Source organism: Podarcis erhardii (assembly GCF_964252035.2).
Source record: "Podarcis erhardii genome assembly, chromosome: 3".
In the NCBI taxonomy this organism is placed as follows: Eukaryota; Metazoa; Chordata; class Lepidosauria; order Squamata; family Lacertidae; genus Podarcis; species Podarcis erhardii.
This window is the reverse complement of record NC_138507.1, coordinates 18,992,589-19,062,901: the sequence shown is the minus strand read 5'-3', so window position 1 is coordinate 19,062,901 and position 70,313 is coordinate 18,992,589. Positions and strand designations below refer to the sequence as shown.

Sequence of the window (70,313 nt, the reverse complement as noted above, 5' to 3'; positions counted from 1 at the left end):
ACTGCTGCATTGGGCTGATAGGAAGATTTGGAGCCAAATTATTGCTCTTTATATTTTTCCAACTGTCCACGTTCATATTCAGCCTTTCCTAGATATATAGCTCATTTTGCAGTGAATATAAATTCCTGTTACAAAACCCACTTGCATATACCTCTTTGGTGAATAGAATATCGGGAAGTTTGTGTTTATAAAATATTCATTGATGGTGATCGTTAAGAGAGATGAACAGGGCATAATAGTATCACACTTGTCAAATACAGAATGCTGTACCTAAGTTGCTTAACTGTCGTAATAAACTGAAAAAACTTGAGAGAGGCTTCCCTGTGTGGCTTCTATCTTGCTGATTTCATTTTCAACTAAATATGTTGCATTGGCAATATTTATAAGGTTGGGGGGAACATTTTTTAATACCAGCTTGGGAGACTGAAGTCAGCATTAGAATTTGTTGAAACAGCCATTTAGGTGGGAAAACATGACCTTTTATGTTACAGAACTTTTTAAGGAGGTGGAAATACTGGTCCTTAAATTGTTTAAAAATCGTTAGCAGTTTTGCAAAGTGATTTTATATTGACTCAATACCTTCTGTACGTAAATATGATCTGAAGTCAACAGAGAGAAACTCTACATTGTGGTTGTCGGTGTAGTGCCCATGGGCACCCATTTGCTTTCAGGGGTCTTCTTTGCTGCCTGCAGGACATCCCCACCCTGTCTGAAATTAGTCATGAAACAGGCATTCTAATGTCAACAATATTGCTTGGTTGCAAAATGTGATATGGTGCCCATGAGTTTCTCCAGTTTGCTGATGTTCCCAAAGACCTCAAAAAGTTGGTGATGTTTTCAGTTAATCCGTAGGGAATGTGTAGGGACGAGGCATGGAAGATGAAGATATTTCTTGCTAAGATTGAAAACATTTGGTGTGTCTAGTGCATCTTTACATCTTAAATTCTATCCATGGTCTTGAATTTAGTGTTCCAAAGTTTGGTGTTTTTGGAGACTGTGTTAGAAACTGAGATATGAAAGCTGGGAGTTAAATGGCACCTTAAACCTAGGTTAGGGGCACAACAACTGAATGTCTGGATGTGCTTTTTTATAACAAGAATACAAAGCTGGAAATGAACGAGCTGCAGCTAAAAATATTATGTTCGTTTTTCACATAGCCTAGCCCTTCCCTTGCTCACCCCCCTAATATTTTTAAGAGAGTCTCTTCTCCAGTCTTCAGAGAGTAGCTGGAAGTGGGGAGGCAGAAAAAGGTCCTCTTTTCCTTCCACTCTGCAGTTTGAATCTGAAATCTTAGACTCAGTACTGATCCCAGAGCTCAGAAACTGCTTGCACTAATGAATTTCTGTGTCGCAAAATGTGCCTAGAACAATGGGAGTTTCAAACACTTTTTAGAGAGTTGCACTGGTTCCCCCCCCCCCCCCCCATAACCAGAACTATGGCCAGTGCTTCTTTTGGGGGACCAGACTTAAAATATAACATTTAAGTCTGTAACACAGTGTTTCTGTAGGAGTGTATGGACATTTCGTTTCTTTTGTACAACACAGGTGGTATCACCTGCCTTCCTTAGTTCAGGCTTTTATACCTACAGCTTGGTATCTTAATGTTTGTAAAAGTTCTCAGGAGTTAGAAAGGTCTCATCACAGCATCAATATATATTAATAGCTCAGTTAAGTGTAACAAGAGTCGCTTGTGTTTCATTAAGTGTTATTACTCATACAAGTTGTTCCTTTTAGCAACCTTGCCACTTGTCTGATTTGCATGACAACTTGATCTGTGGGATTGTCACACAGTTTCTCATCAAGTTTCCTTCTGGCAGTGGTTTGCTCTTCAGATTTCTCTGCTTTCACTTTGTGTTGTGTGTCGGTAGCCATTTGGATAGGCAAAATAATGGAGAGTTGAATGTTCCCCTTGCCACTTGTCATTTATTCTCAAGATCTTGTGGAGGTCATGTAACATAATTTGTAGTTTCTTGGGAGAACGTAAGGACTACTAGATCAGGCTAGTGGTCTGTCTAGTCCTGTATTTTGTTATTACAGTACCTAACAAGATGCTTACAGAAAACCTGCAATCAGGACCAGAGTGCAACACAGTGTAAGAAACTCAGATATATAAGTTAGACATTAAATGGCTTCTTAAACCAGAGTTGCAGTTGCCAAAACGGAATGCCTAGTTGCCATTTTTGGGCAAGTCTGTTTGAAAGTCTCATTTTTCAGATGATGGACTGACTGTGATTGATTCTTAGTTATCTATCTAGTTCAGATGAAAACCTTGAGCTAGGTTAAGAACATTGAGAACCTAAAGAATAAAAGTCCCTTGATCCCAAGGACAGTCCACATGTATTTCAACCTCTTCTTCTTAATGGTGACTACTCCTGCTCAGGCTGCACAGAAAAAGCATTTTGGTTCCAGAAATTCATTCCAATTGTACAGATAAAATATAACTGATAGAATTCTACATGATGGTGCATTTAGTGTGTGAAAACAGTCTAGATCCAATGTTCCCCAGGTACCTCGTGATGTACCTCATGATGGTAGAGATGTCATGTGCCCTTGCACCCAGGCATCTCCACTTGGTCGCAAGTAATCAAAAGCCATCATGGCAAATAGCCATTGGAAGGTAATCTTATCCTCTGTGAAACTTAAAACTCTCTCTTCATCGATAACTAGAAAGCATGGGCTCTGCTGTGCTTGACAGCAGAACATATTCTGGAACAGTAGCTTCTGCATCTCTTCTGTCCTTTCTACTTTTACATTCCTTTCCTTTAAAAGCCTTGTTAAGTCCCTTAGAGACCTCAAGGACTGGCACAGCCCCATAGAAATTATGCCAAGAGCAAAAGAAGGGGATGGGTCACATTTGTTGACGTGATGAAAGAAGCATAGAATTGTAGAGTTGGAAGGGATCCGAAGGGTCATCTAGTCCAACTCCCTGCAGTGCAGGAGGAACAAGTGGAAGTAGGAAGACCATATTTCCTTTTCTTTTTTAGTCTGAGGCTTCCATGCTCTAAATGGATGAATTAAGCCCCTTCCCCTCTTTAACTATCTCAAGCTTGCTCATCCTGCTCCAATCAGTCACAGTCTTGACATGCAAAGCTGAAAATGTGGAGCTTCTGAAGTGTTGATATTGAAGAAAACAGGAGTGGAAACCAGAGTAAATACTGAACTGAGGTGAGGTGAGGGCCAACTGTGACCTCTGCCCAATTGAATGCAGCCCTTTGCTTGATTTCTTGTGGGTGGCCTGGAGCAGGAAGTGGAACAAAAAGAAAAAAGTGGGTCCGTTGCTCACCACTGGCTGTTCTAGTTCTGAATGGCAAATTAGAGCTGTTTTGATGTCTTCAGTATGGTTGAAAGAAACTTATCTAATGTAAGCAGGCGGTCTGCTGTTTTTTAACTTTTGTATCTTCTGTCCCCCAGCTTATCAGACCTGCCAGATTTTAGACAGGGAAAAGAGTCGCTAAAACCTCACCAGATATGACAAGTGGAAACTTCAGACACAAATGTGCTTATTAGGGAGCATTCCTTGTTGAACTTTTTGGAGTTTTGAGTAAATATACTGAGAAAGCTTTGGTTTGTAGTACAGTATTTCGCTTTCCCCCGTTCTCATGTAGTAGCTTTTGTTTTGTTTTTTTGCAGGTAGTGAATCTGTTGATGGGCATTTTGCTGACTGTTGAAGTTACTCACCCTAATACTGTGCCAACAGTGGATATCCAATCTGAAATCATTGGTAGCTACTATCCCTCTGAGAGGGTGGCTGGTAGGTATATATATTTTCTGGAGAGCAGTGATCTTTGATACAGTGTGTTGTGTGTTTTTCAGAGTACATAACTCCATAACAAAATGTTTGGGTTTTATTTGAAATTCATTTGTGAGGTACATTAATCAGGGATCAAACACTTCACTTAGCTTGCCAAGCCATAATTTGTGGCTTTCAGTAATTTCTCCTCTTTTCTGCATATGCCAGAGAACACGGGGAAACATGTCCATTTTTCTCTTTGGTAAGAAGATGTTAATTAGAAGATCACTCACCACTCCGCAAGTCCTATTTACAGGAGGTCTGTTCACACTGACCTCTCAACTTAGAATAGAAAGATGTTCATGGAAGATCTGTATAGAAAACAACACACTCCATCAGTTGGAGGCAGAAGAAACTTAACTAATGCCTTTTTCAGCTAAGAATTAGGCTTGTGACTAAGTGTTGCCTAGCATACTGTTTTCCAACTTTCTTCAGACAAATAAAACATGGCAAAGTATCTTCTATCTCAAGTGATATTAAACAGTATCTTATTCTATTTGTGTAGAGTCAAGCTGACTTGGTCAAAAAATTGATAAGCAGGAAATGCAGACTGAAACTCAGTTGGCCTTCAACTGGTGGGAACGGACCCGCTAGTGGACCATGGTCTGATCCATGGTGGGACACAACAAGAGCACTGTCGCTACGCAAATATATTGTAAAAGATTAAGAAATGGGTCTCCAAATGCATGTTTGGGTCAAAGGTGGGCCATGGGTCTGAAAAGGTTGAAAGACAGCTGCTCTATAACCCATAGCAGAAGTCAAGGTGCTCCCTCCCTACCAAGTGACATTGAGATGCTCAGCAGAAGAGTAGTATTGCAAAGCTGTCTAACAATGGTGAAACTATAGAGAACAAAAAAAGAAAATGAAGTATTCTTAAGGAATATGCATTGTTAAACTAGCTTCTCCCCTTGCAACCAGCTTTCCTAAGATAAAATAATTCATTGTGGTGAAAAATTCATGTGTTAAAATTTGTCAAAGATGTCGAGTGTTCTGGTAGCTTAGAGGTGGGCTGCATTATGCCTCTATATTAACTTTTATGCCTACATACTGCTAGATTGTCAGTGTGCTGCAGTATCGCCTTTGTGATAGAAATTCTTCATCATATTGTATATTTAAAATAGTGGTTCAAAACGCAGTTACTAGAGAGGCCTACAATACTTTTGATCACATTTCCAATTTTTTTTCTTCCTTCTGCTACATTCTGATGCACTCTGCTGTTAACCAGTACACAGTGCTTTTGCCATTTGTGTTAGTTTTCAGTCCATTTTGCGAGGTACTTAATTGGATGTTCAGCAAATATAAATCCTTGATGTACTTTTATTGTTAAAAATGACTCTTGGTGTTTTTCTCCCACCAGAAAATGCATGTGTTCTCTTTGCTATCTCGCTCCTCATGTTCACAATAAGTGCTATGATGGTGTATGGAGCAATTGCTGTAAGTATATATGAATGGTTTTCAGCACTAAACTTTCCTCGATTCGATTCACTTCAGAATTAATGAATTCTTCTTGTTTTGCACTTTTAGCATCGAGTTGGCTGGCTGATTCCATTCTTCTGTTACCAGCTCTTTGACTTTGTTCTCAGCTGTCTGGTGGCTATAAGTTCTTTGACATACTTACCAAGAATAAAGGACTACTTGGATCAGCTGGTAAGTGTCTAAATGTAAATGTTGTATTCTGATATGGAGACAAATTTAATTATTTTCCTGATGAAGGGGATGCTTTATCAGATTTTGATATGCAGATAAAGGCCGAGTTCGCATGGTGAGAATGAGCTGCCCCTCCTTCTCCCCCTTGGCCACAATGAGCAGTTTGGGAGCTTTCATGTCTAATTTATAATTACTCCAGCTTGTAGTATAAAGTTTAACACTGTGTTTGAAACAAGCTGGCTTTAGATCATGGGTTATGAAGCTGGCTTGTTTGCAATTTAGACTTGAGACAATATGCTAAACTGGTTAATAAACATTGGAAGCAAAAACTTCCAAACTCATGGCTGCATCAGAGGAGCAGAGGGAAATGAGTGAGTGGCTTGCTGTGGCTAATTCTTACAGTGACCTCCATACACGCCCAGTATGTTTGGATCCTAACTTCTGTATTTCTAAAGAAAAGTTCTACATCTGTTTGTTTAACAGCAGGTGTTCTCCCTTATATCATATTGGTTAAAATATATTTACTAGCTATATTTTTAGTGGATGAAAATTACAGCTTGGTTGAATGTCATTATAACTTAAACTCATTTTTAAAAGAACAAGGTCTGACATCCTTGTTTTGGTTATGACTGGTGCATTCCTCCCTTCTGAAACTTTTCAGGAAAATCTTTGTGTTGGCCTTGGATTCCGTGCTAATGAAACACAATGACTTCCTCCTTGCTTCCTAGAATGGATCTGTGTCATATTTAAATATGTCAGGAGACTTGTTTGGGCCTGCCTTCTATGGTTCCAAAGCAGAGGTGTATCTGTCACAAGCTAAATGGATACTCTATGAAACTGTTTTCATTTCATCTAACTTTATTTACAAATAAAGTAGAACTTAGGAAACATAGTTTTTTTTCCTTTAAAAAATAATTTCTAAGTACAAAAGATAGCTTTTGAAGTTGTTGAATAACGTTATCCTGGTCTATAAAACATTTTTATTTCCTTCACTAGCCAGAGTTTCCGTACAAAGATGACCTCCTTTCCCTCGATTCAAGCTGTCTTCTGTTCACTGTTCTGGTGTTTTTTGCCTTGGTGATCATCTTGAAGGTCAGTTTTTGGATACTATACATTGCATCTTTTAGGGAACACTAGTGTTGTTGCTGAATTTTTTTCATAGCCTTCTTCAAGTGTTTAACTTATGGCTAAGTAAACAGGATTTATAGCAAGTAGAGATTAGTGTGCTAATTCCCTTGTTAGCTGAAAGACAATTTTCTGAAGTATTTGAGGTTCCCTGTGCACTTGATGAGTGCAAGGGACTCCTCACTTCACAAGGTCAACCCCTACAAACTGAAAGGTGATTGGGATGGAACTAATAAGCTCTGCCCTGCCTGCCCCCTCCCAATGTTTACTAAATGTGAGAACAAGTTTGTGAGGTCTGCCCCTATTCTTCTTACTTTTCAGGTTATGGAGTATGGCCTTGTGAAGCAGAGTGTCTGTTGTACTAGGTCAGAGTTTAAAAAGAAGACAAAATTACTACCAATCAGACCAGTACAGTAACATTTAGGGTGTTTTAGACATTTTTTTCCTGAATTATACACTGCAAGTACATGGCATCCATACGGTATAAAACTATATGTGTGCTTAGATTGGAGATAATTGATTTTCATGCCTTATGTGATAGTCATACGGCAGGCAGGTATAGTTTGCCAAAATGCCCTGGTGGACCAAGTTCAGGAACCTGGAAGACATAATTAAGTGTACAGGCTAAAGATTTCCCACCCACTTCTAACAGTTAGAAGGCAGCCTCTTTGCAGCACCAGGTTACCTAGTTAATATTGCTTCCCTCTTTGTTCCATCATCCAGGAAAGGGTCCACACTTTCTAGACAGTGGAATGCATCAGGGGTTACAGGCCTGTCTTTTTAATTTTCTGCCTACAAATTAGCTTGGGGACAGGTGTGGAGGTCTGTTGCATGAAGCTTTTCCACTCAGAGAGGCATGAGATAATGGATGCACTCAACACCATCCCTTTACTTCTTCAGTTTGGTAATTTTAGCTCCTTTCATAGGAGTTTCAGAATCTAGTCTAAAAGTTTTCTGTTTGGTGCACTGAACCTGTCTTTTTAAGCATAAAGAGTACACAATCACAGTTAGGAACTGTTGAAACAATTAAATTCCATCTCCCCTGCAGTTCTGAAGTTTACATTCCTCTGTGCTTTGTTTTGTTCTCCATATACATTATGCTGATGTTGGCATGCTATCCAGCTAAAATGAAGGTATTTTAATTTGATGCACTAGAAGTGCTGGCTCTGTGACAACAAGGTGTTTGTGCTGTAGTTTTAGCTGTAGCAGCCTTCAGTTCCTTAGAAAATGATAGCACTTACTTTGTGCTAGAATAAACAACTAAATAAACTTACATAGCATGTCTGCTGAATGGTATGTATGTATGTATGTATGTATGTATGTATGTATGTATGGTCTTCCTAGAAATGTAATTTACAAATCTGCTATTTATTATTTTATAATATTGTTTGTCCCCTTGCAGGCCTACCTAATTAACTGTGTGTGGAATTGCTATAAATACATTTGCAACAGAAACTTGCCTGAGATCGCAGTGTACCCTGCATTTGAAGCACCTCCACAGGTAAATTCTTGACAAGACCAAAATAAGCTGCCAGTTGTAATTTTGAGTGACAGGGCTGATGACATTATATGTCTTTGAGCCAGGGGTCAGCAAACTTTTTCATATATATCTTTTTAAAATATATATATATATATAAATTCCTTTGCCCCACAAATAACCCAGAGATGCATTTTAAATAAAAGCACACATTCTACTCATGTAAAAACACACTGATTCCCGGACCATCCACGGGCCGGATTTAGAAAGCGATTGAGCCAGATCCGACCCCCCTGGCCTTAGTTTGCCTACCCATGCTTTGAACCAACTTCATTTTTTACAAGTGCCAAATTAGAATTCTTCCGTCAAGCATAAGTATTTGGATGCAAAATGCAACAACATGAAAAATCTGATAGCTACAAGCTTTGGTATCAAACTGACAGCAGTGTATTAAGGCAAATGTTATATAATGGCCTAGTTTGCATATTCGGGTTAGCCAAGCCTGGGACTATGCAAACATACAAGCTCCCAGAAAGGAGATTGCAACTGCTGTACTCTTCCCTGGGCCTTTTCGCTACAACACCATGCTGAGTTGAGCTAAGGCTTGACTTAGTGTGTTTTTCAAAGATGGGTTTCTGGTTAAGCTTTCTCCAGGCAAACCATGAGTTTCAACCAAGTGGTGGTCTTGGTTACAGCTTGTGGTTAGTGTGGAGAGAACTTTATCCATGAGCTTGAAGAGAGTATTTCAGTGAGGAGCAAAGCAGCTGCAAGTTCCTATCGAGGAGCCTACATGGTCAAAGTTTTGCTATGCCATGATTTGGGCAACTCCAGATCAATGAGTTTTCTGGAATCTTAAGAAGTTTTAAAATTCCACTCATCATTTATGGCCTGAATACATCTGACAAATGATTAAATTAGTAGCTGTTTCAAATTGTATCTGTACCTACTATTAAAGCAGTACAATTCTTGCAATAGCTGTAATGGGTTTTCCTGTGTAAGCAACTTTTCAGGAGGGATGCCTCCGAAATCACATTTTTCTCTTAACTATTATTTATGCTGTCACTCTTGAGGTGGAGTAGTCAGCCCCAAGCAACATACTTTCTTTGATTTCTGTGATAAAGAAGTAGCACAAAATGTGAGCAGTTTTCATTTTGTGCTAATTTGCAATCTTTCAACATTGGGCGAAGGAGTTCTTTGCAAGTCCAGCCAGGTACTTGCATGACCAGGAGACACAAAGTGATAGCTTCAACTAAAATGTTTATGTTAAGGGTAAAGTTATTCTGAATCCGTGGATTTATTGTCAAAACTGCAGGTATATTGACACACTGTTCAGCAATAAGCCACTTTGTTCTGTGGCCTATCCTTCGAAAACAGAGGTCCTCTGGCTGGGTCGGGATGGTATGGGGATGAGGGACCAACTCCCTTCTTTTGCAGGGGCCCAACTAGTGCCATTGCCTTCTGTCAAGAGCTTGGGTGTAATCCTTGACGCCTCCCTTTCCATGGAGGCGCAGGTTACAGCAACAGCCAGGGCGACATTTTCCCACCTTCACTGTTGGTCCTTTACCTTTCCTGCCCCGACCTGGCCACAGTGATCCATGTGACTGTCACCTCCAGGCTTGACTACTGTAATTCGCTCTAGGCGGGGCTGCCCTTGAAGCTGTCCCAGAAACTCCAGCGGGTGCAGAATGCTGCAGCGAGGCTCCTCACGGGGTCTCTGCCATCGGAGCATTTTCCAGCTGCACTGGCTCCCGGTGGAGTACAGGGTCAGATTGAAGGTGCGGGTTTTGACCTTTAAAGCCCTTCATGGCCCTTCACGGCCTAGGACCCTCGTACCTACGGGACCGTCTCTCCCGGTATGCCCCACGGAGGACCTTAAGGTCCATAAATAGCCACACCCTAGAGGTCCCGGGCCCTAAGGAAGTTAGATTAGCCTCAACCAGAGCCAGGGCTTTTTCAGCACTGGCTCCGGCCTGGTGGAACGCTCTGTCTCATGAGACCAGGGCCCTGCACAATCTGATTTCTTTCTGCAGGGCCTGTAAGACAGAGTTGTTCTGCCTGGCCTTTGGCTTGGAGTCAATTTGATTCCCTCCCCCTCTTTCTTTTTTCCTTTCTCCTCCTGTGATGAGGCTGCATTTTAATGTTGTATTTTAATCTTGTTTTTAAGTTGTATTGATTCAACTTGTTTTTATTATTGCTTGTTAGCCGCCCTGAGCCTGGCCTTGGCTGGGGATGGCGGGGTATAAATAAAATTTATTATTATTATTATTATTATTATTATTATTATTATTATTAAAAACACATAGCAGTGAAACTTTCTCGAGGTTGTCTGAAATTGGTTTCTCAACTTCCTCATATATATGTCTATTTAAAATCTGTGTTTCCCTTCTATAGTATGTCCTGCCAACCTATGAAATGGCAGTAAAGATGCCAGAGAAGGAACCTCCACCTCCTTACATACCTGCCTGAAGAAAACTGAAAACTTGTGGTTGAACACCCGTACCAGCTTCACTTTTTTATATTGCCAGACTGCTTTAATATTCATGGCTTTAGGTGCGAAGCTACATGGTTGAGAGGCATTTGATATAACCTTACTAAAATCCATATGAAAATCATCCCCTTGCCAGTAGTTTTTAATTTCATTGATCATCTCAATCATTTTACACAGTTATGCCTTAGGGTTTAATTCTGCAAGTACCTCTATATTTGTATATAACTTCATTCATATGCATTTACGTTTTCATTTAATTTGATAAATAAGGATTAGTATCGGACGTAGGTGTTCACATGATCAGGCATTTTACAAATACGGATTAGTTCTGAAGGACAATCTGATCAGTTGGCAAGATAACAGCTTGTGTTTTTCTTCTTCATTTATATTGTAGTGGGAAGTTCAGATGTGGTATATGATATATATATATATATACACATGCATATGTATATATATATTTACTTGCACTTTCTCTTACCTTTCTTGTTATTCAATGCCTTGAAACAGTATGTTCAGGAAGCCTAAAGCTGGCACTAATTTGAAGTTTTTCCTATATGCTGTGAATGCAGCAAAAGTGCAGCAAGAAATTACATTTGTGTCAGTTGCATGCTTCCAATCTGTGTGCATTTCCATCTTTGTTTATAAATGATGTTTAATAAAATCTTGTTAAAAAAATAATCCAGTGTTGTATGATTTTATTTGTTGTGTTCATTAAAATAATTCTTGGGGTTTTTTTGTCTGCTAAAATAAAACTCATACTTTGAAATCAGTCCTGTAGCTTCAAGCAAAAACAATTACCAGAGAATATACATTCATTTTTCATTGTGGTGGTATAAGAAATTGCTTTCATATCTCTTTTCTTTTGTGCCAGTGCTAAGTCTATTTCATCATTGGAGCCAGGGACAAATGTTATTAACTGTGGGTTGACCTAGGAGACTGTGAGAGTTCAGTAGTATCTCATGTTCTGTTTATCTGAAGGCATAGCTTGGATTCTCTCTCTCTATCTCACTGTGTGTGTGTGTGTGTGTGTGTGTGTGTGTGAGAGAGAGAGAGAGAGAGAGAGAGAGAGAGAGAGAGAGAGAGAGAAAGTAAAAAATAAAGATACCAAGGCAGTTTTAAATACCATATTGGCCCAAATATAAGCCGCATCTTTAAAATTCAAGGTGGTGGGGGAGAGAAAAAGACAATACCTGAATATAAGCCACTCCCTTAAAATTTTGCAGGCACGCACACCCATTCTGTTTTACCGTAAGTCTGTTTCAGCAGCGATATCGTAAAAGCCAATTTTTGTAAGGTCACGAATTTAAGCCGCACTTTCACAGTTGGAATTTGGAAAAAAAGCGAAGCTTATATTCAGGCCAATATGGCAATACATTTGGGTGTGGGGGGACGTAATATTTTGCAGAATATGCTTTAACTGTATTAAAAACATGGACTGTTAATTTTAGCAATACTTGCTTTACACACTTTGAAGTCAAGGCGTTGGGTTTCCCTTCTCCTGGACTGAAAAAGTAAATTTTGCAATATATTCTGTCTGTGCGTGTGCTTCCTATGTCTCTCTAGTCACATTAAAAATTGCATATGAACGTTGGCTGGGATTGTGAGGTGGGCACCATTCAAGAGGGGGTTGGGTTATAAGGACCTTCGCCTGCTTGGGTTGAATTGTTCAAAGGCATGCCTTGTGCCACGGTAGTTCGTGATCTACTGGCAGATTGCAGGGTGTTCCCAAGGGGGGAAAAATCTTAGGCTTCCTATAAAAAAAGCTCAATAACTTTGGCCCAATGGGTAGGTGGGTAGATCATCTCCAGTTTTTTTATACTGTGAGTAGGCAGTATACTGTGACAGTCTGTTGGGAGTTGGTCGTCCCTGCTCTAGATGTTAAGGCATGCTTGGGGAAGCACCTTCAATAGACTTTGTCCTCCTTGGAGAGAGTGGGAACATGGGTAAAGACTACCTCTGAGCCTACTCCAGAGATTTTCCCTGCCTACCACCAACTGTCCTTTGGGAGAGGATCCCAGGAGAGAGCTGGGTGGCTGACAAAAGTCCATCTCAAAGCCTGGTCTGTATGGAAGGAGGGATAAGCCCAATCTTCGCTGTCATGGTCCCAATCCAATATCCCTTAGCTGCTTTGAAGAAGACCTTGGGAGGAATTCAGTGTTGCACTAAGGTGATCATTCCATTAAGGGAAGCATTTTTGGTTTGCTAGATAGAACAACCCTACCTCCTTCCCCCCTACATACTATTATGGAGGTTCTCCCAACCCCTACCCCCCAAGCCAATTCCAGGAGGCCTAGGGGATTAGAAGGGGGTGAATTCTGTTACAGAAGCCCTTATGCAGGTGACGGGTCTCCTTAGCTGAATCCCACCCCCAATATAGATCTGGTTAATGTCTAAATTGGCCTTCAGGACATTGCAACATGTATATTTTCTTTTCCCATAACCATAAAACAGGTGTGAGGTGCAGGCTGGGTATCTGAAGTTCAGATACAGAATTCTGCTATAAACGTAGTTCACAGCGATCTCCCAGTCTTCAAAACAGATTCCTTTCTGTTTGTGCTTTCAAGAGGGTGTTCAGGTTTGGTAGGTAAAAACACAGTCCTGAATATGCACATCAACTTTAACCGCAATATCTCAATCTTCATGGCAGATACCGCATAAACTTTACTTTTGCAGTGTTCCCCATACACCTTTTAAAAACAGGTGCAAGGAGGGGTTCAGTTGGTCTTCAGATCTCAGAACTACTATTAAACATATTGACTCCCAGGCTGATGCCTCAATCTTCAGGGTAGATATTGTACTGTGCTGTACGTTTCAATTTTTCTGGCTTTAATTAAAAGGCTATCCAGAACAGACCCATTAAAATAATGGACATGACTGACTTAGGCCCATTGATTTTAGTGTGTCTACTCTGGTTAATACGTGGTTGGCTGCAACCCTCTGATATGATGGCATAGCCCTCTGATGTGGTCATGATGGGCTCACCTCTTGAATACTTTTCTGTTCTTATGTACATACCTGTTCTTGCGAGAAGTCTGGTTATATTTTTAGGAAGCAGGAGGATTTCAGCTCCATTTGTATCACTGACGTGGATCCTCAGGATTTCTGAATGTGGACTGTTGGTCGTCTTGGGAGTTTATACGAGGGTGGTCCATCCATGTAAACAAGCCAAGACTTGCTCCTTGGCTCTCTGTCGCTGTGCTGAGAACAACATGTGCAACTTCATTGCCATTATCTAAACATTGATTTGCTTGAATGTGACTTACCTATATTCAGCATGCAGCAGGCATGTTGAGTTCAGAGAAGGTATGGGAACTTTGCTAAAAGGGCCGTCAGGCAGAAGGATGCAGAAAGTGCCGGGTTCAAGCCCTGACATCTCCAGATCCTTGCCTGAAACCTTGGAGAGCTGCTTTAAACATTACTTGAGTAGTTTAGTCATTGCTGAGCTAGATGAACGAGTGTTCTGACACAATTCAAGCCAGCTCCCTAGGTTCTTCCAAAATGGTGATACTATTTTACTTTCCAATTAGCTGATCACTTTAAATCTCTCAAGTTAGTTTGAAATGCATGTATGAGTTTTCCCAAAGATATTTGGACAGAGGGTGGTGGGGAGATAAATTCACTTTCCTGGTTGTCACCTATGAATTTAAATCGGATGCTAGTGCCGATGAATTAAATACATTCTTTTCCTACCCTGTCCTGCGTTTTTCTTGGATACTGGCTTCCCTTTGTGCCCTGTTTTCATTGCAGCTGATCCCCTTGCTAAGTTGAAGTTGGCCACCCCAAATCCTGACAGCTGAAGCACTTGATTGATGAAGCGAAGTACCTGGCTTTGATTTCCCCCACTGTGATTACTGAGAAGGCTACTGAGGGAACGTGGGTGACTCAACGGAAGAAACTGCCTGGGAAAGGGTGGAGTGAACTGACTGTGCTTTCTCCTTGCCCGCCACACACTTGCTCTCTGGCCAGGAACTTAAAAAATAAAATAAAACCTGTCTCAAGGAAAAGCACACAGACAGTGTCAGGGAGGTAGAGGAGCTGGTCTTCAAACCAAAGCAGCTGAAATGCTCTGGCTACTCAAGACGCCTGGCACTTGCCTTTTCCTGCTACTGCCTGCAGTTTTAGGGGTCCGGTACAGGTTTCCTAAGCGCTCAGTTCAGGTAGGTTTGCGCTCCATTCCACTGCAAGGCAAGACATTTGGCGGAAAAGCTGCAGCAAGGGCTGATGAACCCTACTCCGGAGATATCGAGGGTTCTTCAACAGTCTCCTCTACAGGTAATTTAGCTTCTGTGCTATGGGCAGAGGGTCTGGAGAAATGCTAAAGGTCAGGCATATTTTCTAGGTGTTGGCTATATGCTCCATGTCTTGCATTCCCAAATATTCAGTAAATAATAATAATAATAAATAATAATAATAATAATAATAATAGGAGCTGGACCTCAGTGTCCAGGCTGAACGATGGGGGTGGAGATGCTCCTTCAGGTATACTGGGCTGAGGCCGTTTAGGGCTTTAAAGATCAGCACCAACACTGAATTGTGCTCGGAAATGTACTGGGAGACAATGTAGGTCTTTCAGGACTGGTGTTATGTGGTCCTGGCGGCCGCTCCCAGTCACCAGTCTAGCTGCCGCATTCTGGATTAATTGTAGTTTCTGGGTCAAAGATAGCCCTACATAGAGCACATTGCAGTAGTCCAAGCAGGAGATAACCAGAAAATGCACCACTCTAGTGAGACAGTCTGCAGGCAGGTAGGGTCTCAGCCTGTGTACCAGATGGAGCTGGTAGACAGCTGCCCTGGACACAGAATTGACCCGCGCCTCCATGGACAGCTGTGAGTCCAAAATGACTCCCAGGCTGCGCACCTGGTCCTTCAGGGGCACAGTTACCCCACTCAGGACCAACACAATCTCCTTTTTTTCTGGCAGGTCTGCAGGTGGGACACAAATTGTTTTGGTGTATCTTTTTTTATTGACAAGAGATGTGATGATGGCAGGCATTCTATCATAAACACTCAACAACCATATTGGATTGATGAGAATTCCTGATGATACATTGGGAAACTTTTAGGCTAGACTTTCTCAATGCTGTAGCCGAGATGTTGTGGGCTACAGCTCTAACAAGCCCATAGCCAGCCTGACAAATGATCAGGGATGATGGAAGTTGTCGCCCAAAGCACCTGGAGGATACCAGGGTGCTTTAGAGAAAAGCCAAGTAGTAATATAAATATATATATTATAAATATGCATTGAAAAATAGGTTGTTAGAACTTTTAATTATGCCCTTATGAGTTCCAAAACTTCCCTCTTCCCCTAGCATAGAAGAAGACCCCACATTCGTTGAGTTAAAAATTGGTTCACTTACGAACCCTTCCAAGGTCCGGTCCATGTGCTATTCCATACATCCCTTGGAAAAGTTGCACAGGCAGTATAACTTGTCTTACTTGCAAAGTGGTGAAAGTTCCCAAATCAGTGGTATATAGGAGCTCAAGAGAGGCTTGTTAGACCATGCGGCTAAGCATAAGCATAATAAGGCAGGCAGGGTGGGGGTGGGGAGAGGATAGGGAATTTGAAGAAGCTGCAAAAGTTGCACAAGTGTTAAATATTCTCCCTGACTTGCTACCATGGTTGAATCTCCAGAAAGGGGCTTAAACTGCAAAGAAGTTGTTGAAGTATCACAAATGGGTCATTGGCGACATGTTTGTGTGTGTGTCCTGCTTTCAGATTTTATCCAGAATTGGTAACTTCATATTAAATGGGGGTGGCAGGACATCGCGAAAAACTTGCATGTGTGAGGAGTTCCAATCCCACAATAAACACTTATCTGAAAACACACTATTCCAGTTGTGTCAAGCCTGTTGTGATAACCATTAGTGTAGAAATCATTAAAAAAAAAAAGCACTGATATTCTCAATCCTTTCACAGTGATAAAATTATTAAAGTCTTGACTGCAAATCTATACTCACCTGAGGGGAGTAAGCCCTATTAAACTCTTCTATATTTTTCTTAAATGTACTTCTGAGCAGGCCTAAAACTGCTCCATTTTGTACTACACATTACTATCCCAGGCAGGCAGATTTCTTGATTTTCCATTTGTACTACACTGGAGTCCAGCTTGTAAAAGAAAAGGAAAAAATCAGGAGTAGTTTGTCAAAGCCTCTTTTAAGTCCAGCCACTTAATTTGGAATATTGTGCTTCAATTGTCTTGCAGAGGCTATATGCCGGAGTCGCCCCATAGACCTTGTATTTATAATAGACAGCTCCCGCAGTGTCCGGCCTCAGGAGTTTGAAAAAGTGAAAACCTTCTTGGCCAAACTGATTGAAGCCTTGGATGTGGGGGAAAGAGCGACTCGTGTTGCGGTGGTGAACTATGCCAGCACAGTCAAGATTGAATTCAATCTTCAGAAGTACTTTGACAAAGCATCCATGAAGAATGCCATCTATCACATCCATCCATTATCTGTGGGGACTATGACTGGCTTGGCCATTCAGACAGCCATCAACGAAGTTTTCACCAGAGACGGAGGGGCAAGGGACTCTTCCCATGACGTCCCTAAGGTGGTCATTATAGTGACTGATGGCCGACCCCAGGATCAGGTTCATGAGGTGGCTTACAAGGCTCGAGCCTCTGGAATCGAGATTTATGCCGTTGGGGTTGACCGAGCAGATATGGAGTTCTTGCGGCTGATAGTGAGTGAGCCGGTCAGTGAGCACGTTTCTTATGTGGAGACCTACGGTGTGATAGAAAAGCTGGCTTCCAAATTTCGAAAAACGTTCTGTGGTAAGATAATCACTACATGGTGATTACTCCCTTTTGTTTCTGCTGCTAGGATAAGGATATACAATCGTACCTTGGAAGTCGAACGGAATCCATTCCAGAAGTCCGATCAACCTCCAAAACGTTTGAAAACCAAAGCGCGGCTTCTGATTGGCTCCAGGAAACTCCTGCAGCCAATCAGAAGCTGTGGAAGCCCCGTCGGACATTTGGGTTCCAAAGGAACATTCGCAAACTAGAATAATCACTTCTGGGTTTGCGGTGTTCGGGAGCCAAAAGGGCTGAGTTTCAGGGCGTTCAGGATCCAAGGTATGTTGTTAGGTAAATCTGTTTTTTCCCTTTTTATTTTTTAATGTATTATATGGCTTTATTGATGTAAATTGCTTTGATATATCTTTTCATGATACAGCAGTATACAAATGTTTAAAATAAATAAATTCCCCACATAAAAACTGAACTGTGTCTCTCTATGTGACAGTTGTGCCATCTCAGCCAGGAAATACTTAATACATAGTTATTTGATCACAGAGCATTAAATGCTTTCTGTGGCACCAGCGGACATAATTCTTCTGTATACTCCTTCCCTAGCTGTTTGTGCCCTTGGGACCCACAATTGTGAGCAACTTTGTGTGAGTAGCGATGGCTCCTGGCGTTGTGAATGCTATGAAGGGTACACCTTGAATCCGGACAAGAGAACTTGCTCAAGGAAGAAGTTGGAAGCTTCTTCAGGTAACACATTTTGTGAGATTTCTTCTGTTTTCTAAGTAATTTATCCATTTATTATTCAACTGTTAATGCAATTCCTTAACATCTGCCCTAGGTGGAGAGGGTTGTGCATCTGGAAGCCACAACTGTGACCAAATGTGTGTGAGTACTGATGGATCCTGGCGCTGCGAGTGCTATGAAGGGTACACACTGAATCCAGACAGGAGAACTTGCTCAAGGAAGGAGTTGGAGGCTCCCTCAGGTAACACATTGTATGAGGAAATTAGGATTTTTATTGATTTATTATTTAGTTATTAAAGTAGTTCCTTAATGCCTCTCCTAGGTCGGGAGACCTGTGAGCCTGGGATCCACAATTGTGAGCAACTTTGTGTGAGTAGCGATGGCTCCTGGCACTGTGAATGTTATGAAGGGTACACCTTGAATCCGGACAGGAGAACTTGCTCAAGGAAGGAGTTGGAGGCCCCCTCAGGTATCACATTTCATGAAATTTATTTTGTTTTCTAAGTAAGTTATCCATTTATTATTCAACTATTAATGTAATTCCTTAACATCTGTCCAAGGTGGAGAGAGTTGTGCATCTGGAAGCCACGACTGTGAGCAATTGTGTGTGAGTACAGATGGCTCCTGGCATTGTGAGTGCTATGAAGGGTACACCTTGAATCCGGACAAGAGAACTTGCTCAAGGAAGGAGTTGGAGGTTCCTTCAGGTAACACATGTTATGTTGAGATTTGGCTTTTTATCAATTTATTATTGTGTTATTAATGTAGTTCCTTAATGCCTCTCCTAGGTCGGGAGACCTGTGAGCCTGGGATCCACAACTGTGAGCAACTTTGTGTGAGTAGCGATGGCTCCTGGCGCTGTGAATGTTATGAAGGTTACACCTTGAATCCAGATAAGAGAACTTGCTCAAGGAAAGAGTTGGAAACTTCTTCAGGTAACATATTTTGTGAGATTTCTTCTGTTTTCTAAGTAATTTATCTATTTATTATTCAACTACAGTGGTACCTCGGGTTAAGAACTTAAATCATTCTGGAGCTCTGTTCTTAACCTGAAACTGTTTTTAACCTGAGATACAACTTTAGCTAATGGGGCCTCCTGCTGCCGCCGCACAATTTCTGTTCTCATCCTGAAGCAAAGTTCTTAACCCGAGGTACTATTTCTGGGATAGCGGAGTCTGTAACCTGAAGCGTCTGTAACCCGAGGTACCACTGTATTAATGTAATTCCTTAACGTCCATCCTAGGTGGAGAGGGTTGTGCATCTGGAAGCCACGACTGTGAGCAATTGTGTGTGAGTAGCGATGGCTCCTGGCGCTGTGAATGTTATGAAGGGTACACCTTGAATCCAGACAAGAGAACTTGCTCAAGGAAGGAGTTGGAAGCTTCTTCAGGTAACACATTTTGTGAGATTTACCGTATTTTTTGCTCTATTTTCCCCTCCTAAAAAGTAAGGGGAAATGTGTGTGCCCCTTATGGAGCGAATGCAGGCTGCGCAGCTATCCCAGAAGCCAGAACTGCAAGAGGGATCGCTGCTTTCGCTGCGCAGCGATCCCTCTTGTTGTTCTGGCTTCTGAGATTCAGAATATTTTCTTTCTTGTTTTCCTCCTCCAAAAACTAGTTGTGTCTTATGGTCTGGTGCGACTTATAGAGATGAAAATACGGTATTTTGTTTTCTGTGTAATTTATCCATTTAGTGTTCAACTATTACAGTCATACCTTGGAATTAAAATGGAATCCGTTCCGGAAGTCTGTTCGACTTCCAAAACGTTCGGAAAACAAAGTGTGGTTTCCTATTGGCTGCAGGAAGCTTATGCAGCCAATCCGAAGCTGCAGAAGCCCCATCAGATGTTTGAGTTCCAAAGAACGTTCGCAAACCGGAACACTCACTTCTGGGTTTGCGCTGTTTGAGAGCCAAAATGTCCAAGTACCAACACGTTCGGGTTTCCAAGGTACAACTATTAATGTAATTCCTTAACATCTGCCCTAGGTGGAGAGGGTTGTGCATCTGGAAGCCATGACTGTGAGCAATTGTGTGTAAGTACAGATGGATCCTGGCGTTGTGAATGCTATGAAGGGTACACCTTGAATCCGGACAAGAGAACTTGCTCAAGGAAGGAGCTGGAGGTTCCCTCAGGTAACACATTTTGTGAGATTTCTTCTGTTTTCTAAGTAATTTATCCATTTATTATTCAATTATTAATGTAAGACCTTAACATCTGCCCTAGGTGGAGAGGGTTGTGCATCTGGAAGCCATGACTGTGAGCAATTGTGTGTGAGTACAGACAGCTCCTGGCGCTGTGAGTGCTATGAAGGGTACACTTTGAATCCGGACATGAGAACTTGCTCAAGGAAGGAGTTGGAGGCACCTTCAGGTAACGTTTTGTGAGATTTGTTTTATTTAAAAAAGTAATTTATAACTTAGTTATTAATGTAATTCTTTATTATCTGTTCTAGCTGGAGAAGGTTGTGCATCTGGAAGCCACGACTGTGAGCAATTGTGTGTGAGTAGCGATGGCTCCTGGCACTGTGAGTGCTATGAAGGGTACATTTTGAATCCAGACAAGAGAACTTGCTCAAGGAAGGAGTTGGAGGTTCCCTCAGGTAACATATTTTGTGAGATTTCTTCTGTTTTCTAAGTAATTTATCCATATATTATTCAACTATTAATGTAATTCCTTAACATCTGCCCTAGGTGGAGAGGGTTGTGCATCTGGAAGCCACGACTGTGAGCAATTGTGTGTGAGTAGCGATGGCTCCTGGCACTGTGAGTGCTATGAAGGGTACACCTTGAATCCAGACAAGAGAACTTGCTCAAGGAAGGAGTTGGAGGCTCCCTCAGGTAACATGCTATGAAGAGATTTGTTGTTTTTTTAAATTATTATTTAGTTACTGATATAGTTCCTTATCCAACCTAGGTGAAGAGAACTGTGTAGCTGGAACACACAACTGTGAGCAAATCTGTTTGAGTAGTAATGGCTCCTGGCATTGTGAGTGTTATGAAGGGTACACCTTGAATCTGGATAAAAGAACTTGCTCAAGGAAGAATCTGGAGGCTCCTTCAGGTAATCTGAGGGCCTTATTATTTATTTATTTTGAAAGTTTAGTATTGAATTATTAATGTAGTTCCTCATGTGTCCTAGGTGGGGAGAGCTGTGTACCTGGGACTCACAATTGTGAGCAAATCTGTGTGAGTAGCGATGGCTCCTGGTATTGTGAGTGCTTTGAAGGCTACGTCTTGAATCAAGACAAGAGGACTTGCTCACGTAAGAATCTGGCAGCTTCATTAGCCAGCACATTTCGTGATGGGAGGTTTTGTGTTTTTTTGGTTTAGAAGCGTTCAGCAATGTGATTTCTTATTTGCATTTGAATAATCTTATTGTTCTTCAAAACTATCTTGTAAGCTAGGTCATTAATATTTATTCCCATATTGATGGTAAAGAAGGGCTCTGAGGGAATAGCATCCCCAAAGCTTTAGTTATACCTTGCCATGTCATGGCTAAAGTACAGTTTGAGTTGGAGAGTTCCCCATGTCTCAGGTGACAAACCTAGCTATTCTGTCACATCCGCTCTCTCTAAATACCCCAAGAGGGTGATTCGAATCATTTTTCAATTAGCGTGTCTTGTTTTCCCCTCAGTTACAAAAGTCTTTATAAACTAAGAACTCTCTCTCTCTCTCTATATATATACAGTCATACCTCAGGTTACAGAAGCTTCAGGTTACAGACCACCAAAACCTGGAAGTACCAGAATGGGTTACTTCTGGATTTCAGCAGTTGCGCATGCGCAGGAGCACTAAATTGTGTTTTGCACATGTGCAGAACGCCGAATTGCAACCTGCGCGTGCGCAAAAGCACTGAATCACAACCCACGTGTGCACAGACGCACCGCTGCGGCTTGCGAACGTGCATCTTGCATGGATCACGTTCACAACCCGAGCGTCCACTGTATATATAATGGTTGTACCAGGCCACTTTGAGCCCCCTTGATGGAAAGGCAGGATACGGATATGCTAAATAAGTAAATGTGTCTTTGTGAAGACCAAGTTACACAGTATATCTCAACTCCCTCCCTAGCTAGAGAAAAGGATGTTTGCACAACTGGAGACCACGACTGCGAACAGGTCTGTGTTGCCAGCGGTGACTCTTGGCACTGCGACTGCTTTGAAGGGCACACCTTGAATCCGGACAAGAAGACCTGTTCAAGTAAAGATATGGCAGCTCATTCAGCATATATTTAATGAGAAAGGGAGGGTGCAAGCCTATTTATCGCAATTCTCTCTTTTTTAAAAAATAGTTCATTCTTCAGCTTTGGACGTCTGTGCTCCTGGAACCCACAACTGCCAACAAATCTGTGTTCCCAGTGGCAGTTCCCATCGTTGTGAGTGCTATGAAGGATTCACCTTGAATGCAGATAAGAAAACATGCTCAAGTAAGAATCTGGCCAATATATGAGGAAGGAAAAGCATAGTGTTGCTTCTTTCCCCCCAGTACATATTTCAGTTTGGTTGAGAAACTGCATTCTTAGTGGGCTTGCTGCCATTTTTCTTGGGAATGGTCTCTCTCCCCTTGGCTGCGTACGTGCCATGCATTTAAGGCACCCACCCCTCAAGAATCCTAGGATCTGTAGTTCACCCGACACAGCATCCGAACAAACTACAGTTCCCAGGATTCTTTGGGGTGTGTGGAAATGTGTTTTTAAATGTGTGGTGTGTAACAGCTGCATGACAGGACAACGCTTACCCTTGAAGAGAGATCCAGGACATCCCCTTTTGGGGAGCTGTGCTCTCCCATGGGTCATGTGACTCACAGGGGAGTGCAGCCCAGAAGACACACACCCCAGTTTTGTCCTGGGACATGCTGGAGGGCATAGTGGCACCATTCACACAGCAAAAACTACCACAGAGATGTCAACATTTTCAAAAGTAAGGGGGTCCATGACTCGGCCTTTTAAAAAACAGGGCATCCATAGTACTCAGCTAATTGGGAACCACTGGCTTAGATACTAATGTTTTATTTATTGTACCCTGCTCTGAGATTGCTTGTGGCAATGAAGGTAAAGGTAAAGGGACCCCTGACCATTAGGTCCTGTCATGACCGACTCTGGGGTTGCGGCACTCATCTCGCTTTATTGGCCGAGGGAGCCAGCGTACAGCTTCCAGGTCATGTGGCCAGCACGACTAAGCCGCTTCTGGCGAACCAAAGCAGTGCACGGAAACGCCGTTAACCTTCCTGCCAGAGCGGTACCTATTTATCTACTTGCACTTTGACGTGCTTTTGAACTGCTAGGTTGGCAGGAGCAGGGACCGAGCAACGGGAGCTCATCCCGTCGTGGGGATTCAAACCGCCGACCATCTGATCGGCAAGCCCTAGACTCTGTGGTTTAACCCACAGCACCACCCGCGTCCCGTGGCAATGAAGAGTGGGTAACAAATATTGTTAATACGTAGATAACCGAAAGCATATGGTTCATTCTCTCCTCAGGAATAGCAAGAAGCCGTCTTCCTTCTATGACAACGGAAGAGGCCTGTAAATGTGAATCACTTGCTAAATTTCACAAGCTGGCCACTTCATACCTTGAGGCAATATCTACAAAACATATCCTTTCTTTTGAGATCTTTTCAGTGTTGGATGCATTGCTGTTTCGTGTGCTTCCTTGTGTGGCAAACATCTCTGCAAAATCTGATCTGCAACCATGTGATATGTTCCTTAACGGTTGACCACTAGATGATCTGTCCAAGAAATTAGAAGCATACCAGTATGGTGCAGAACATGTCTAGAGCTGAAGAACCTGCTGCAATTAAAAACAATTCCTTTCTATTGCACTTTGCAAGCTTTTCTTTCAAAGGAGTTGCTTTGTGGTTAAAAAAAAAGTGCAAATGTGTGTAGTGTACTTGTGTAATGCACATAATTGTGTCTAATCAAAGAAAGTTCATTCTGCATAAAAATCAATGTTGTTGTTTTTATAGTCATATGCACTGTGCGGTGCATATTTCTACAAGTATATTTGAATGCAGTGGTTAAAACTAAATCTGCCCCTCTCATATCCAAACATTTATAGGCACAGAGAAAGTGGTATGGTGCATTGTAAAAACTTTTTTGCATCTGGCAAAGTAGAATATAAATGCTATCTCCTATCTCTGATTTCCATTTAAATGGTATTTCTTTGCCCTTAGAGACATATATGGGACGCGGGTGGCGCTGTGGGTAAAACCTCAGCGCCTAGGGCTTGCTGATCGCATGGTCGGCGGTTCGAATCCCCGCGGCGGGGTGAGCTCCCATCTTTCGGTCCCAGCTCCTGCCCACCTAGCAGTTCGAAAGCACTCTTAAGTGCAAGTAGATAAATAGGTACCGCTTTATAGCGGGAAGGTAAACTGTGTTTCCGTGTGCTGCGCTGGTGCCGGCTCGTCAGAGCAGCTTTGTCACGCTGGTCACGTGACCCGGAAGTGTCTCCGGACAGTGCTGGCCCCCGGCCTCTTAAGCGAGATGGGCGCGCAACCCCAGAGTCGGTCACGACTGGCCTGTACGGGCAGGGGTACCTTTACCTTTACTTTAGAGACATATATGTCCAGTGGGACAAGCTGCTCTAAATGACATTCATGCCCCTTTAAACCCCATTTTTTAATCCAGAAGGACTCAAAATATATCAGCAGAATGGACTTGCTCAAATATCACTACTATGTGGATGAAACACAATGTACAGCGGAAGGTTAAAAGCCCCTGACATTATTTGCCTATGACATGTTAATGTAATTTACATCTTGCAACCTTTCATTTTAATAAAGATCAGCATACTCTGGAAAAGTTTTCTTTTCTTTTCTATGTAGCTCTGTGAGAATGTATACAATACATTAAAAAACAGGAAATTTGTTTGTCACTGTGAAAGCGACTTAGCCCATGGTTCATTGATTCAACACAAGTTCTTATCTTAATATAGTTGTCCCTTATTCTCTATTACAGGTCCTTAAAATAAACAAATGCTTTTTTATTTGAATAGCAAGTTTTGATTTTCCCACAGGGACCCTACATGCACTGCTTATTGTTCACTAAGTTAGGGTTGCCATATTTCTAGAAGAGTCAGGACACAAAAGTCATTTAGCTTTTTTCAGGCAACAACCTCCTAGATATTTTGACGATTTTCCAAACTCCCTGCCGGAATTAAATCCCGGACATGTCTAGGAAATTCCAGACGTATGGCAAACCTAACTGTGTGTGAATATGTGTTCATACCCTGAGGTGGGAAAAATGAATTGCACAAATATAAACTGACGCAAGAGAGGAAGTAGACTAGAGCGTTCCTAATAAAGGCTCTGTGTCTCTGATATTTGGATACTTAATGTCAACACAGAGAGATGCACTGAAGAAGGGAGGTTAAACCTGTAAAAAATAATAATAATCATCTCACACAGCTGCCAAAGATGTTCAGGACTTGTATTAGATAAAATAAACATGGGGAGTAGTAACTCCAGCCTCTGGGTGGGCAGACACAGAAGTTGCACCTGGACAACCAAGTCATAACTGGTCATACAGCTGAGCTCTCTCTCACCCCATTTCTCGCTTTGTCCCTCTCCATTCTCAGCAGTCCCCAATAAGGTAAAGGTAAAGGTAAAAGGACCCCTGACCATTAGGTCCAGTCGTGACCGACTCTGGGGTTGCAGCGCTCATCTCGCTTTATTGGCCGAGGGAGCCGGCATACAGCTTCCAGGTCATGTGGCCAGCATGACTAAGCTGCTTCTGGTGCAACGGGACATCGTGATGGAAACCAGAGCACATGGAAACACTGTTTACCTTCCTGTCCCACCCGATTTTGATTATTTAGATAATAACATTTATATGGTTTCAGGGAACAAGGAATCCAATTTGTCAAATAACAGCATTTTATAACAGACAATTATTATTATATAGTGACCTCCCTGGGGCACAAGTCTGGGCAGCGTGTATGGAGGTCCTGGACTCCTCAGATGACAAGACCCTGATTTCGGCCTTGCTGATGTGGTCCAAAGGAAAGCAGAGCAATAGGTCTGGTACCAGCTTAGCTGTGGGGGTTGCCAGAAGGAGGAGTAAAAAGGTAAAAAGTAAAGGACCCCTGGATGGTTAAGTCCAGTCAAAGGCAACTATGGGGTTGCGGCGCTCATCTTGCTTCAGGCCGAGGGAGCCGGTGTTTGTCCACAGACAGCTTTCCAGGTCACGTGGCCAACATGACTAAACCGCTTCTGGAGCAATGGAACACTGTGATGGAAACCAGAGCGCATGGAAATGCCATTTACCTTCTCGCTGCAGGGATACCTATTTATCTATTTGCATTAGTGTGCTTTCAAACTGCTAAGTTGGCAGGAGCTGGGACAGAGCAATAGGAGCTCACCCCATTGTGCGGATCTGAACTGCCAACCTTACTATCAGAAAGCCCAAGAGGCTCAGAGGTTTAGACCACAGCGCCACCTGCGTCCCAGCCAGGAGGAGGAATAAAATATGACATCCTACTGTCTTAGGGACTCCACTCCGAATTTGTGTAGGGTTTACCCCTTAGCCTTTTTCTCTCCCAAAGATGTCCCACAAGGCAGCAGAGGTTTAGGATAAGAGTTTTCCTTCTCCTAGATGGGCTACCTTCCCAGGTTGACAAGCCCCATCTGCTCCTCATTTCCCCCCACTATAGCACATGCAGGAAAAAAACACCTTATTGACTATTGGACCCACTATTGGTCTCATCTGTCTCCAGAGAAGACATCAACAGTATCTATCAAAGCCACATCAAATCAGGAGAGTGATTTTATTTCATTTACTTTTCATTTCCATTTCGGCTTTTGACTAGGACTGCTGTGCATACACTCTTTGAAAAGAAAAGGAAAAAAGCAAGACTTTCAAACCAGGTCTGGAAACTTAGGCAATGGTCCATCGCTCAGAGTAAATGTGTCACTGCCATAGTAAACAAAAAGTTGGTAGTCAGACCAAAGTTCTGTGAGGTAGGACTGAGAGGTTGTTTTTTTTTTTTTTAAGGCTCACATTTGTTCAGATTTTCAGAATAATTTACAGCTTTGTTTTGGGTATTCTTAGAGTCATTTTTGCAAACCCTGTTTTCCGGCATGACTTAATGTGTATTTGAGGCTTCTCTTGTGGCCCTCAGGTTATAGAAGATAATTCTGCAGATAAAACAAATCCTGGTTGAAATATGTTCCTATAGAAACAACAAAGGAAACTTGTGAATGGGCCAATAATTGGATTTCAAAACTGCACATCCACTGGTAACATGATTAATAAACTCAGCAGCACTAATAGGATTTGCAATCTCACTATGTCAATATCTTACTTGTAGGGTTAATTTCCCTTTCCCACATGCTAATTTAACTCAATATAGAATCATTTCACTCCATGTCCCTGGAAGACAGTTCAGAAACTTCACTTGGTTCTGAATGCTGCAGCCTCAATGGTGTCTATGATCCATATTGGCTGATTCTGCTGCAGCTTCACTGACAGCCCACTGAACTTAAAAGATTGTTCTTTTGGGCATCTGAAGGATAACACTGTAAGTTAGTTGCACTTAAGCCTCACTGTTTTCAATGAGAACTAAGCAATGATAAATTTGCCCTACAGCGTTCAATGGAATCTACATGCAACAGACTTACAGTGCAATCATCACATAGGAATGCCTTCTCAGAAGTAAGCTCCACTGAGCTCAATGAAACATACTTCCAGTTAGGTGTGTGCTGTAGCCTTAGCCAGGATCCAAATCACAGTTTAGTGAAGTAGTAAACTGGGGTAATTTAACAGATAGTGTTATGACTCACAGCTGTAACCAGAGCTTTGATTAGAGTGGCTTGTTTGTTTTCATGCACAGAGGTAGGGCTGCCATATGTCCGGACATTACCAGGATTTCACAGGCAGAGATGACGTACAGGGGGAATTTCCAAGATGTGGCGAAAAAAATTGTGTTTTTTTGTGTTTTTGTTTTTTAACATCTTTATTGAAAGTTCAAAAAGTACATAATTATATGTGCACTGAATATGATGAGATGTAAATTAAAGAGAGAAAAAGAAAAAGAGAAACAGAACCCACGTAGAAGGGAAAATAAAGGGGGGAGGGAAAAAACACACCAAAACTGTATATTTTACAAGGTTGTTATTGTACTTGACCAGATTTTAACCTATTACAGTATTTGTAAGAATGGATTCCAAATATCATTGAATTTGTCCACGGCGTCTGTTTATATGCAAGTTGTTTATATGCTTGTATAAGTCTTTTTTTGTAAAAAAAAAAGCTTAACAACTTTCAGGGTGTCCTGGTTTTTACTTTTTGAAACATGGCAACCCTAAACAAAGAGCAATTCTGTTGTTGCGTGCCATCCCAATCTCAGAACTGTGTGAGATTTCAGGGGTTCCAGGTGCTCACACAGATATTCAACCTGAGCTTACAAGTCAGAGGCTTACAGCATTACCCCCCCCCCCCCGCAAGAAGGCCTTGCTTCTTCCATAGCCACAGCCTTGGATTTCCGCAGAAATCAAGCATGTCTCTCCCTTACATGCTTCAGCCTGTTGCCTGCTTCTAGCTCTCACACACCTCCAACTCTGGCTTTTGTCTTTCGATAACTACCAACCAGTTGAGGCAAGGGAGCACCACACATTTGTCCTCTGGCACAGAGCCATTTCCTCTGTTACCTTAACAACACATACAAGGGCCATTACCTCACCAGGAAGATAGCATGGCTATTTCAGCAACGGATTCTTTGCTGGACCCAGGAAAGAGAAGAGACTCAAGCATAGAGCCTAACCTCCTGCATTAAAAACAAACAAACCCTTACAACACTATAATGTTGAGTTTTGGGGTTCTTCTGCAAAAAATATGCTGCTTCAGTGTGTTTAGTTGGAGAGAAGGGAAGCTTCTAACATGTCTTTCATGTAATATGGTATTAGTTCTGGGATTCTAAACACTTGATTTTTGTTGTTGTTTTGTCGTTTAGTCATGTCCGACTCTTCATGACACCATGGACCAGAGCACGCCAGGCACTCGTGTCTTCCACTGCCTCCCGCAGTTTGGTCAAACTCATGCTGGTAGCTTCGAGAACGCTGTCCAATCATCTCATCCTCCGTCATCCCCTTCTCCTTGTGCCCTCAATCTTTCCCAACATCAGGGTCTTTTCCAGGGAGCCTTCTCTTCTCATGAGGTGGCCAAAGTATTGGAGCCTCAGCTTCATGATCTGTCCTTCTAGTGAGCACTCTGGGCTGATTTCCTTAAGAATGGATTTGATCTTCTTGCAGTCCATGGGACTCTCAAGAGTCTCCTCCAGCACCATAATTCAAAAGCATCAATTCTTCGGCGATCAGCCTTCTTGATGGTCCAGCTCTTACTTCCATACATCATTACTGGGAAAACTATGGCTTTAACTATATGGACCTTTGTTAGCAAGGTGATGTCTCTGCTTTTTACACACTTGATAGATATGGTCTGAAAAGTTTAGAAACCCATTAAAGTGGTTAGAGGATGGAATGAACTCAGAAACAAACAAACAAAAAAAGCAATTTAATGACTCATCCATTCCTGCAACTGGAATGATCTGAACCTTTTCTTCAAATCTGGCAGAACACTTTCTTAACATAAACGAGGCCTGAGACATAACACAAACAAAATGAATGCCTGTCCTGACTTTCTCTGGTTTCTTGAAGTCCCTCTCTACTTCACAAGGCCTTCCTTCTTCTTCTTTTTGTATGGACACTATATACCGGGCCAAAGAAGTTTCCAAAAACGTTGGAAGGAAAGAATTTGTGATGGCAACCCATGCTCAAACAGATCAGTCACAGCAGCACAGGGAGTGGTTTTTTCCAAAGCTAAAACACCTTCAAATCAGGTATTGGGTGAAGGCTGAATCCACGCTCTGCCCAAGCAGCCGATAAGCAGAATATTAGCGATTTTTAAAGGCTGCATGTGAGAACTACATACAGAGGATGCATTTTGCACATTCAATTTTCAACTCAGGTGAGAATACACACCTGTAAGCTTATTTGTGTATGTGTAGTGCCCCTGTCCAGATTGGGGTAAGGGGAGGGCGACCAAGATGTTAAAGGTGTGGCAACCAAGCCTTCTGAGGAACGGATGAGGGGGTCAAGCATTGCTAAGCCTGCAGAAGAGAAGACTTGAGAGGTGATGAGAGTGATCTTCAAATATCGGAAGGCCTGTCACGTTGAAGATGGCGAGAACTTTTCTGATCTAGAGGGTAGGACCTGAACTGATGGAATGAAAGAAGGCATTACAAGAAAAAGGAGATTCCAACTAAACACGAGAAAGAACTTTTCTGAGGGTAAGAGCTTTTGGACTGTGGAAATGTCTTGGAACGTGGTGGACTCCTTTATTGGATGTTTCTAAACAGAGGTTTGATGGCCATATATCAGAGATTCTTTCGCTGCGATTCCTGCATTGCAGGAGCCTCCTATTTTCCAGGGACATCCCTGATTTAGAGAAGCCATCCCGGTTTCTGATTTAACCCCAGGATGTCCTGCTTTTCCTTAGGATGTCCCTATTTTGATCAGATAAATGTTGGAGGGTACAGAGTTATCCAACCCCACAAGCCGTCTGAAGGCAGATGGTTTTTTAAAAATGTTTAATTATGTTTTTTATATGTGTTGGGCAGCCCAGTTAGATGGGTGGGGTAGAAATAGTAAAATTATCCTTATGGATAATGGGACGTCCCTATTTTCATCGGAGAAAATGTTGGAGGGTATTGCTCAGGGTCCCTTCCAACTTTTTGCCTTTTAAAATTTAGTTTTATGATGTGAGAGTTGGAAGGGACCCCCGAAGGCCATCTAGTCCAACCCCCTGCAATGCAAGGATCTCAGCTATAGCATCCATGACAGACAGCCATCCAACCACCTGTTTTATTAATATTATTACAGAGGTACCTTGGTTTAAGAACAGCTTAGTTTATGAACAACTTGAAGTAAGAATGCAGTAAACCCGGAAGTAGGTGTTTTGGTTTGTGAACTTTGCCTTGGAATAAGAACACGTTTCGCTTCCTGTTCCTGCTGCTATGGGAAAGTGTGCCTTGGTTTAAGAACGCTTTAGATTAAGAACGGACTTCCGGAACGGATTAAGTTCGTAAACCAAGGTACCACTGTATTTTTATTTGCATATATAATGTTCGATATACATATACATATATATATTATTAAATATTACTTATATATATATATATATATATATATATATACACACACACATACACATATGTATTTGCTTACACACTGCCATAAATACTATTAGCAATATTTAAAATAATAATAATTATTCCCCGTAAGATTCCGTAGCCCATACCCATTAAAAACCGCATGTGCTCCGTTTAGCTGCCATCCGAGCGAATATCTCAAACTAACCCGGAAGCTCCGAAACGTTCGGGAGTCTTCCTTTCTTGAATAGATCTATGGTTGGGGCCTTCCCGATGACGTCACGGCAGGAGAGACGCGCGAGGCTGCCTCAGTCCCAACGGCTGCCACGGAGGACAGTTGGGCGCGAGCGGGCACGCGCGAGGGAGGGAAGGGCGCTTTGCTCCCACGGTAGATATTTTGTGGCGGGTTGGGAGGAAGAGCTGCGGGTTGGGAACCGAACTCACATCCGAACAGCGGCCGTTAAAATAATAATAATAATAATAATAATAATAATAATAATAATAATAATAATGGACCGAGGCTCGACAGCTGAGTCTGCGCCTGCGCTGAACGTCCTGCATGATGCGCACGCAGCGTTTCGGGAGCAACGGTACGAAAGGGCGGAAGAGCTGTACAGTAGTTACATCGAGTACTGCGCATGCGCCGGCAGGTGGGAAGTCCAGTTCCAATAGACGAGATTAATATCGTGTGTGTGTTTCGCAGGGAAGCTGTTACGTATTTTCTCTCTCCCCCTCATCCAAAATCCTTCATCGTCTCTGCTGCAGTAATGAACTTCACAGCCCCTTCCCCTCGTTTTCCCTTTTAAAAGAGGGGGAAGGAAGGGGAGGCAGTGTGGTGTAGTGGTTAGAGTACCAGACTGCGTGATCTGGGAGAGCAGGATTCAAATCCTCCCACTGGGCCATGAAGCTCACTAGGTGAGCTTGGGTCAGTCACTACTGCCTCAAACTTACCTCCCAGGGTCGATGTGGAGGATAAAATGAGGAGGGGAAGGACTACTGACGTCACATTACAATCCTTGGAGAAAAGGATGGGATTTAAATGCAAGGACATGAAGATTTGGGAAAGGGACCTCCGTGTCATTTACACAGGAAGTGATTTTGCAAGCAATCCCAAGGCTGCAATTCTGTGTACTTTTACTTCAAAGGCAAGCCTCACTGTACTGGGTAAACATGCACAGGATTAGCCCTGGGTTGTTGCTTAAGATGTTGCAACAGATTTGTGACTCCTGTGTGCATCTTCTTCCTGTAGTTCCAAAGGATGGATTTTAAGCAATTTTTTGTTTTTATTCACCTAATTTTTAAAACTCACTTTATTTCAACCGTGTCTTAACTTTTTAAATGTTGACAGATTTTCTGTGTCATTTTATGTTTAGGCAGCACAATTCTTTGTAGGTGACAATAACTCTGTTCCCTTTCTTTTCATCAGTCATGATCTGGCAACAGCATTTAACAACAGGGGACAGATCAAGTATTTGAGAGTTGACTTCTATGACGCCATGGAGGATTATACATCAGCTATAGAAGCCTGGCCTGAATTTGAAGTCCCATACTATAACCGAGGATTAATATTATATAGGCTAGGTATGGAAGTAAGCTTTCATTATTGGATATTTAAATGCCTTTCTTTGTCCTAACTTAATTGGCAACATTCAGAGTAGGTTCTCTTGACAGATGGCTTTAAAACTTTCTACCTTCTGGGAACCTTTTCCACTTTGTTGAGGAACCCCAGTCTAGCAAAATTCTGAAGCAGATTCTTGTGTGCACATCAGTGCTTATCAGGCTCTTAGGCTTCACTTGTATGAAGTGAGGCTGCACCCTATCATCATCATCATCATCATCATTACTATAATTTATTATTCATACCCCACCCATCCATCTGGGTTTCCCCAGCCACCCTGGGCAGCTCCCAACAGATTAAAAAGAATAAAACATCAAATATTAAAATTTTCTCTAAACAGGGCAGACTTCAGGCTTGCAGGATCAATCCCAAGTTCCACAGAATAGAGGCTAATTCTAACTTAAAGGTAAAGGGACCCCTGACCATTAGGTCCAGTTGTGACGGACTCTGGTGCTCATCTCGCTTTATTAGCCAAGGGAGCCGGCATACAGCTTCCGGGTCATGTGGCCAGCATGACTAAGCTGCTTCTGGAGAACCAGAGCAGCACACGGAAACGCCGTTTACCTTCCCGCCAGAGCGGTACCTATTTATCTACTTGCACTTTGATGTGCTTTCAGACTGCTAGGTTGGCAGGAGCAGGGACCGAGCAATGGGAGCTCACCCCGTTGCGGGGATTCAAATTGCCGACCTTCTGATCGGCAAGTCCTAGGCTCTGTGGTTTAACCCACAGCGCCACCCACGTCCCAATTCTAACTTAAAATTAAATAATTCTATGTGCAGGAATTAGTTTTGAGCTGAACCTCTGATTAACCCCAGCTTTCTTATATTCAGCAGTATAATCAGAGTTTCTGCTGCTGCTAAACATTTGAGAGGTATCTACTTTCTGCTCCTTGCCCTAGCATAAACCCAGTGCTCTCTTGTGGTTGTGCACTGCCAGGGCTTATCAGGGGTCCTCAAACTTTTTCAGCAGGGGGCCGGTCCACTGTCCCTCAGACCTTGGGGGGGGGGCGGACTATTTTTTTAAAAAATATATAAAAGAATTCCCATGCACACTACACATATTGTATTTGTAGTGCATTTTAAATAAAAGGACACAATATTCTTTGCAAGAGCACCAGGCAGGCCCCACAAATAACCCAGAGATGCATTTTAAATAAAAGGACACATTCTACTCAGGTAAGCCACCCCCCAACTCTCCCCTACCTTCTCCACAGCATTGAATGAGCGCCGGTGGCTGCTTACCTGTGTCTTGAGAGTGGCAGGGGCTGGTGGAGGGGGAATGATGAGTGGTGCATGAAAGGGCTCCGGAGAGGGCTGTCACCAACAGAGCTCAGCCCCCTTCCTCCTCTAGGCAGGGCAGGGAGAAGCCAGGAGGAGGGAGGGAGGAGGCACTGCTGCGCTGCCGTGTGAGGGAGAGGGAGGGAGGAGGGAAAGAACATGCACACTGGCGATCCATGCGGCGATTCCTGGACCTTCCATGGGCCGGATTTAGAAGGCAATTGGGTCTGATCCAGCCCGTGGCCCTTAGTTTGCCGACCCATGGCTTATTGCTAGTGTAGGTGAGCAGTCTTTCCAGAAACCTTGTTGCCATTATCAGTCCTTCCACTGAGGAAACCCAGATTTCAGCAGAACACAGGGTAAGCCCCCCTTCTGAATGCCAACACATCCCCTTTAACAAATGGAATAAAAAGGTGATGCAAAACTGTAGCAGCACATTTCGTGATTTCCCTTGGGTTTACATAACACCGTATTCCCAAAAGATTCCACTTTAGAAATGCAGCACTGTAAAAATAAAGTGCTTGTGCAATGTTTGACCCTAGAACACAATGACCCACTTTCTAAAAGGGCACAGTGTCCATAATGTGTGTTGACTTTGTAAAAGCTGCTTTGTTTCCTGTTTGAAGATTCTGCCCTTTTACTTGTGTGCTGTGATTTATTAGATAAAAGTTTTATGAAGAAGATTCAAACTAATGTATCAGAAATAGATCAGTTCAAAGTAATGACTGACTGAAACTTTGCTTAATCTCCTGCTCAACCTGGTATATTTCTACTGTACATGTAAACGGTTTACTCAAGCATTTGGATAGTTCCTAAACACAAGTCTGCACAATTGCACTGTAATACCCATTGCTTTGTCTTATTGGGCTTATGTATTAGGATTAGTATTGCTAACTAATATATGAGGTGAAAACACCCACTGTAGGCAAAGTAACAGTGCACTAAAATGGCCTCAGAGCCAAGGGAGGGACATAACTGCTTTGTGATAGATTCTGTGGCCTACATTGTAATTCTGTCTACTCATGCAGCCAGATGACTGACTGAAGCCTCAGTCACACAGACATGCAAACATAAATTAGTTCAGAGTTTATTATTCTGTATATTAATCATTACACTATACCAAGGAATAGTATCTGGTGTGCACTTTTTGTGTCTTTGGAAAACAAAAGGGTGCAAATGATTATTATTCATTTATTAAACTTGTTAGGTCAACCCAACAAATTTGGGTTTTGTAGGGGGTTCTATGAGTGACAATGGAAGTAAGCAGTTGAAGTTTCTGCAGGGCAGCAAGATTAAATAGACTGTGTTGATAGAAGAGATACAGAAAAATAGTACAATAGTCATGCAGAGTAAGACAAATGCATCTTTTCTTCTTTTTTCTTTTTTGAGGCAGGTTTCTTTGGTGAAGCCATGAAGGATTTCAACAAGGTCTTGGAGCTAAACCCTAAGTTTGAAGATGCTTCTCTGAGTTTAAAGCAGACTATTCTTGATAAAGAAGAAAAGCTAAAAAGAAACTATTGAAATTCTACTCCAGATGAACCTGGACAAACTTGAGATTGGATTACCTGGTAATAGGAACACACATATTTTCTTTGCCTTAGGTTACCTGGTAATAGGAACACACATATTTTCCCCACCCCACTCCACTATGTTAATTTGTTAAATTTAAAGTCAGTTAATTTGAAGTGTAACCTGTTTGTACTGTGGATGTTTTCTAATGACAGAGCAGATTATTTTTTAAAAAGTACTGTATTAACCTTGTCTCGGGTTCTCTTCATTGTAGATATTGGAACCAAGGGTGGGTAACATTTTGTCTTTCTCAAGAGAGGCATTAAATTCCTTCAGGGGCCACATTCACTTATTTAAGGATTTTGCATAGTATGAAACAACCTGCCACACGTAGGACATTAGACAAATGTGACAACCAAGTCACATCGGCTCTTACAAGCAGGTTTAATAATCATTGTGTAAAGCCTTCATAGATTGATTAGTAGAGAGACTGCGAAACACCCCCCCTACATTTTAATAATATATTTCCAACGGAAAATAGCCCGCTGAGCTTGAGAGAGACAATAAGCTATAGAGATTCTATAGAAAAATAGGTCAGCATGCAGGATTACAGCCTTCCAGCACTATATGACAGATGCATGAAGCAATTCTGGCAGTGCCTTTCACAGTCCTGGGGGCCTGAAAATTTAGCAGATGGGCAGCTGCTGATTTGTAGGTTTGGTGGACTCTCCCCTTGGCTAGGATGTCTTCAGACATGGACAGTTTATGGGAAGCCTTTGGTTACATTGTAAGAAAAGTCTTAGAATGTCCAGAACAATGATGCAGATTATTTTATGCACTTCTCACGTTTCTTCTAAATTGGGATGCATCACTTCCTATAAGATCTGCGCCATTAATGTCAAACAATGGCCGTACTTTTGTCTGGTGATTCTACTATAGTTGTCTAGAAGTGGTTCACTGCATTACATAAGGCTTTGTTTTATTCTATGAGGTAGTTTGGCCCACATGCACACCTGGCAGGAGGTCTAAAGTAGGCTGTTGCTTGACAGCCAGCTATTCAACTCTTGGCCTTACAAAATGGGGAATAAAGTTACATTGGTGTTGCTTGAAATGGCAAAGGCATGGGTTGTTGCAAAATGTTTTACTAGCTAACCCTGGATATTTGCCAAGCTGTCTAGTACAATTGAGTAGATACAAAATAATGTGATTTTGCCTCCAATAACAAACGAATTTGTCATGCAGAATGAGACAGTTTGATTCTTTCTACTGTAAGACACTTAAAGCATTATAAGTCGAGGTTCTCATTTTATCCTTGTAACTAGGACTATGCAAGAAGGTGGTAGCTTAGCATGAAGTCCGTTCGACTTCCAAAACATTCGGAAACCAAGGCGTGGCTTCCGATTGGCTGCAGTAAGCTCCTGCAGCCAACTGGAAGCCGTGGAAGCCGTGTTGGACGTCCGGGTTCCAAAGAACGTTTACAAACTGGAACACTCACTTCCAGGTTTGCAGCGTTCGGGAACCAAAAATTTCGACTTGCAAGGCGTTTGTCAACCAAGGTACGACTGTATCCTTTGGCAAAGAAGGGTCTTGATCCCCTCACCAATCCAGCACTGAATATCTGAGTTTGTAACTGCACCCCACAGGCCTCTTGGCTCCCCCCAAAATTCAAAATTATTCAAAATGCTTTTGTAGCAAATTCAGTCCTAAAATAAGGTCAACTCACATTTTGCACCTCCAGATTTTTATTTATGAAGTGTTGCCATAGGAAGCCAATATGTACATTTTAAATCAGTCCCAGGAAATGCATCAAATCCAAAGGCCAGCCATAGCAAGTAGGGTTGTGTAGCTATATCTGGAAAAGAAAAATAATTTTCAGTTTGTCCCCTTACACATGTGGGTGCCTACTACATACATGGACCACACACAGACTTGCCCTTCTCCTAGAATTCAGCAAATAAGCATGGGTTTAGTACCAGGTAGGTGTTTTCGCTTTGTATGTTTGTTTTGGAGAAAGGAGGAACTTTTAGATCTTCTTGGTACTAGAATCATCAGCAGTCAATGGCTTGTGAAAGTTAAGTCAAACTTCTCATTTAGCAGGTGTGGCTACATCAAGCTGCTAAATTTGTCAAAAGGTTTCTGGATCCAGGTGGTGGCCCATTGTCCTGGACTGTTGCCTATGCCTGTGGCAGGATCAGGAACAGGATTGATAGGCAAAGTGTCCTCGTCTCCACACCAGCCTTGCAGGTCTGTGATCATGGGGTTCATTTTATGGTTTCAGAGTCTGGCAGAAAGACTCTGCCCAAAATTCAGTGTAGAATTTGTTGTTGTTTAGTCGTTTAGTCGTGTCCGACTCTTTGTGACCCCATGGACCAGAGCACGCCAGGCACTCCTGTCTTCCACTGCCTCCCGCAGTTTGGTCAAACTCATGCTGGTAGCTTTGAGAACACTGTCCAACCATCTTGTCCTCTGTCGTCCCCTTCTCCTTGTGCCCTCCCATCTTTCCCAGCATCAGGGTCTTTTCCAGGGAGTCTTCTCTTCTCATCAGGTGGCCAAAGTATTGGAGCCTAAGCTTCAGGATCTGTCCTTCCAGTGAGCACTCAGGGCTGATTTTCTTAAGAATGGATAGGTTTGATCTTCTTGCAGTCCATGGGACTCTCAAGAGTCTCCTCCAACACCATGTAGAATTAGACATGCTTAAATCTGCCACCAGTGAAGTGCAGACAGGTTAAATCTATTTGTCATCAGCAGAACCTAACTGCATATATATTGCAGCACCAATTGTGGTCTAAGTTATTGATCTTAAGACCGAAGGCATTATTTCGTCCTCTATACACAGCATCTTGTATACCATCTTGCTATAAGGCTGGGGCCTAAAGCTGAGTAGAATTTATTCTTTGCAATGCGGAAGCGATCCAGGTTCAATCAGCATTTCAAGGTAGGTCTACGAAAGGTAGGTTGGAGAACCCTGGATTGCCACAGGCAATCAGCAATACTGATAGATGCACAATTCTATATAAAAAAGTAAACTCTGTATACTGTATTTTTCGCTCTATAAGACGCACCAGACCACAAGACGCACCTAGTTTTTGGAGGAGGAAAACAAGAAAAAAAAATATTCTGAATCTCAGAAGCCAGAACAGCAAGAGGGATCGCTGCGCAGTGAAAGCAGCAATCCCTCTTGCTGTTCTGGCTTCTGGGATAGCTGCGCAGCCTGCATTCGCTCCATAAGACGCACACACATTTCCCCTTACTTTTTAGGAGGGAAAAAGTGAGTCTTATAGAGCAAAAAATACGGTATTTATTGAAATTCCCCAAACATACCTTATATATCTGTGTGTCCGACTACTTAATTTGGTCAGGAGTGATTAACCAAGACTGGTCCAGCTACTGCGTAACCGTGGATTTCAGAACGCTGATCTGAAGTATGGCAAGTATAGTCAATTGTTCCTGGAATTAATGGATGCATATTTACCACGAAGTTTGAAAAGAGCTGGTGACCCCCCCCCCAATTCTTTAACAACAACATTGCACTGAAATTATGGGATAAGACGAGTAACCTTACAATATATTAAAAGTTCAGCAGCTGGTTAATGGCCAGCATCTCCCGAGTTTTCGGTGCTGCACCTACCAAGCTTCCTTCCTTGTAAACATTGTCCTTCTGGAAGACCATTACCAGGCAGATGAAGGCAGGTGCTGACTTTTACGGTACAGTGGAAGTATACCTAGAAGGGGAAGACAGAAATTAAAGGACCCTTATTTCAGGTGGGTTTAGAAAATTGCAAGAATAAGTCCTACAGCTGAAAATGTTGTACCCAAGTGCTCTCATTCAACAAGCCTTATTTCTATGGAGAGGATCCCTTAATTGAACTTTTTTTTTTTTTTTTTTAAAAAAAAGCTTTATGAAAAGATGCTAGCTTTGTTGTAGTGGGATTTTACATTTTTGTTTCAAATAGCAATATGCTAAGTGCCAGCATTTAAAAAGTTGCTTAAAAGTGACACACTTCTGACCAGTGCTTGGATGACAACAGTATAGAGCAGTCCTGCGTAACTGTGATGCATCAAAACTCTTTTTGTGTGTGATAAGGTACTCACTCAATAAAAGCACTGATTAAGCCTAACCAACACAGCCCCCTTTTGCATTCCAAGGCAAGGAGGTAGGGAACCATTAAAACAATTGAGTTCTCTGCATTTGATCTGATGGATTCACAACTTGCGCAGGCCAGGTCTACACCATTCAGAACTTTAAGAGAAAAAGACCTACTCAGACCTCCCATCAGTGTTCACTAGCAAAGAGGGATGATGTCAGATGTTTGTGCTGATACTCTAGGGCTGCTTATTCTGTTTCCCCTGCATGACATCATTTGAACTGGCCCTTCATGTGCCATTTCTGGTTTTACTGAACTTCAGTAGGAGTTTGGCTTAAGTGGCTTTTGCCATATAGAATGGAATCCCAAAGAAACTAAAATTAAGTACTGCTCACTGGGTAACATCATGCACTTCCCACCCAATATATTTTCAAATGCGGGGTGGGACATTTGATTAGGAATGCCACAGCACTTAATTAGTCATGCTCAAGTAAAACTGACAATTGTGAACTGATTGCCTCAACTATGGAAGATGCACAATGAATATTTTCTAGTCCTGTCTGTTTCACTTGGATTGTACCTTTCTCAAAGGAAGAGTCCGCATCTGTATTCTCAGCCTTTTGAAGTGATTAGGATATTGCACTCTGTCACTTTTAGTAACTGGGCTGAAGCTCACAGATCCACTCTCTTTGCTCTCGCATCTGTTTGAGAGGAGACATAAAGAGTCATTAATCCACGAAGCTTGATCATTATGGTTATAGAACAGGTGTTTAGAGCCACTTGCCCATCTTCAATGATGCTCCATTGGGGAATGGCGCCAAACTCTTCAGACCCAGCCATCCAGCAGTTATCCAAGAACAGTTCAACACCAGGAGCTTCGTCTTTTAGTTCAACTTCAAGATAAACAGGTTCCCTTGAGTATTTGAGAGCTACCGAATGTTGCCCATAGGTTTCTGTGAAAGATTCATCTGCCAACAGCAAGAGCAATAAAGGGAAGGAGATCATTATTTTTAAAACAATTTATATATTCAGTTTTAGTTCAAGTATAGCTCTCCTTCTCCCTTTAGGAAAATGTTACCTTTGAACATGCTTGAGATGATATATAGAACTTGCCTTGCTCTTCTAGGGCCTATAGGAGAAGAAAGTATTCAATGATTATTCTCTTACACACACACACACACACACACAAATAAATGAAGTTACATACTTCCTGGTTTTTGCATTTTACAAGATTGCTTACCTGCTACATTTGTCCTAGTCATCATTGTGCCATAGCCAGTAGGAAGAGTTCTAGAAGAGGAGGAGGAGCCATAGATCACAGCACTTTGCATGAGCGTTTCTTTGATTGGGTAGTAGCACAAGATAGTCAGCCTGCAACAGAGGGACATTTCTTAGATACTAGAGTAGTGCTGGTTTCATCTTTTTTTTTTTTTAAAAAGTATCTCCTACCTGTAGGCTGGATCTCTTGTGATAGTTGGTGGTCCCTGTGCTGGAAGAGTCTCTTTTTCAAATAATAATTCATTTTCATAAATAAGGTGATCACCTTCAAACTGTCGGGAAAAAATATTTCAGGTTCATCATGCTTGGAAAGAACACACTTTCCCCCTTCTGTTCTCCACACCCTTCGCCCAAGGACTAACCCTTAGTGAAGTGCCACAAGTAGAAACATGAAACTGGAAGAAGACTTGTTCCTTTGTAAACTCCTTAGGCCTACAGGTGCTGTCCTTCAGCCTAGTTTTGCCCATGTCAATGGATGGCAAAGTCTTCATGAGAGCAGATACGGTTACTGTTCCATTAGGGTAGCACACTAAGAAAAGCCAGATCACAGTAAATCAGATTATAAGAATCATTGAATATTTACAGATAAATTGTAAACAGATAAAAACATTAGAAGGATTATTGTAATAACCTGCACTTTTATGAGAGTATATATTTACAGTACATAATTAAATGAACAAGTTAAATGAATTTGGATCTCCAGAAGATACTAAAAAATAAATTTGAGGAACTGCAAGAAAGTCAAATTTTGGAATGTGAAATGTATAAATTTGAAAAGTATAAATAAAAAACTTTTTTAAAAAAAGATCATAAGACATCTCTGCATTGTTTAGTGATAAACTGGACTGGAATATAGCTCACCTATGAATTGTGAAGAGTGAAAATTGCATCTAACAGAGAAGATATCCAAAGTCTCCATAGTGCTTGTTTTCTTCAGAAGAAGATCAAACCTGGCTCGAATTCTCTCAAATGACACTTCCTTTAAACATGATAAGAAGTGTATCTATAAGGATAACTTCATTTATATGTTCTAGCATTAGTTCAAAATTAATGCATTTGAGCCATCATCTCATCAACCAAAATAAATAAAAAACCCATCATCAGTTAAAACCCATATGACTAACTGTGGTGTTTGCCCGTTTGTTTAGAAAATGTCTGTACAGGGGGGAGAAAAAGGGTTAAAATGTAGACCAATAGGAAAGCTGGAGGCGGAGCCTACCTGTTTATAAATGGGCTTAGCCCGAGGTTTGAGTTAGTTGCTGGTGGGTAGTTGGTTGGTTTTAGTGGGTTGGTTGGTTGGGAAAGGCAGTTGGAAAAGCAGTTGGCAGGCAGTTGGAAATAGAGAGACAGTTAGTGCAGTGGGTTCTTGTGTGAGGGGAGGTAGAAGAGATAGAGGCAGGATAAAATAAGACTAAAAAGGTAAGGAGTAACAACGTTTGGAATGCAGTTAAAGTTTGTTTGTGTCTGCAATAAACTACAGTCTTCTTTGTTAACTTGAGAACCTGACCGAGACTAAGTGATTTACCGGGGAGGACCTGGTTGGTGGCTGTGGATTAGTGCTGTACAGGTCAATAGTCCATGAGACGACTGGGGGCTTCGTACAAACACCACACTAATCAACTAGGATTGCTTTGAAAGGATAATAGCCCCCTAGCTTACACAATCCGGTGAATACCCCTTTCTCCATACCTAGAACCTGTGCATGGCCCACCCCTGCCATCATCTGAGGCACTGTCCACCCTCCCTGGGCATCCATACTTTGACACACATATCCTTGCAGAAGAAAAGCCTACGGGGAACCTGTGGACCTTCAGGTGATTTTGGATTACAGTTCCCCATCATCTCTATTAACTCTGCTAGCTGGGGTCTGATAGAACTTGCAACATCTGGAGTTCTGCTGGCTCCCCATCCCTAGAAAATCACATTTAGTTATATCACTGCTTTTTCCATCAAGTAAGATAAGGAAGCTTTAGGCGCCAAGGCGTTCACGTTGTATACCTCATAAATAATCCCAACGGCAAAGAGAGGCACTTGCAATATTAGATGAGTATCATTTGTAGTAACAAAATACCCATCTGCGAGGGAAGCGGCTTGACTCAGCGGCTTACTGCCTACATATAGGCTCCAGTATTTGTATAGGCCTGCAATCGGAACAGCTAAATACATGTTCTCTTTGTCGCAGTACCCAATGCCTTCTGGTAGTTCTGTAAAGGAAAAAAGAAAGTTGCTGAGTGAATGTTGTTTTTTTGAAAAAAGCTATATGAAAAGATAGCATCTCATGAGGCTTCTGACAGAAGTGGCTTAACATTGAATTGCCTAACAGGTAGGGACATCAGAAACTGCTTCTCTGTTGGGTAACTGTTCTCCATTTGGTTGCAAATATAAAGAGTATCAATATCAGGGATGGGTAACCTGGTGTCCTTCAGATGTTGTTGGGACCCCCAACTCCCTTTGGCCCCAGCCAGCATGGCCAATAGAGTTGAAGTCCCTCAACATCTGGAAGGCCACAGATATCCCACAGTTTATCTGCATACTTGGTCTTCCAACTCATGGTACATAGTCAAATTTGGGGTTGTGCCCTAGATAGGTTACACTAAAAAACAAGTGATTAAATTATGTATATAAAAATAAAAATGGAGGAGTCATGGAGTGAGAGAAAAGTAGAAGTAGATTCTTTGTTTCAAATTAGGATGGATGGTGGAACCCAGAGCCTAAAGAAGACTGCTATCATACAGTTTGGGGTTATGTATTGCAAGTATTTGTCTCTCCTTTGGATAACGAGACTTCTTTAGGACATGCTATGAGAGTTTTAAACTCTTAAAAAGCAAAGAAAGAAAATCTATCCAGACAGTTTACTGGCTCATCTACTCAGTTTCACACAGATTTCATTGCTCCCAGTGGTTTATATTTCTAGAGGATACAATAGGAATTGTCTAGCTATCGTGCATGCAACTTAAACAAGCCATTCAGGAGTTATAACTTTGTCAGTTTAGACAAAACAACTTACCAACATCTGCAATTATGCATTCTATGTCGGCAGGGTGGTGATACAACTTCAGCTGAGGTCCCACATTCAGAGTGTAGTTCACATGAAGGTGATACTTGGTTTCATTTTTGTTCACATACTTTAAACAAGTTTTGTAAAAACCCATGAAGAGAGAGAATTTGACTGCATTAGCTTAATCAGAATGGATTTTCAGGGCAATAGTCACATTATGCCAAAATCACTTTGGAAGGATGACAATAGAAAGATCTCTAGTGCTGCACAGATGTTTTTGTTCCCGCCGCCATATTCTAGGTATGAACTTCTCCCACATGTACCTTCATATTAGCTTTCAACACCACTTCCCACCAGTATTTTACCATAAGATACTAAAAAGCACAAGATCAAACTTATTGAGGCAAAAGTTTCCCAATACTCTCAATACTTTGAGTGGTCATTGCAGAGAAACACATGCATATTTGCCAAGATCAAGTTAATTATATGCACATTTGTATGGTTAGAGTTAATGTCTAATTCTGGGATCAAGAAAATACATGCATAAGGAGACTCAAATAGCTTTTGTATCCAACCTACCAGTAGCTCAACCATTATGTGTTACAATACTTGCCCCAGTGAGATGTCATGCCCAGCTGCCTTACCTCTCTTAAGATGTTGGGATCGTCAAAAGGTACTACCAGATTAAAGCCTATTGTTCCATTGGGGAAGTGAATGTCAGAGATCTTGTAACCCCTTTGCTGTGCTTCCTTACGGGATAGATGTTCCTCTCCTATTTTAAGTGCTACCAGAATGACATCATGAAGGAAGACTCCCAAGGTTACATCAAAGAGTCGTGTTTCTGGAACAGTGTCTGTGTTAAAACAAAAGCATTTTGTCACTGGGAAGGCATGAATATTAGAACAGTGTTCTTCAGCGTAAGGCACCCAGGTGTTTGTTGGAGATCATGGGAATTTTAGTCCAATAATATCCAAGGACTCAAAGTTTAGGAATAGTGCATTAGAACACAAAAAAATCCTTCCAGTAGCACCTTAGAGACCAACTATTTTTCGCTCTATAAGACGCACCCGACCATAAGATGCACCTAGTTTTAGAGGAGGAGAACAAGAAAAGAAATATTCTCTCCCTCTCTGTGCAGCGCCCCTTCAGGGAGGTCAAGGAAATAAGCTAATGAAAGATTTGCTGTATTTTTCTTTGTGTTTTTTTCCGTTTTTGTTTAATGGATTTTATTTTTCTGTTTTTTCATATTGTTTTGTTTTTGTTTAATGTGGTATTTTTATTTTTTCTTTCTGTAACCTTTAAAACTTTAATAAATATTATTTTTTAAAAAAGAGAGAGAGAGAGAATTCAAGTTTCTGTAAATTGATCTACATGTTTTTTGTAACTAGATGGTGGAAGTCAACTGGTAGCCACAGGTAATAACTTGTAGGTTTAGTAAGCTCCCAAAAACTTTCCATGCAGAAGAAAGAGTCTTCTTTAAGGATCTATATTCTGCCTAAGGGGGGGGGGTGTTCTTGGAGGTATTCTGCAAAGGAACCTACAAAATAAACTTGCTCAATAAGTCTTAGTCCCATCCCTCCAACAAGACCCTTTAATGCAGAACTGTTTTCTTCACCTTTGAGACAAAAAAGCTACAAGCCATGCATTTACATGCTTCCACATACCATCTTTGAGTCAATATTAGGACCCAGGACTAGGGGATTAGATCCCAAATGGTGAATTAAGATTTTATATATATATAATGAAACCCAGCAGAGGAACTAATGAAAGTACATTCATCTCTTAATACAAATAAATAAATCAAAATACTTTATCAATAAGGCACAGCTTTGTAGAACGACCCATATAACTGAAAATTAGATGCATGTTAGCCCCACTTACTATTGACTACTCTTGGTATTCTAGGCATGAAGGGTGTGGTGATTTGCTTAATCACAGTGTACTTGGTCAAGTGCCAATCTGTATCTGTCCAGGTATGCTCCAATAATAAGTCAATGCTATATACTGCCCCATAGACACCATTGGATACAGTGCTCTACAAGAGGGAAAAAAGTGTTAAGGAAAGTAGATTCATGTACACCAGGCATGGCCAAACTTGACCCTCCAGATGTTTTGGGACTACAACTCCCATCATCCCTAGCTAACAGGACTAGTGGTCAGGGATGATGGGAATTGTAGTCCCAAATCATCTGGAGGGCCAAGTCTGGCCATGCCTGATTTAGATGAACAGCAGTGAAAACCACCTGTACAGTTAAGTAGTTATATGCCCCTGAACTCAAAACATACAGGGTTTGTATCTCCCCACATTCTATTCTGCAGTGCTTAAATGCATCTATCATTGTCCCGAATAACAGAAGTTTAACACTTTATATTTATTGACTTCAAAGCTTGCCCCATCCAGAGGGTTCTGGATAGATTGACAGTACATGATACTGTCAAAAGCTATTCTGAATAGAAATATATCACACTACTTTCTGAAGGCAGGCTCAGAAAACTATAGAGGAAGGGCACTCCAGAGTTAAAGAGCAGCCATCAAGAATGTCTTTATAAAAATCTGATTTGGTGTATAGATATATTTCAGAGGACTCATGTCAGCCTTATTGATTTCTCAGGTATGATGATTTCAACCATCTAAGGGCTTCAAAACACTTCAATGGCAATATGAAGTCAACATGAACACACTAATCTTTCTGTCGCAAGGTTTTAGTGACCTCATTCCTTCAGAGACCCAAAAGGCAGGTCACAGTGTTGTACATAAGCAGAAGTTTCATGGGGCGAGTTTATACTCTTTTCTAGTTTGTAAACCCATATCACGAGGCCTCAGAGTTCATCTACATATGCAGAACAAGTCAGGAGACAGGCCACCCTATGCCAGCTGGGTTGATTGCAATATCTATATGCAAAGGAAATAAGTAGTTGGGTTTTGCTTTGCTGAAGTGCTGATCTAACAGCTGACTGAATTAATGGAAACTTCCATTGCATTTTTTTTTGCATACCAACTTGAGTCTGCTTCCATTTTGTTTGATTTTACAAAAATCACATTTACCTTTAACCTGCCCCCAGACGCTCCAATTGGGATAGTCGTTATAATGTGTGTGTTGTTACGATCCAGCGTATAACCGAAATTTTCAGGATTCTCTATTCTTTGCCCATCAACCGCCATTGATATATTATGGGATGTAAAGGTGGGTTCTTGAAGGACCAATCGGGGGATCACACTTGGCACAGTCCATATTATGGCAACATCCGTAAAGCTGGTACCATCTGCCGATTAGTAAAACTCAGATCAGTGCTTGACAAAAAACAGGCAAGATCACCAGGAGGTAACATTTTAATGTTTGTGAATCACCTTGCAACACCACCCATGCACAAGCTGACCAAATCTTATTTTAAGACCTAGTACTAATACATGCATTTTTTATTATTTTTTTACAGACACAGTAGGCATACAACTCAAGTTGCTGAAGGCCCTGGCTTGTATTAACATTCATGTAACAGTTTCCCAGAAAACTGGCTTTCTGCCAGGTAGATACATACACAGCAACATGAGGAATGTAATAAATTTACTAGAATACCAAGAAGAAAGATCAGACAAAAAGGCTGCTTTAATATCAATAGATGCAGAAAAGGCATTTGACCAGGTGTCGTGGGACTTCATGAAAAGGGTCATAAAGGAAACAGTTTCCCAGAAAGGATCAGGTCACATTGGATTGTAGGAATGAACTATGCTTTTTTAGGGTAAGAGAAGGGAGGTACTCACCAACTGGGCATGACACTGTGGTGTCAATCAACAGAAGCAGCCACCTTTGTCTGTACATGGAAGTGGAGCTGATTGTGCTCATAGTGACCCCATTAGCCTATTGAAAAAACATTTGGTAAAGTTTTATTAGTCCAGCTGGAATATGACACCTATCTGAGCAATACCATCTTCTTCATAGTAGGAATAACTCACCACTGAAAGTTCTGTTTCATTTGTGGAGTAGGGAGACCGGAGGAACACTCTCGACAGCGTATTATTGAAACTGTAGCCAAGCTTGTCAGCGTCACTCACCAATGTTTTCTTTCTCCCCGAAGGAGAATAGAATATCAGCTGCCATATCTGATACAGAACTTTTCGTGCCTAAAAAAAAAGGGGGGGGGCGTATTAGGCTGATAAGCATTTTCAAGCGGCTTAAGCTTCAGAACAAAAATGAGCCATTTTTCAATTTCATTACAAACTTTTAAAGAATGTTATGCAAGATCTAGACTTCAGTACAATTCTTCAACCAGCCATAAAATCCACCGGCATGCATGAGCTAGATATATTCCAGAGGAATACCCAACTATTTCTGTATTAGTAAAGTGTGATGGGTACTTTTTTGTCAGGGGGTTTTTTGTCAGGAGGTTTGAAGTGCTGTAGATTTTTGTAAGCTAGGAATATAAAAGGGGGGCTGCTATCTAGTCATGGCTACAGATCCACCATGCAGAATGGAGATATTCCTCTCAGTGGGCACTTTGAGGTTTGGAGAAACTATGCCATGACCAGAATTGATGTGATTTGTCGTAGCAGACAAAATACTAGATGTTTCCCAGTGAGACTTGGGTTTGAATACCTGCTACCTCACTAGGTGACTTTGAACCAGTAATTCTATCTCAGTCTAACTTACCTTATGGTTGCGAGGAGGATGTTTTAACAACTCCCCTTCCCTTTTTAATAAATTAAAAAATCCAAAACCACTACTTCAAGTTCCTTTGGTGGACCATAAATAATGACTGCACTTGGCTCTGCATTCCATTATACAGTGGTACCTCGGGTTAAGTACTTAATTCATTCCAGAGGTCCGTTCTTAACCTGAAACTGTTCTTAACCTGAGGTACCACTTTAGCTAATGGGGCCTCCCGCTGCCGCCACACGATTTCTGTTCTCATCCTGAAGCAAAGTTCTTAACCCGAGGTACTATTTCTGGGTTAGCGGAGTCTGTAACCTGAAGCGTATGTAACCTGAAGCATATGTAACCCGAGGTACCACTGTATACACATAGGATGGGCAGCTTATTACAAACCATTTCTTTCAGAGGGAGAAAGGGGCAGAGAGATTTCAAATGATATTTCATTGGATTTAAATTTAAATTTTTCTGTTTTTGAATTGCCATAAGTCAACTCTAGAGTGTTTCTTACCATGAAAGGTAGGTAATAAAACTTACAAAAACCAGCATATCATATACTTCCCCCCTCTTACCTCAGGCAATGCAGACATCCATTCTGCAGTCTCATAATCCGAAATCACAGGGACATCGGTCTTCACTGATACCTTGAAACGAGATTATACTTATTTATAGAATGTGCAACAGGTTATGAGGTCCAAATTTGTTTGGTTCCCTCCTACCAGTTTCCTTATTTTAGAGAACTTAAGTTTCCAATGTTTTTATTTGTTGTGTAAAGGAGGAAGGCTGCTCACATCCTGCACATGGTAGGATCATTGGTAGCACAACTCATTCTATATCTATATCTATATCTATAATCTATATCTATAATCTATATCTATATCTATATCTATATCTATATCTATATCTATATCTATATCTATATCTATATCTATATCTATATCTATAGCTATATCTATATCTATAATTTTAAAATTAGATTTTACAATTTAATATTCAACACATTTATCATATAAAAGAGAAAATAAAAGAAAATTCCCCCTACCCCGTGGCTTCCCTCAACTTCCCTTTCTGCTTCTTTAAATATTTGCTACTTCTGCTTAATTTTTGTCTTATTTTCATAATCTTTTAGCTAAATGCTCTTATATTCTTATCATTTTTATACCAACTCATTCTTATGAAGCATATCGAACCATTTATTTACCTCCATGTAATTCTCTTCACACAGAATTTCCCTTGGAGCCCATGTGGGGTAGGAGCAGCGCATAGGGTGTTGGTAGGTTGTAGCTGCTCTCAGGTCTTGGAATAATGACACTCTGATGTTTAAAGTAAGAGAGAACTTTTCATCCATCTGCAATCATTTGAGATATTGGTTTGGGAAGAAAACACTGAATTTAGTGACAGAGATGCATCCCCCCCCACCAAAGTGCTTAATAAAGCCAGAGTGATGATCCATACAAGTTTGCTGCATTTACTATCAGTTGTGCCATTGTAGTTTACATCTTCAAGGAGGAGATAATATCTGAGGAGAACACTGAGCTTCTGTAGATTTTGTCACTGAGCATCACTTGGAGCAGATTCTTCTTCTGCTGCTGTTCTCTTCTAAAACCCAACTCAGTGCTTTTCACAGAGAATCTGACATAACTGGTTCCTTAAAATAACTTAATTTAATGCTTGCATACATTATCCCAGAGTTGTTTTCTCATTGCCTCCACATCTATGGCCTTTCATTAGGATATTTTTTAAATGTCTGACATTTTATTGTCTTCTTTTTAATGTTTCATTGGAAGCCGCCCAGGGTGGCTGGGGAAACCCAGTCTGATTGTCAGGGTATTAATAAATTAATAATAATAATAATAATAATAATAATAATAATAGTCCCAGCTTCCCCCATCACACATTTCTCTTGACAGTCAAAACACAAATGTGTGTGGGTTAGCATGCTTGGCCAGCAGAACACCTCCAACAAATAGTTCCTGTTACAAAATCCTGAAGTATGGAGTGTTCCTATTCAGTATTCCAGCACATCATTGATGGCTCTTTTCCTGGATACTCTATTTCATATCTCTCTTCACACTTCTCCCTTTTCAAAATTATATGTTTGCTGAGCTTACTTAGTCCTCATGGTTTGGGGGTACCCCTCTTTAGGTTTATTTTGCCTGACTGATTTATTTATTTTCATTTTCAGCTGATTTCCCCCACTTGTTTGAATGGCGCCATTTTGACAACATCGGGCTCAGCACTAAATTGTATGAAAATAATGATTTATTCTGTTTTTCTGCACATGCAACTTCAAAATTACCATCTGGATTTATCTATAGGAAGTGTGGAGGACTGGGGTCCACAAAGATGGCAATCATGTTTTCATTCAGTACTAGTTGCTTCCCTCGGTACCCAGGAAAAGACTCCTGCCCATTAATGACATTTGTCACTGTGTGATCCAAAACTGGGTGGCTTCCGGATAATTTTTTTTTGAGCAACTGCATGGAGATTATAAAGCAGCGCTGTCATGTGGCTGTTATCCTGCACATTCCACAGTAGTTTTCTGTCACCTTTCTTGCCTCAATAAACTAAAACTGAAATTTTATCATTTTTTTGCATGGGGGAGCAGATTTGTTTTGCAAGAGCACCATTGCTAATTTATTGCAAGGTATCCACTTTCTTTGCAATGGGATATGATGTTGCACTCCTGATGAGGCTGCATTTTAATATTTTAATGCTTCAATATTTTAATGTATTTTATTCTTGTTTTTAAGTTGTATTCATTCAAATTGTTTTTATTATTGGTTGTTAGCCGCCCTGAGCCCGGCCTTGGCTGGGGAGGGCGGGGTATAAATAAAAAGTTGTTGTTGTTGTTGTTGTTGTTGTTGTTGTTGTTGTTGTTGTTGTTAGTATCTGCTCAAATGTGAGAGATCTTTGCAAAAGTTTGGAAGCCTGGAAGTGCATCTGGTGTTTTTTAGCATAATACGTACACAGAGGGCAGGCAAAAAGGAGGAAAAAAGCACAGGTGGTCTACCCATTACTTAGTAACTGCAAACTTTGGGGGGATTCAAGCACACACTGGAAATTTAGGTTTGTGCAATTAAATTGCATTGGACTAGAGTGTTCTGTAACTCTAGTGCAGCAAAAAAAAGGGGGGGGGGCTTTTTGAAGTCAGGAAGGGACATAGGAATGCATTGAAGAAAGTCAGATGACTAACAGGAAGAACACTCCACAGGCAAATCAGGATGAATGCACTGCTGAATTATGTCTAAGCTACATGTAAACTTTGTTCAAATAAATCAAGAGAAATGCTCAGTGTTCATCCAGAAGGTCCCCAGTTGGGTAAGGGGAAATCCAGCATCTCTGGAAAATCTGCTTCCCATCCTCCTTTGAGCTAGGGATCCTAGTGTTGCAAGACTTGTAAGCAGCTACCTCAATGTAAAACCAAAGATTAGACTGAATGAGGGGAGTTTTCCAAGTCAGGAGTCCCTGCCACAATTCTCAGAAGTTTCACAGATCAAATCTTTTGTTTCATTCTGGTAGGGGGCACCGAACAGTAATACTGCACATTAACCTTTCCTGCACTGCTGATACTGAGAGTATAGAATCAGAGCATGAGTTGGTCTCACCTCATTTATAACATGACAGCCAAGAAAAGAAGCCCGGAATATGGTATTACCCCACACATCATTTGACAGGACATAGCCACAGCGAGCTTCTAGCTCCTCGTCAAGCAGAACCAAGACACCAGAGGGATCTAGAGACACACACAACAGAGTGTTAGCTGCTAGTTTATTCTGGTCAAACATGCCATCACAATTAAGAATGTGCTACCATCTTTAGAGACTTTCAGTGGAGTTTGGAGCCAGTTATTTATTCCAACAACATATTTAATTGCTAAGAATAGCCTTCAAATGGCACATGTCCTCTGGGTTGTGTGTGTGTGTTTTTAAAAAGAAGGTATTGCTTTATGACACATTATAATTTCAATTTAGCATACTTTTGTCATTGCAAGGCTTGAATAAGCAGGTTTTGGAAAAGGGATTATGAATCCATCCATCTCACTTTCAAGGAAAACTAAGTGATGAAGATGGACACTAACAAACTTGGTTAACAGACACACCCGTCCTTTAAACATTTGCTCAAGTGTTACTTTAATGCAACTGAAGGGTTTTTAGTTTTCAGTTCAGTCTTCCTACCCACAGTAGGAACAGTTATTCACAATCAAGATCACCCAGGAACCCAACTTTGCCATTAAACATTTCCCCTTCAGAAACTTATTACTTCTTGGCTTCCCCCAGTAATTTATTAGATTTGTCAGCAAGAAACTGAAGGAATACATGTAAACATAGATGGTAAATGAACTTTTCAGGTTAGAGCTACTGAATTTTCGCTGAGAAAAACCTATGTCCTCTTGTAAACAGCTTAACTGGGTCACACTTGCTTCCATGTAAGCCCCATTGATAGAATCTAGGATTTCCCAAGCTTGAGTCCCCAGCTGTTTTTGGACTACAAATCCCATCATCCCTGACCTCTGGTCCTGCTATCTAGGGATGATGGGAGCTGTAGTCCAAAAACCAAGTTTGGGAAACCCTGATATAATTGAATGATACTCCCAAAGGAACATGTACACATAGGAGTAAGGCTGCAATCATGAAGTGATACTCTCTATCTTTCCCCATATATTACAGCTCACCAATTATTTCTACTGTGAAGAATTTGTCCTGAAGAAAGGACTTATCCAGCTTCACCCAAAATATACTGGAGGAACAGGTGCTTTCTATAAAACCTAAAAGAGATTAAAGGTTTTACAGTTACAATAATAATACAGTAATCACACAAGGCGAAGATACACAATTTTTAGAGTTCCCTTAGAGCCATGGTTTAACAGGGGGTAGGAAGCAATTGAGTCTTTTATCCAACCTGTAGGAGTAAATGCTGGTCCATTCCTCCCTACTCCAGACTGGAACCAGAGAAACAGCAGTAATATTCTATAAAGGAGAGAGAGAAAATAACCGTGTAAATAGATCAGGCAAAACTGAGTGAGAAGAAGGAGCCCTCTCTCAAAGCACTTTACCTGCAAAGCAGTTTTTCTGCAGTCTTCATGTTTCCAAAGGAGTGTAGTCCAAGTTCATCCAGTTCTTTTTACAGGATAGCTCCTCACTGACACAACACTGACCACAAACAAAACAGACATATTCTAAATGGTGGAATCCGATTGGGTCCCCTTTATAAAGAAAAACTGTCCCACAATTTCACTAAATTAGGGGCAGGTGCTCCAGCAGCAATTGTTAATCACCAGAAGGGATGATGTCGATCTGTATGCAATCCCATGGGAGCCTTTTGGAGCAAAACCTGGGAACCTCAAATCAATTGAACTCAATGAGATTTACTTTTGAGTAAATCTATTTAAGATCTGGGGTGATTATTGGGGCTGCCTCACTCCTGTGATTCCGATAGCTGCTCCCGACATTTTCCCTTCCTTGCCACAGAAAAAGCCACCTGCTAAGTTCCCATTGTTAAAGGTACAGGACAAAATATTTTGGGCTAGTGCAGTGGTGGCTAAACTCGGCCCTCCAGATGTTTTGGGACTACAATTCCCATCATCCCTGACCACTGGTTCTGTTAGCTAGGGATGATGGGAGTTGTAGTCCCAAAAACATCTGGAGGGCTGAGTTTGGCCGCCACTGGGCTAATGTGTGGCTGGTTTCAGATGATCAGCAGTTTAAAAGCTAATCATTCTTCAGAGAAGTGGTCAGCTGCAGCCTCCAGCCATGTGGCTTATCCTAACTTTGCCATTCCCCTGTGCTATCACATTTCTAAGTTGTTAATAGGATTTGCTTCCCAATAAACACACAAAGCTGCAAACTGCAGTCCTAACCAGCCCGACTGCTTCATATTTACTCTGAAGTAAGTCCAACCGATTTCAACTGAACTTGTTGCCACCTGTCCTGCATAATACAGGATTGTCCTGTGTTTCAATGTAAAATGTGACGTCCTGTATTATTGATACAGTTTTGTCCTGTATTACAAGTCTTCTCTCTCTCCCATGTTAGAGATCCTCTCCAAATGCATGTTTTCGAAAGGGTGTTTGAAAGGTCATGTATTTAAGCCAAGCACAGACAGATTTACAAATTCGTGTCTGTGTGTGTGTCAATTTCCAGAGGAGCCATCACGTTAGGCTGCAATAAAATGTAATGGATTGCTTTGAAGACAATTTAGCACTAGATTTATTTATTTTTTAAAACACCCCCTGCAACCTCCCCACTCTGTCCTGTATTTTGCCAGAACAAAGGTGGCAACCCTACTCCCAGGTAAACATGCATAGGATTGCAGTTTTATTTGGAAGTAAATGAAATGAACCTTAATTCTGCATTCTTCAGTTCCCACTGCAATGTTGCATTACTAAGCATACCTGCCAGGAGTAATGGCTACTCCTTTTGAAGCCGGAAACTTTCCTTCTCAGTACGCATGTTTTGATCTGGGATATTTATGGGTACCTTTTTGCCACCTGGATCTTCCTTGTGCAATTTTATTTCCCTCTGAACTGGCTGTATTATTTCAAATGCTAACGTGTTGCAATGAGGTGCTTCAGGACCTTTGCCTTAATGTAGCATTATGCTATTTATAGACCTGTGTTTGCAGAGAGGAAAAGGTACAAATAAATGAAGCTATATAATTACATTTTTTTTTTAAAAAAAAAAATTACAACACCAAAACCACTTGGTGCTGTTTTTTTAAAAAAATCTTTCATGTTTGTGATCACTTTCCTAAACAATAGAACTTTGTGTTTTTCCCCTGTATGAGAATTTAAAACATCTGGGTTTCTTTCCTTTTTTTGCAATATGAAATAGTAGTTATTTCATTCTTTTCTTTTCTTTTTTTTAAGAAAAGCTGGCCTGCTCTAACTAAATACCAGTCCTGTGTCCATAATGAGTTACTATTAATATGTGGGAAAGGCAATTGTCCAAAGCCAGTGTAATGTCAAATAACTGGCAGAAGTATGCATTTTATTGCCTAAAAGTGACAAATAAAAACGTCAGGATTACAAAAACAATATTTGTTGGATGAGTAATGGTCCGTATAGATGTTCCCTACAGTCATTTGAACCAGCTAGAATAACCTTGTGGTTAAAGCTAAGATCTTCTACAAAACTTTGGTTATTTGAATCCTGGAGGTTGTGTGAATACAAAGTAAGTACTGTATGGCAGATGGCTGTGTGATCACATGTTGGCTCCGGCGTTGAAACTCTGCTCGTTTTTATGAGTTTCATGAATGCTCGTGGGAAAACCTCTTAGGCAATGGGTTCAAATCCGAGCTGTGGGGACGGCACGCTCTGCAAATGTATCGTTGTAAATTCACACTTACAGTGCAATTCTATCAGGGTCTACTCAGAATTAAGCCCTGGCATCTTCTGTGGGGCTTACTCCCGGGTAAGTGTGAGGAGGAGCACAGCTGTAGAGTGAGCAAAGGCAAAGGCAGTCAGGGATCCTGTGTGTTTAATAATTGAGGGAATTTTAACAGGTGGAGTTTGTCAGAGACCATGAGTGAAAGACAGCTATTGTGCTCATGTCTGCTTGTGGCCTTCTCATTGGCTTCTGGTTAGCTCCTGTGAAGAAAAGAATAAATGGTGGACTAGATATGTCTTTGGGCCTCAATGAAATTCCCTTTCCCATATGATAACAATTAAAAGTACAGAAGCCCTCTTTTGCCTCTACTCAGCCTATGTGTGAGAAAGCGCTTTTTACTGTCTACCTTCCAAGCTGCTGTAAAGTGAGAGTAACACAACACTGACACCCTATCATTTCCCACCGTTTCCCACAAACACAGCTCATTCACCCTTGGACTGCACTGTGGTTCATCTCCACGGGATGTCTCCCTTCTCCACATTTGAGGCAAGCAATTTTCTCTCGCATGTGCACCTTCTTGTCATAACTGGAGACAAGTGAGTCTCGGTTTAAATAAACCTGAACTTGGAAGAATGCAAGTCAGGGTTATCTTTCGAACGGAGGTAAGTTTTTAAAGCAACTCGCCTTAATTCATGGAATGTTCAGGCTTAAGGTTAGGATAATAATGTACCAGAGACAGACATTCTGACCTGTTTAAGAGCGACTCTTGGGAAACATTCGGCAGGTCAGGGTGAGTGGGTTATTTTTCTTGGCCTTTCTTTAGTGCTGAGCTATCTTTTCTTTCTTTCTTTCTTTTGGGGTGAGGTGAGACCTGAATACATGCAGCTTAAACTTCGAAAAATTTTGCCCTGAAACTTTGAAAAAAAGTGAAAATGAAACAAAAAATGTGTTGCGATACATTCATTCAAGGCACAAAGCTTGTTCCTGTGCTGTGTGCTCCTTCAAACTGGAAACAAGTCCCGCTGCATTTTGGGGGCTTACTCTCCAGGTAATTGTGTGCAGGATTGTCACTTTAATGCGGTACGTTTTCTCTTGGCAATTACTGGTGTCCTATGCATGAAGGAGGCTGTGAATTTGTATGCAGTTGAAATTTGTGTATGGTTTTGGTTTTATCCGAGGGTGAGGTGTTTGAAACAGTGTGAGAGGGAATATAAAGCTGTTGCCATTGCACACCCACCCACACGCGATTCCAACACATTGTTATTGCAAAGAAAAGCACACACATATTTACATTATGCTAAAAATATCCACAGCAGTTTAAATGATTTAAAAAATGCATAATATCCACAACAGCAAAGTCCACTAACATAATGCAACGCAAACACATTAAGGCAGGCAGTTAGAATGATCACCTGTGCAGTCTAGTAGTGTGTTATTTCACAGTTCTTAATTAATTGGCTCCCAGTATGTTTCTGAGCACAATTCAAAGTGTCGGTGCTGACCTTTACAGCCCTAAACGGCCTCAGTCCAGTAGACCTGAAGGAGTGTCTCCACCCACATTGCTCAGCCCGGACACAGAGGTCCAGCTCCGAGGGCCTTCTGGCAGTTCCCTCACTGCAGGAAGTGAGGTTACAGGGAACCAGAAGGCCCTGGCAGAGGGCCTTCTTGGTAGTGGCACCCGCCCTGTGGAATTCCCTCTCATCAGATGTCAAGGAAATAAACAACTATCTGACTCTTAGAAGACATCTGAAGGCAACCTTGTATTGGGAAGTTTTTAAAGGTTTAATGTTTTATCGTATTTTTAATATTCTGTTGGGAGCCGCCCAGATTGGCTGGGGAAAGGAAACCCAGCCAGATGGGTGCGGTATAAATAATAAATTATTATTATTGTTATTGTTATTATTATTAATAATAATAATGTTAGCTGCACCCAGAATGCATGTTGCTGCTTCATCGGTCACAATCTCATTAGGTGCCAATCAGCAAAATGAATTAAAGCCCTGTTATAAAGCATATGCTCTCCTTTTTTGAAGCAATGCCTTTTCGAATACGAATACAGTGGTACCTTGGGTTAAGAACTTAATTCGTTCTGGAGGTCCGTTCTTAACCTGAAACTGTTCTTAACCTGAAGCACCAATTTAGCTAATGGGGCCTCCCGCTGCCGCCGGGCGATTTCTGTTCTCATCCTGAAGCAAAGTTCTTAACCTGAGGTACTATTTCTGGGTTAGCAGAGTCTGTAACCTGAAGCATCTATAACGTGAAGCATCTGTAACCCAAGGTACCACTGTAGTTCATCCATGTTCTCAATCACATCATAGGGGAATAGCTCTACGAGTGCTTCTGGTCAGTTCAAGAAATCTCAAGTTTGTTCAGCTTTGCTTCCTCCCCCTCAAAAAAGTGTTATACAATTAATCAAGGGAATATTCCACATTGCTGGCAGGTATTTCATTCTCAGCCTGGAAGTGTGGCAATGAAAGTGGAGAAAATGGGAAGAAGAGTCAGTATGTGAACATGCATGCTGTCAATCATACATACTTAGCTTGCTGAGTTCACACTGCATGGAGCTCATTGGTTATTTTTCACTGCCACTTAATATTTTCCAGTGGGGATCTGATAACTATATCTGACCACACTTCCATACCCTTCAACATTTCTCTGATGAAAATAGGTACATCCTACTCCATAACAACAACAACAACAACAACTTTATTATCTATACCCATCCATCAGGGGTGCCAACTTTTAATAAAATATTGTGGGGGACCAGGTAAGTCCCACCCTGCATAATCAATCACATGATGCAGTGCACACACATCATGGGAATGGGAATGTCCATCAATTTGGGGGGCAGCCCCCTCAAATATTTCATTATGGGGGCTAAAGCTCCACAGCCCCTAGGAGTTAGCTCCTATGCCACCCAACTGACTGGGTGGCCCCACCCACTCTGAGTGGCTTCCAACATATATAAAAACATAATAAAACTATACAGGGCTGCCTTCAGATGTCTTCTAGTGTGGTGTGGTGGTTAAGAGCGTTAGACTCGTAATCTGGGGAACCGGGTTTGCGTCTCCGCTCCTCCACATGCAGCTGCTGGGTGACCTTGGGCTAGTCACACTTCTCTGAAGTCTCTCAGCCCCACTCACCTCACAGAGTGTTTGTTGTGGGGGAGGAAGGGAAGGAGAATGTTAGCCGCTTTGAGACTCCTTCGGGTAGTGATAAAGTGGGATATCAAATCCAAACTCCTCCTCCTCCTCCTCCTCCTCCTCCTCCTCCTCCTCCTCTTCTTCTTCTTCTTCTTCTTCTTCTTCTTCTTCTTCTTGTCTTATAGTTACTTATCTCCTTAGCTCAGGGATCACACAATCCCATACCCTCCAACATTTCTCCAATGAAAATAGGGACATCCTAAGGAAAAGCGGGACATTCTGGGATCAAATCAGAAACTGGGATGGCTTCTGTAAATCTGGGATTGTCCCTGGAAAATAGGGACATGTGAAGTCTGCACTTCTGATTAGATTTAACTCAATCGATCAGATACAATAGAAGCAGAGTTCTTGTAATTTTTAATAGATGTTTAGAAAAGGGGCAACTCCAGATTGTCTCCCCTCATTCTCTAGCTCTGTGTAGGCAATAAACCTGCACCTATCTAAATTCCCTCTTTGAAGAAATGCACAAGCTCGGCTCTTTGCATTTTGGTCACCATGGGGAGGCCATACAGGGTTTCCCCCCCTGACGCCTCACTTACTCCAATGTCAAAGGTCACCTGTCTGTGGCATGATGGGTAGTAGAAGCCCATTTTCATGCTGCAAGTACTGAACAGCATTTCACCCTCTCTACTCATTGTGTGTGCCATATCCCAGGAAAGAGTGAAGAAGGCTTAACAAATTTCTACAGAACTAGATCACTGTATTATTTTTAAAAATTTGGTCAATTTGCTTGCTGGCCTTCGAACCTGAGCTGACTAAAACAGCCTGTATTGTTTTCCAAGTGCTCACCTTTCAGAATCACCACATCCATCACAAAAGGGGAAAAAAACTATGAGAGGAAAACTATCGTAGACTTGTTGCCCGAGCTCAGAGACAAAACCTCCACTGTTTGAATGCTCTTGGTCGCTGCTAGCCTTTGGCATGAAGGAGCACATGAAAGGAAACACAAAGTGGAATAAGTATGATGGCAAATAATCTGCAGTGCTCAGTTAGGAAACTTGCTTGTCATTATCCTCTGATTTCAGTTCCAAACCTTGAAACATTTATAAGCTGCCTTCTCCTACTACGCTTTGCCACAATTGCGCACAAAATGTAAAAGGATCTTGGGCCAACTAACGTAAAAGGGGAAACCATGAACACCAAAAGATAGATATCTCCTCGAGTCATCCATGTGGTCTGCCAGTGATTCCTCATCGCCAAACTGAGTTGTTCCTCACTCCCTTCTCAAGTCTTTCCCTGTTACTGTGGTGCTCCTTACTCAGGTTGGGTAAGTTTTATGTGTCCATAAGACGACAACAGCCAAGGAGCATCTTATCAGCCAGGGCTCTTGTGGTGTATCTTGGGTTTTTGTTCTTTGGTCTCCTTGTGATTCAAGAGAAATCTTTAGCCAGTGACTTCATAGAAGGGAGATATTTCTGTGTTCATAGATTTGTTTCGGGGGGGGGGGGGGAAGGGGCTGTGCTGCTGCTTCAAGACTGCCTGCCAACCAGCTGCTCCACTCCTTCTATGTGTCCTAGTTTGTTTTTCTTTTCCCTGTTGGGAAAGCCACCTTCACTGCACAATGGTCACTAGCATAATTTCCACTTCGTGTTCATGCTTAAAATATGTAGGCAGTATATGCACAGTAGGGGAGGTAGGCTGTTTGGTTTTACCCAGTGTACCATTTTACACACTTTTTATCTCCCCCAGCTGTAACGAAACATGTCTCTCCCATATCAGTCTCTACACCCACAGAGGGTGTTGCCACCATCCAATACCTTGACTTCACCCCCAATGGCACAGAGGGTTGTGGGATCTTCTGGAGCAGTCTGTTTTGGAGTGGGGCGGGCAACAAGGGATGAGACAAAGGGGAATGCCACCCATGAAGTCTTGGCTGCAACCCTGGCCTCATTTGGGAGGAATTGTAGAGTTGAAAGGGACACCAAGGGTCATCTAGTCCAACCCCTGCAATGTAGGAATCTCAGCTAAAGCAGAATATAAATTTAATAACTAAATAAATAAACCCTAAATAAATAAACAAATGGCTCAAGACTGCAATACCTCAAGGACCGCCTCTTTCCATATGAACCTGCCCAGACCCTGAGATCATCTTCTGAGGCCGTCCTTTGTGTTCCTCCTCCTTGAGAGGTCCGTAGGGTGGCAACACGAGAATGGGCCTTCTCTGCAGTGGCTCCCCATCTGTGGGATGCTCTCCCCAGGGAAGTTTGCCTGGCACCTTCATTATACACCTTTAGGTGCCAGGCAAAAATGTGCCTTTTTAACCAGGCCTTTGGTTGATTTGATTGACAGCCTATGCCCATTTAAAATCTCTCTCTCTCTCTCTCTCTCTTTGGAGATAGGGTGTTATTGGGTTTTTGTTTTTATTTTGATTATATATATATTGTGGTTTTATATTTTGATTTTTGTTCTGTGAACCGCCCTGAGACCTCTGGGTGTAGGGTGGGAGATAAATAAAAATTAATTAATTAATTAATTAATTAATTAATTAAATATTAAACAAAAGTTTTTTTTTTTAATCCTGTTTGAAGGACATGTTGACAAGTAATATTTGGATGAAATGCAGATGCATAATAAAGGCACGATCTAGTTGCATTTAAGCGCTTGTGAATCCCACGGATACAAGTGAGAGAGATCTAGGCATATGCTTTAACTCTCCCAATGAAAATAGTGTGGGACAAATGCTTTAACTGTCTAAGGCAAAGTTTGTTTTTTATCTTTACAAGCCTGGCGCATACATTTCTAATCTCCTGGAAATAATCAATTACAACAATGCACTGTTCTTTTTTTAAAAATGTACATCAATGTTACTTAAAAACAACCCTTCGATATTTTCCCGCCTTAAAGTAGATCTTTTCTCTTACCCGAGCAAGTTTGCCAAGAACTGGCGCCTAAGATCTGGAAATACTTCGCGATCTTCTCACGAACGCTCTTTAGAAAACTACAGTGCTCGTCATTCAAATGCTTTTACGTTTAAACAGAGCTGAAATGGGGGAACTCAAAGCAAAAGGCAAAGGAAGCTGAAACATAAGCTTATTCATTCTGTTGTCCAGTATGTCGGGGAAAGAGCGAGCGATAGGAACACTAATCTCATTGTTGATTTACATCAGAGTCCTTTAACTTCTTAGTCTGGATAATTTTCTGTACCTGTTGGACTGAGTTTGTAAATGTAGATTGAAGGAATAATTTATCTAATTATCTTGACAAGCAGATCAATCACGATAATTCATTTAAAATGTCCATTAAAAAAATCAGCATCCTAGAAGCAGTGCCTTTTTATTTCATTTCATTTTCTTCAAACAAGTAGCCATTAGTGGCCGAGGAAACAGGACATTGATGCCAACTTCCCCCCCTTTTGCCCACCCCCCTCAAGTCCCTCTTCTAGAAAACAGATGTAATGTTATTGCTGTTACTTTCGCAATTGCAATAGTTGGAGTGGAGAGGTTCTCCCTCACCCTGCCCCTAGGATTTTAAGAAAAAGGACCATTGAACATTGATGGCACATACGGAAAAACCTATAGAGGTTGCAGTGCATATTTTCCATAACAGGGGTGCCAACTTGAATAAAATATTGGGGGGGGGGGGAGAGAGACAGGTAAGCTGATCACATGACACGGTACATGCCCACCATTTGAATGGCAATGCCCATCAACTTTGGGGGGCCCCAGCCTCCTCAAATATTTTATGGGGGGGGCATGAAGGGATCTCAGCCCTTGGGAATTGGCTCCTATGTTCCACAGTGAGTGAACAAACCTTCGCCCTGCAAATGTAAAGGTAAAGGGACCCCTGACCATTAGGTCCAGTCATAGCCGGCTCTGGGGTTGCAGCCCTCATCTCGCTTTATTGGCCGAGGGAGGCGGCGTACAGCTTCCAGGTGATGTGGCCCGCATGACAAAGCTGCTTCTGGCAAACCAGAGCAGTGCATGGAAACGCCATTTACCTTCCCACCAGAGTGGTACCTATTTATCTACTTGCACTTTGACGTGATTTCGAACTGCTAGGTTGGCAGGAGCAGGGACCGAGCAACGGGAGCTCACCCCGTCGTGGGGATTCGAACCGCTGACCTTCTGATTGGCAAGTCCTAGGCTCTGTGGTTTAACCCACAGCACCACCCGCATCCCTATGAAGATAAATGACTGATGTACTAATCTGAAATGGTGAAATGGTCATTGTACTCCCCCCTATGCTACTGGTGGGCAGTCCACCTTTCTTTTTTTAAAAAAAGGAGAGAATATTCATTCCTCACCATTTTGAAAAGAACAACAACCCAAACACAGTGTTTAATGTAGCAACGGGGTTTGATGTAGCAAGTGCTTGCCCGTCCATTTAAAGAAAAGCAATGGAAGTCATAATTCCTCTTATTTCAGTGGAATGCGATCCTGTGGATAAACACGTTGAGTATCAGGAATGTGGCCAAGGACAATAATACACATTGTTTAATCCAAATATATTTGAGCGTAGTGCCCTTTCCAGGCTGCCATCAGAAAGCAAAGGACAAATCAAATTGATAATAATGATTGTGTGTGAATGCCTAGTACATACTGAAAGACTTATAAAGTTTCACTTCGGCTAAAAATGTTGATACACTGCTGGTCTAATGAAATGAAAAAACACCATCATTGCCCAGTTCACCATAAAGGAAATCAAGGATACAAGTGGCTGTGTAAACTAACCCCTGTTGTCTGTCAAAGGAGCTGTCCAAAAACCTTTAAAAAAAAACACAAAAAACCATAATGAAATTTGATTGTGGTAACAACTGAAACTAAACCTCTTAATGGAAGTCCTCACTCATTTTTTTAATTTTTTTTTGGTAATGTTAGTCGGTTGCATTCCTACAGGGCAATAAGTCCTGGATGGAAATGGATGCCACAGACCTCTAAAAATCAGCCCATGTCTGAAACTTTATTTGGGAGAATTGGCATCTTCAGTGGGACAAAGAAAGGCTGTAGTTAGTGTGCTTGTGAGGTGTTCCATGTAGTATACTGGTGGTCTGTTTGTGGTATACTTGGCTCCCTATTGCTTCAAAAATGTACACGATGGACATAATGATAGTAGTAGGGAAGCCGAGAACAGAAACCAAAGGGAGCAGTGTTGTACAATTTGCTCCACACCTCAGTCTCCTGCGGCATAATTCGTACAAAGTGTTCAGCAGCAAATATTAGCGAAGAAAGCAAAGGAACCAGACCCTTTTGAAATTAGAAGCAATTAAGGATAAAATCAGAAAAGAAGCGAATATGAATATAGAAATGTTTTATAATTTCCCTCTGGCTAGCATCCATTTGCGCAAATTCAAACACGATTATGCTTTTGCATATTTCATGGTGATGTTAATAGACTCCTACCCAATCATTTAGTAAGATGTAAAGATAAATATTTTCCAAGAAAGTGGCGTATTGGAATGAAAACGAATGTCGAAGTTTTGTTTTTTTGCAGAGTTTCTATGCAGTGTGGATTCAGCCCTGGAAACAATGAGGAACAGGAAATCTGTCAAGCGTTCATTGGTGTTCCTAGACGGATGTGAAGGAAAGTCTGAGGAAACCTTAGGTCATGAACATTTATTCTTACTTTTGATCATGAGCAGCTTTTTCAAGCTATATCCTTAAGTAATCAGGCCCAGTTTTGGGAATCAGCATCAGCGGGCAAATGTCAAGGCCTGCACAGCAGCAGTAACCATTGCCAACCGCTGGAGCCATCTGCTTTTAACTCTCCTTTCTGCCTTGGCCTGTTCAGTTGTCTCCTCTATGCAAGGGAACAGTGACAGGAGTTAGGAAAATGAGCATCAGCCTCCATTTGTCTTGCCATTTCTCTCTGGGCTGTTTTTTTTTTTTTTTTAAGGTATTTTTTATTATTATTATTATTAAGGATTTTCTTGTTTTACAGAAGTGTAGTGCCTCGTATTTTTTTTTTTCCCTTCTTCTTCCATGTAACATTTTTACAAATCCGTTTCATTTGTTGAGGCATTAGGGGGAGAAGAAAACAGAAAGAAAAAAGAGAGGGGGGTGGGGAGAGGGAGGATGGATGGGGGTGGGGTCGGGTGGCGATGTTTCTATTATGTTTAATGTATGTAGAGTTTGGTGTCAGCGTTGCTTGTGTTGTTCACTTGTGTTCCTTTGGTGATGAGAGAGGTTGGGGTTGGCTTAGGGTGTGATTGTTTGCTTGTGATTGGCTGTGGTGATCTTTGTTTTCGTGTGTGAGTGAGGTGGGTGGGTGTTTTGGATCAGGTTAGCCATATTGATTTGTATGCTGTTGGTGGATTATTGTCATTGTCCTGTTGGGCTGTGTATGTGATAAAGGGGAGCCATACCGGGGTGAAGGCGTCTTCTTCTGTTTGTTCCCGTGTCAGTTCTCTGGGCTGTTTTATGGATTGGACCCAAGGGGAGAAAACCCAATGGCCAGTGCCAATTTGCCAAGTGGAAAAATTCCTGCCCCGGGCCTATGTACAGTGCAAGCCTATAGGTGTTTAACCTGAAGTTAAGTCCCACACAAGTTGATATTTCTCAACCTTCACCTGCAATTTCACAGAAATTTAGTCTAACTAAAAACTATTAAGATTAAACTAACTAAAAACTAGTAAGATCAAACCTATCCATTCTTAAGGAAATTAGCCCTGAGTGCTCACTGGAAGGACAGATCGTGAAGCTGAGGCTCCAATACTTTGGCCACTTCATGAGAAGAGAAGACTCCCTGGAAAAGACCCTGATGTTGGGAAAGATTGAGGGCACAAGGAGAAGGGGACAACAGAGGACGAGATGGTTGGACAGTGTTCTCGAAGCTACCAGCATGAGTTTGACCCAACTGCGGGAGGCCGTGGAAGACAGGAGTGCCTGGTGTGCTCTGGTCCATGGGGTCACGAAGAGTTGGACACAACTAAATGATTAAACAACAACAACAAGATGGAAAAACCAAGTCTTCAGTGATGCTTAGACACAGCTGCCCCCTGTATCATAAGTCGAGGAGGTTCATTATAACAAATGTCCCTTGAACAAAAGCCCTCAGCTGGGGGGGGGGATACTGTATGGTAGTTACATGAGAGAGAGAGAGAGAGAGAGAGAGAGAGAGAGAGAGAGAGGTGGGGGTGGGATGGGTTATGAATGCTGTCCAGGACACACGTATATCTGTTCCATGGGAAAAGCACCAAGAATACCTTTTAAATTAAGCATGCCTCCCTTTAGGGGTTACGGCATCTCTTGATCAAAGTCCACTGGAAACAGCTGCTACAAGACTGTTCTTCTCTGTAACTCTTTACTGGTGAAACTGAAAAAAGGAACAGGGATTTTGGAGGGAAACGGGGTCAAGTGTTGTGATGGGCTTTTGAAAGGGGGCGGAGAAGGCAACACTCTTGAACAACAATTGCTTTTTGGCTGGATCCAAGTCCTGGCAACAGCACACCTGTTTTTCGACAACTCCCGCTTCCCCATCCCACTCTACTCCCTGAACCCTGCTTGTGCCCAGCAAATTGGCTCCACTTGGGATTTAATTTTTTTTTTTTTTAATGCAATACAGGCATCACAAAAATTTCAACATCTTATTTTGGCATCCGCAGGCACATACATTGTCATCAGCTGCAGTGTGCTGACAAACTCGATAGAGTTAAAGAATGCCTGGAACCTTCCCCCCTTCTTTTTCTGGTTGGGTTTTTTTTCTTAATGAAAGTCTGGGCAATCATCGTGTCTGCCTGGCAGCTCGCGGGGGACACTTTGCTTGTAATTATTTCTAAGTTAAACTGTCTATTTGACCCCAGACTACAAACGGCGAATTTGTATACATTTTATATGGTCTATTTCCATTAGAAGATGCCCACAAATTAGGTTCAGGCTGACTTGGCAGCATGCAAGGGTCTCCTACAGCCCCACCCCTTCCCACGACATACGCTAGCGTTAAAGATTAACACAACTTGCGAGTGATGGGGAGATGCTAAGGAGGTTACTAGATCTTCCCTCAATGCCTCATTGTTAAATGAATAACAATAGGGTCAAAATGGGGCAGTTTAGCAGAGGGAAGTGGTGCTCAACCCTTACCCACTTCTTCTCTTTGCCCAATCTTCTCCCGAAAATGCATTTTCTTACAGAGGTCTAAATGCATGTTTGCAAATGTCTGCTTTGAACCCTAACTTAGGGTTGCCATATTTCAAAAAGTGAAAAGTATTGAGCTTTACGTCTGGATTGACCAGGACATCTAAGTGATTTCCGACATGGTTTCTGACTACTGAATCCTGGCTTTGTCTGGGAAATTCTGGATGTACGGAAGCACTATCATAACTTGGAACACAGGAGAGCTCTTGGAAGACGATGGCATTGTGGGGGTGCTGTGAAAGCTGTACATGCATTAGTAGGTTTCCTCACTGTGAGAAGCCAAGTTACAGGGAACCAGGCAGAGGGCCTTCTCAGTAGTGGCACCCGCCCTGTGGAATACCCTCCCACCAGATGTCAAAGAGAAAAACAACTACCAGACTTTTAGAAGACATCTGAAGGCAGCCCTCTTTAGAGAAGCTTTTAATGTTTGACAGAGTATTGTATTTTAATATTTTGTTGGAAGCCGCCGAGAGTGGCTGGGGAAACCCAGCCAGATGGGTGGGGTATAAATAATAATAATAATAATAATAATAATAATAATAATAATAATACAGTGGTGCCCCGCAAGACGAATGCCTCGCAAGACGAAAAACCCGCTAGATGAAAGGGTTTTCCGTTTTGGAGGTGCTTCGCAAAACGAATTTCCTATGGGTTTGCTTCGCAAGATGAAAATGTCTTGCGAGTTCCTGCGGGTTTTTCCCCCTTTCCCTCCCCTTTTTCTAAGCCGCTAAGCCGCTTATCCGCTAAGCTGATAAGCTGCTAAAAGCCGCTAAAAGCCGCTAAACCGCTAATAGCGCTAATCCGCTAAGCCATCAATGGGCTTGCTTCGCAAGACGAAAAAACCGCTATACGAAGAGCCTCACGGAACGGATTCTTTTCGTCTTGCGAGGCAACACTGTAATAATAATAATAATAATAATAATAATAATAATAATAATACCTGTTAATGCTTAATTTCCCTGCAAATGCCCTCCCCCTGGCTGTTTTGAATAATTTCCCCTCCTCGGTTAGGCTCTAAAACAGGGGTCAGCAAACTTTTTCAGCAGGGAGCTGGTCCACGGTCCCTCAGACCTTGTGGGGGGCTGGACTATATTTTGAAAACTCCCCAATAATGAACGAATTCCTATGCCCCACAAAAAACCCAGAGATGCATTTTAAATAAAAGTACACATTCTACTCATGTAAAAACACCAGGCAGGCCCCACAAATAACCCAGAGATGAATTTCAAAGAAAAGGACACATTCTACTCATGTAAAAACATGCTGATTCCCAGACCGTCCGTGGGCCGGATTTAGAAGGCAATTGGGCTGGATCCGGTCCCTGGGCCTTAGTTTGCCTACCCATGCTCTAAAACAAGTGCAGTTGCGGAAAGAAAATTTTAAAATCTCCAGTCCGGTAGGGGTTAATCCCCCCTTCACAGCCAGCCCTCCCTCAGTCTTCTATTGCATTCTGTCCAGTTCTTAGCAGCTTTGCTTTCTTTATGGCCTGTGTTTTTGAATGTGTAATTGGTGTTCCACCATCTGAAAGTTAATGTGGGCTAGAAGGCCACTTTCGAATGGAGGCAACCATTTATGCATTTTGAATTGCAAGTGTGGGACGTGCAAAATAAACATTGCAGGTGGGAAGGCCTGTCTCTTTCCCCATCCTTCAAAAGTTAATTCGCTATTTACCCTTCTGTAGTGTTGCTGTCGTCAGTGTAAAATCTACCCACCCCTGCAGGAGGCTACTGAATTGAGGCCAAAGAGGGTTTGGTAATTTCGAGAGCGGAAATTGTGCCTGATAGAATTTTCAGCCCCAGGGGGAAAAATTGCACTTAAGGACCCAAATGATGTGAGAAGAAAACAAGTGCTGCCCTTGAGAGCAGCGTTGGATTTGTTGCAGGGAAGGACCAAAGGTCAGGGTACAGCATGTGATTTGCTGCAAAAGGTCTCTTGTTTAACCCCTGGCAACTGCAGATAGGGCTGGGATAGACTTGCGTCTGAAACCCAGGAGAGCCATGTCCAATCAATGCATTGAACTGGGTGAACTAATACTCTGACTTGGTATAAGGTAGTTTACCTACGTTCCTGAGTCTCTGTTTCTGCATGGATACCTCAGTTCAGGATTCTGTCCCCGGATTTCCCTCACGGCAGCCATCTGCGGTCCTTCTGAACTGAATCACGCCTAGCACGATATTTCTGCGCTCTCCAAAGCAAGAGAGAACATGCAATAATTATTTTAAAATAAACATCAGAGGGGCACAGGCTTGTGTTCTTTGGCTTTGTGTGTATCTGGATGAAATCATTGTTCTGAGCAGGGCTGCCAGTATCTAGTTTCAAAAGCCTGAGGTTTGGAAAAGCTTCGCATCCATCGAGAAAGTGTGTCAGCACCAGGAAAACCGCAGTTCTCAGCCAGCCAGCCAGCAGTGGCAGTTGTCTCATGGGCAAATAAAAGTCCACGATTCACAGCTTTTGCTGGGGTCTTCTCTAAGTTGCATTTCAGAAGCCTGCCCTCTGACGTTCCTCAGAGGAAAATAGGGATATTTTTCATTCCCTGCCCACCTGAATGTTATGTACTGAGTTGAATAGGATCCAAAATGCAGCAGTCTGATTGGTCCTAGAACAATAGGATTCAGAATGCAGCAGTCTGATTGGTCCTAGAACAATGCAGCAGTATAATTGGTCCGCAGGAGCCATGCAATCCAGCTCCAGGTGGATTGGCCTGATTGGCCTATAGGAGAATCCCGGAATTAGCCAATCACGTGCAGCCCATTGTGTAAATAATGTATATAGAGCAGATATTGTGGGGGAACTTCCATTCCTCCTCACCACTATGAGCTGAATAAAGAGCATGAAATCCGCTCTCGACTCCGAGTATATTTCACTGACCCTCCTTGAACCCCCTCATCTTTTTTTCACCCCCCCTTTTCTACCAGAAGAACAGCGAGAGCCACCACCACTCCACCAACATGCCTTCCATCGTCTGGAGAAAACCCCTTAATCCCAAATTTAGTTTATTTTATTCTTTGGCAGATTAAAAGAAAAGAAAAATACACAACAATAAAGAAATTTTTAGAAAGGGGCAAGATTAGACGCTGATGCACAAAGTATTTTAAAAAAATTAAATCAAGACTCCTTGTGCTCTGCTCCCTCTTTCTTGC

At 41.8% G+C, this 70,313-nt stretch overlaps 4 protein-coding genes and 2 long non-coding RNA genes across 7 annotated transcripts in view; 4 read left to right on the top strand and 2 right to left on the bottom strand.

Annotated features, from left to right (window-relative positions):
* Positions 1-330, bottom strand: part of LOC309339514 — a 1,393-nt gene extending 1,063 nt beyond the window's left edge. The window contains exon 1 of the long non-coding RNA XR_014155432.1: positions 1-330. This exon is cut by the window's left edge and continues 111 nt beyond it. This is a non-coding gene — a long non-coding RNA (uncharacterized lncRNA).
* LAPTM4A (lysosomal protein transmembrane 4 alpha) overlaps positions 1-11,204 on the top strand; it is a 17,405-nt gene extending 6,201 nt beyond the window's left edge. The window contains exons 2-7 of the mRNA XM_081857458.1: positions 3,630-3,750; positions 5,147-5,223; positions 5,314-5,436; positions 6,433-6,528; positions 7,964-8,062; positions 10,430-11,204. Of these exons, the coding sequence (XP_081713584.1) occupies positions 3,630-3,750; positions 5,147-5,223; positions 5,314-5,436; positions 6,433-6,528; positions 7,964-8,062; positions 10,430-10,504 (591 nt within the window). The 3' untranslated portion in view covers positions 10,505-11,204. The remainder of the gene's footprint in view (positions 1-3,629; positions 3,751-5,146; positions 5,224-5,313; positions 5,437-6,432; positions 6,529-7,963; positions 8,063-10,429) is intronic.
* A 3,277-nt stretch (positions 11,205-14,481) lies between these two features.
* Positions 14,482-21,042, top strand: MATN3 (matrilin 3). Its single transcript, XM_081857031.1, has 12 exons — positions 14,482-14,798; positions 16,730-17,299; positions 17,882-18,022; positions 18,114-18,260; positions 18,342-18,488; positions 18,580-18,726; positions 18,808-18,954; positions 19,263-19,409; positions 20,006-20,152; positions 20,244-20,390; positions 20,473-20,619; positions 20,711-21,042. Exons 1-12 carry the CDS (start codon positions 14,588-14,590, stop codon positions 20,869-20,871), a joined length of 2,259 nt encoding a protein of 752 aa, XP_081713157.1. The 5' UTR covers positions 14,482-14,587; the 3' UTR covers positions 20,872-21,042.
* A 10,607-nt stretch (positions 21,043-31,649) lies between these two features.
* Positions 31,650-36,066, top strand: TTC32 (tetratricopeptide repeat domain 32). The gene is made up of 3 exons (XM_081857471.1): positions 31,650-31,811; positions 32,588-32,742; positions 35,451-36,066. Exons 1-3 carry the CDS (start codon positions 31,672-31,674, stop codon positions 35,576-35,578), a joined length of 423 nt encoding a protein of 140 aa, XP_081713597.1. The 5' UTR covers positions 31,650-31,671; the 3' UTR covers positions 35,579-36,066.
* Positions 36,067-37,290: 1,224 nt separating this feature from the next.
* On the bottom strand, positions 37,291-53,673 carry LOC309339082 (uncharacterized protein). Its single transcript, XM_081856945.1, has 23 exons — positions 53,630-53,673; positions 53,476-53,543; positions 53,249-53,341; positions 52,182-52,309; positions 49,775-49,921; positions 49,146-49,217; positions 47,880-48,047; positions 47,688-47,784; positions 46,974-47,191; positions 45,809-45,962; positions 44,572-44,780; positions 43,937-44,054; positions 42,928-43,133; positions 41,791-41,908; positions 41,292-41,458; positions 41,101-41,201; positions 40,892-41,022; positions 40,730-40,780; positions 40,436-40,619; positions 40,232-40,352; positions 39,195-39,288; positions 38,888-39,013; positions 37,291-37,418 (listed from the first exon to the last, which is right to left on the bottom strand). Exons 1-22 carry the CDS (start codon positions 53,656-53,658, stop codon positions 38,922-38,924), a joined length of 2,766 nt encoding a protein of 921 aa, XP_081713071.1. The 5' UTR covers positions 53,659-53,673; the 3' UTR covers positions 37,291-37,418; positions 38,888-38,921.
* Positions 42,150-51,262, top strand: LOC309339372. 2 transcript variants are annotated; one of them, XR_014155255.1, is made up of 5 exons: positions 42,150-42,348; positions 43,112-43,252; positions 45,316-45,352; positions 49,799-49,898; positions 50,759-51,262. It is a non-coding gene; the product is annotated as an uncharacterized lncRNA (long non-coding RNA). The 2 variants fall into 2 exon arrangements; XR_014155254.1 differs by lacking the exon at positions 45,316-45,352.
* Positions 53,674-70,313: the final 16,640 nt, after the last annotated feature.

Excerpts from the sequence above, each read along its gene's own strand:
- MATN3 (XM_081857031.1), top strand. The coding sequence starts at position 14,588 with ATGCTCTGGCTACTCAAGACGCCTGGCACTTGCCTTTTCCTGCTACTG. Across the intron at positions 17,300-17,881 it reads ATTTCGAAAAACGTTCTGTG|CTGTTTGTGCCCTTGGGACC; the intron begins GTAAGATAATCA and ends CTCCTTCCCTAG. Across the intron at positions 18,955-19,262 it reads AGAGTTGGAAACTTCTTCAG|GTGGAGAGGGTTGTGCATCT; the intron begins GTAACATATTTT and ends CGTCCATCCTAG.
- LOC309339082 (XM_081856945.1), bottom strand. The coding sequence starts at position 53,658 with ATGAAGACTGCAGAAAAACTGCTTTGCAG. Across the intron at positions 47,785-47,879 it reads ATGAAACAGAACTTTCAGTG|GCTAATGGGGTCACTATGAG; the intron begins GTGAGTTATTCC and ends TTTTTTCAATAG. Across the intron at positions 41,023-41,100 it reads ACAAGAGATCCAGCCTACAG|GCTGACTATCTTGTGCTACT; the intron begins GTAGGAGATACT and ends CCTCTGTTGCAG.
- TTC32 (XM_081857471.1), top strand. The coding sequence starts at position 31,672 with ATGGACCGAGGCTCGACAGCTGAGTCTGCGCCTGCGCTGAACGTCCTG. Across the intron at positions 31,812-32,587 it reads TACTGCGCATGCGCCGGCAG|TCATGATCTGGCAACAGCAT; the intron begins GTGGGAAGTCCA and ends TCTTTTCATCAG. Across the intron at positions 32,743-35,450 it reads ATTAATATTATATAGGCTAG|GTTTCTTTGGTGAAGCCATG; the intron begins GTATGGAAGTAA and ends TTTTTGAGGCAG.